General features: G+C 36.3%; 3 protein-coding genes across 4 annotated transcripts in view; 1 reads left to right on the forward strand and 2 right to left on the reverse strand.

Moving 5' to 3' along the window:
- LOC121409492 (muscarinic acetylcholine receptor M3-like) overlaps positions 1–936 on the reverse strand; it is a 1425-nt gene extending 489 nt beyond the window's left edge. The window contains exon 1 of the mRNA XM_041601411.1: positions 1–936. This exon is cut by the window's left edge and continues 489 nt beyond it. Coding sequence (XP_041457345.1) covers positions 1–848 — 848 coding nt within the window. The 5' untranslated portion in view covers positions 849–936.
- A 24934-nt stretch (positions 937–25870) lies between these two features.
- On the reverse strand, positions 25871–43793 carry LOC121408231 (arginine/serine-rich coiled-coil protein 2-like). Of its 2 annotated transcripts, none has more exons than XM_041599623.1 (9): positions 43678–43793; positions 40819–41499; positions 39723–39805; positions 35250–35563; positions 34434–34723; positions 33364–33482; positions 32258–32377; positions 29980–30100; positions 25871–29395 (listed from the first exon to the last, which is right to left on the reverse strand). In XM_041599623.1, the coding sequence occupies exons 2-9, from the start codon at positions 41453–41455 to the stop codon at positions 29211–29213; spliced, it is 1869 nt and encodes a 622-aa protein (XP_041455557.1). In that variant the 5' UTR covers positions 41456–41499; positions 43678–43793; the 3' UTR covers positions 25871–29210. The 2 variants fall into 2 exon arrangements, with proteins under 2 accessions (XP_041455557.1, XP_041455558.1); XM_041599624.1 differs by having other exon boundaries at positions 35250–35545; positions 43678–43792.
- A 22716-nt stretch (positions 43794–66509) lies between these two features.
- LOC121408232 (TLC domain-containing protein 2-like) overlaps positions 66510–72089 on the forward strand; it is a 16639-nt gene continuing 11059 nt past the window's right edge. The window contains exon 1 of the mRNA XM_041599626.1: positions 66510–66931. Coding sequence (XP_041455560.1) covers positions 66690–66931 — 242 coding nt within the window. The 5' untranslated portion in view covers positions 66510–66689. The remainder of the gene's footprint in view (positions 66932–72089) is intronic.

Consider the following 72089-nt stretch of genomic DNA (forward strand, 5'->3'; position numbering starts at 1 on the left):
TTCATTTTGATGGCATCTTCAATAGAATTAGATGTTACTTTCAATGAAATAGTTGAGATTGTTAAATTTGTTTCGCCTACAGGGGTGGACTCAGGAACGACTGTCTCCTGAAAGCAACAACATGGCATATTTTTATAGCTCGGGTGGGAAGGTCCAATCTGTGGATCCTGAGAGCTTTGGAACTTAAGCAGATTCTGCTTCAAAGCGTAGAGCATCTTCACGTAAAGGTATACCATTGATCCCATGGGAATGAAGTAGATGATGGTATTCGAAAGCAACACGTAAATAAAACCTGGTAGATATAGGCAGGCAGAGCCTACTGCGAAGCTACCTACGACGAATCTATGTACCAACACCGCAGGAACCCAGGACAGAACAGCCATTGTCCAGATGAAGCCGACAAACAGCAGCGCCCTCTGTTTACGTTGTCTTTGAAAGAACTTCACAGGCTGCGTGATGGCCCAGTAACGATTTAGCGAGATCATGCAGATGGTAAAGACTGATGCAGAAACACAAGTGAAGTCAACGACGATCCAGAGTTCACAAACAAATGGGCCTAATGGCCATCTTCCAAGAATGGTATAAGCACTAAACATTGGAACTACAAAGATCCCGACTAAAAGATCAGCACACGCAAGACTGATGATGTAGTAGTTGCTATTCCGACGTAATCTCATATCAACGCACACAAGAATGATAAGGGTGACATTTGCAAGAACTGTGGTGAGTGACATCAGAGACGCAAGGGAAATGAAGAGGCAGTTTTGCCAAGTAAACTGAAAAGAAAAGGAATTAACCGACGTAGTCCCGTTGAAAGACAGATCCATTGATTCGCTAGAAGTAGACATGACTCAAAATTATCTTATCTCGTAATACAAGTCATAACCAGAACGATGCGACAGGCGGCAAAGATTCCCCATCCTTTTCTAAACGGACCTTTTGATTCACTGCGACGAGTATAAATTGCTTCAACTTATTCCCCAAATCAAGAATGATCGATTAGGTTACACCCACCATCACTTACTATTAACCGTCCGCGAAGCGAAGTTCCCTACCTGCTAGATGGGTATTTGGCCATGTGTACAGTATTTAATTTGTTTGTAGAAGGGAAGGTGCAACGTGCTCTCGTGAATAGGATCACGCTGAAGGTGAGACTTTCATGATAAAAACGTGACCAGCTCCAATTCTGATGAATCACCCCAATAATTTCACAGAGCAGCGTGAAATACGAGGTAAATCTCGTTATAAAACGAGCCTGTTCTATATGGAATTTTGTCATTTATTTATACATCCCATAATTCTACAATTTCCGGGTCTTTTTTTGTACAATGGTGGCAGGCTTTGGAGAGACGATATACTATTGGTATTATTGAGGAGTTGACTTCCAAAAGGCGTTAAATCTACATCTGTTACCTTTTTGCCATGCTGTATCTTCGGAGTATTCGAACTGTAGGAATGGCAAATCTTCTGAAGAACGAACATCACCCTAGCTGGAAATTTGACAGACTATTGAAAGCTATATAGCTTGGTACTCAAATTTTGTGTTGACGATTTTTTTTTCGAAGACTACACTGTTAAAAAAAACCTAATTTTACAGGAAAAGAAATTTGCAGAAAGCAATAACAGAATCATTCTGTAAATTCATAAAACAGGAATTTTTCAGAATAGGTCTGTTTAAAAGGTGAAAAATTGTGTTTTATTTAAGGAAATTTGTAAGGTTCCATGCACCAAACGCCAATTTCCTGTAATCTTACATGACATGATGTAAGATTACACAATCTGGTAAGATTACAGGTGTTCTTGAGACTCTGCTGCAGGAACTTCTTTTATTTTAAGGATAAATTTTCTAACCTAGTAGTAAGAATATTGACTTATAAACGGTCTTTATCTGCGCTTTGATTGATTTTCCCCTTTGGGGTAATTGTCTCCAAATGGTGAATTTAGTCCGTCAAAAGTGTTTACCAGATATTTACATATTTGTGAAACATTCCAAGCGAAGCATTTCTGGGGAGTCTGTAACTTTAAAGGTTGACGGGCATACTGATACTGTTTTCTGACGGGCAGACATGGTACCCCAAACCATTATCACTCTGTATGATTGTATCGTCATTATAGTTACTCACCCCAACAACATAATCTGTTTTCACATATTAATTTGAATTAATGTCTTCACTTTTTTGCCCTTTCCATCCCTTGCAAAGTATTAAGTGTTTTCTTTCTTACAAGAAAAATACAGAAAACATCAAATATAAAATTTCCAAATAGGTTTACACCAGTTCGTTGCACAGAGCTGTCCGTATAGATAGGCGCAAACAGCAAAAATATGACTATACGCAGATTTAACATTATCATTAAAATCATGTTAATCAGAAAATAAGTATAATTATACTTATTCTTTCAAGAGGAAGTGTTTAAGAAATTAAAGTAGCGAACGGCTGTATACTGGTTCTCCAAGTCATTCGTAAATCTAGATTTCATGTAAAAAAATGGTATTTATCGCCTTTTAGAAATAAACTCTTCATTTACCCTTTAGAACGATGTAAATTTATCATGCCAATAATGTAGGCCCGATTAAGTTTATAAATGAATAGCAGGGGCGGCGGAACCGGGGGGGGGGGGGGCTGGGGGCTTCAGCCTCCCCCCACTTTTTTCCAAAACCCCAAAATGACCATACGATTGTGAGTTTTAGCATGGTCATCCCCCCCCTCCCACTTTTGGCTCAGCCCCTCCACTTTGAAACCCGTTCCGCGGCCCCTGAATAAAATGAAAGGGGTTTTCAGATTGATGGCTAAGATAATGACGATCGGCCAAAATGACAATTTTGGTCGGTACTATATGAACGACCAAAGCAACTAGAAGCCTCATACTGTAAGTTGGTGAAGAAAGACGCAATTTTGAAGCTCAATTTTAAAAGCTCCAGCATCATGCAGAGGTTGGGAGGGTTGCGATTAATCATTTTAGTGTTTGTGTCTGCTGGGAGCCACTGCTTTTCCTTCATTATCCTGACTGAGAACCCCTTGCTCCACCGCACTCGTCATCTCCATCTCGATCCCTCTTCTTCCCTTTCATCCGTTATCTGTTTATCTATCATTGGCGTACTGACGACCAAGAACAAAGAGAGAGAGAATAAGGAGAGAAAAAGAAAGAGAAGGGTAAAATATAATACTATTTTCTGAATAACATATCAAATCTAGCATAAAATTTGATTCGCTTTCTCGCAACTTGTAACAAATTTTGCCCATTATCTTACTCATTACGCACCTAGTATCTATCTATCTATCCATCCACCCATCTATCTATATGTCTATCGATCTATCTGTCCATCCATAATTGTAAGGAGGTGTTTGGTTTTATTTCTACGGGTAATTTAAGTTGGGAGGAAATTCTTGTAGTGTAGAATTAAAGGACGAAGGAAAGGAACGCTTAGTCAATCATTTTCTAATCTTTGTTAAATTTGTAATCTTCAAAGGGAGGAAAAAGTGTGCACTTATAACCATGGATGAAATTGAAAGGAAATTCAAAGAAGAAGAATGGGAAGAAGGAAGGCTGGCGCTAGGAAGAGGTAAGATGTCTCTTCCTTTGAAGGAAATGGAAAATCCTAATTAAAAGAATAAATAGGGAGAGTGAGGCAAAACGAGAGACAAAACGACGATACAACGAGAGACAAAACCACAAAACAAAATAAATAAAAACACAGAAAAAAAAAACAATACGGAGAATTGGAGTCCCTTCCATGTAGAGTATAGGCATAAAGGGGAGAATGCTCCTAACCTGGGAACGGGGGGGGGGGGGGTGGGAGGTAGAACAATACTTTTTATCTTTTTTTCTCTCTTCTCATGTCATATATCTTGTAAATATTTCATTTTGTAATTGCTAAAACGCATTAGTATTAATTTCTAGTGTCTTTGAAGTTTGATGTATATTTTTTATAATCATATTGGTAATGGATTTATTGTATGATTTATAATTATGTTTCAAATAGTTTGTATAAATGCTTATAGAATGTGATTGTGAGTTTACTGTGTATTTTGATTTGCGAGAATACAATAAAACATCCTGAAAAATAAAAAATCCATCCATCCATCCATCTATCTATCTATATGTCTATCGATCTATCTTTCCATCCATCTAACTATAACCTGTCTGTCTATCAATCTATCTATCCATCCATTCATCTATCTATCTATCTATCTTTACCTATCATCTATCTATTTCTCACCCCCTCCCGGCTTCCCCAAAAAATCCCTCCTCCCCTTTAGTCCCCCCCCTTCTATTTCTCTCTCCCTCTCTTTCTATCTCTATCCCTCTCTTCATCATGCCTCCTCTAAAATAAATTGATATCTTCCTCGTAATCATTTCTAGTTTGTTCCAACTCATACATGTCATGATTATTGAACAACCTGTGCATTCAAGCCATATCCTCCATTTTTCACAATCAATAAATCATCCTTTGCTTATTTGATGGTTTAAAGCAATATTGAAGCAAATGTTCATAAAAAAGATGGGTTTCGTCAAAGCAGAAAGTGCACTTATCTATCTATCATTCATAGTATCTCGTATTTATTGTTCCATCTCAATAATCAAAATCATTCAATATTGATTGATTCATTCTAGTTAACCGCAAACACGGACCAACAGTCCAAATATACACAACAGCAACAAAAATTGAATGCTTCGCAAAGAGCTGATTTGAATATAAAAATAAATATTGATCAAACTTCTGAAAAGTTCATATTAGCTGAAAGCATGCTTTTCAAGCGTATCCCTTCGTATCTTGAAGCTTTTAGGATATGCATCAGTGAACGTCATTACATATTGCACACGGGTCGTGTGGTCCAGTGGTTAGAGCATTGGACTCATAATCGCAAGGTTGTGAGTTCGAACCCCAACTCTGCCATTGTCTCCACTTTGATAAAAAGGCCCGAGAGTGATATCTGTCGTCCATAACGTCAGCCACTATGACTGATTAACCTAGACATAAATCGTTTCAAAGGTAATTGGTTATATACCAGATTGGCGTTTACCAGCAAAATGCTGTCCTGCCGAGTTCCTACGGGAAATACCACAAACAGAAACAAAAACAATGATAGGAGTGGGTGTTTACAACTATTTCTCAGAAGGTGATAGAAAAATTAACATGTAAAAGTGTAAACATGTAAAAGTAAACATGCAAAAGTGTAGTGGACCGATATAATTTCCATCATGGCCTATATATTTGGCAGGGCGTCACCCACATTATTAGCCACTCTCCACCCAGATTCTAAATGGGTACCCGGTATAGGATCCGGAAGCCTGTAGTATGCCCAGTAATATTGGAACTCTTATTGGAATGCTCCCCAGGGAGTGGAGACTGTTATTACATTGTTTGCGAGCATGCCAGGATCCGATGACCGGGGTAATAATATTTCTGTAGAGCGCTTAAAGACGTCATTTTGATGTCTAAAGCGCTATATAAAAGCGGTTTATTATTATCATTATCATTGTTATTATTATTATTACTATCAGTACTGTATTATTATGGTGATGATGATGATTATTATTATCATTATTATTATCTTTTTATACCCCTATAGCTGTTTGTTCCCTGCTGGAAAAAATATAATGTCCATAAAGTTTGTGACACTCTATTATTTCATAAAGTGCAAACTTTTAGTTAGACATGCACCTCCCCCCCCCACAAAAAAATCGTCATACTTTTTCTCATTAAATAACAAAATATCAGAAAGGTTTTCTTCTCTTTAAGTGTATGTATTTTTTCCTGCAAGTCACATCTTTACAGAGCGAAATTCCCCTCCCTCATGCACTCTCTAATCACACTATCCTTTATTTGCGCCGCTTCTGTCAATGTATGGCTGGTATGAATTATTTGATAAATATATCTTCGTGCACAAAAATAGTTATAATAGAATATAATGAATGAAAACAGATAATTAATGAATAAATAAACAAATAATAATATTGATAATAATCACTGCAAAACACCGGTTGAACAGCAACCCAGAATCTACATAATTCATGCCCACACCAGAGAAGTAAAAACACCAGTTTACAATCAAACCGATGCTGTTGTGATACTAATTGGTGTTGTATAAACACCTATCTAGTGTTAGACAAAAACCAAATTGGTGTTGTTCAACACTTCTATGGTGCGGACAGAGATTCTGTGCTGGTGGAAAATTTACACCGGAGTTTTTTATTTGCGGTGTATAATAATAAAAATACTAATAATAATAATTTCATGTTTCTCCAGTTTAACTGAAGTTTTCACAAATATGTTTCTCAGAATAATCTTGCCTCTCACTTAAATCTAGATTTCCCGGGAGATTTCCCCCAAGTACCGTTGTTCAACACTTCTATGGTGTGGACAGAGATTCTGGGCTGGTGGAAAATTTACACCGGAGTTTTTTATTTGCGGTGTATAATGATATAAATACTAATGATAATAATTTCATGTTTCTCCAGTTTAACTGAAGTTTTCACAAATATGTTTCTCAGAATAATCTTGCCTCTCACTTAAATCTAGATTTCCCGGGAGATTTCCCTCAAGCACCGTGATGAGAAAAAAAAGCACTGAAACATTAATGATCGTACACTTAGATCCGGTCATGGTGGCTCGATGATATAGAGCGTCCGCCTCATGAACGGGAGGTCGTGGGTTCGATCCTCGGCCGAGTCATACCAAAGACTTATAAGATGGGACATTCTGCCTTCTTGCTTGGTGTTCAGTATTTAGATTATAGGGCCCTCTGGTAGAGCAGTTTCCTAACTGAAGTGGCTACCCTGGGTATAAATAAGCCGTTATTGTTATTACAATACTTGCTTGAAATAAGCCGATACACTACCAGTAATCATGAGTCAAGGACAAGCATGTAATAATGAAGTTCCAAAGAATGGCATGACAGAAGATTTCAATTTCTGCTCTCCCATATCTATGCTGACAATAGATGGTATGACGTCCTAACGTTATTGAAATTTTGAGGTGTCGGAAATTCGGCACATAATGACTCTCTTCTATCTGTACTTGATTTCACTACGAGTGAATTACAAACCACCGGTGGATAGAATGAAGGGATTTTTATGGAATTTTGATGTTATGATTGAATCAATATGTGCAGTTCATGCAAAGATTTCGCATGAAATTTCGCATACGTCCATGAAAAAAGGGGAAAGTGTAAAAGAAAATTACAGGAGAGGGCACTTGCGAACAATAATAGTGTATAATGCTGAGTGATTTGAAATGTGATTTTCACTCTTGATGAATTTGGTTATTGTGCTTTTCCCCACGAAATAATTAAATCTTTGCTGACACTCAACTTATTTAAGGTCGTGTCAACTTCATCATTGGTAGAGAAAGAGTTCCATGTGTTTCGTAACCGCGGTTTACTATATAGATTTTTACACCCCCCCCCCCTTCCCTTCCTCTCCCTTGTTTTCTAATCCATTGACTTTTGTCTATAATTATGACCATGCCGTTTGAGTTACGAGTATCGCCTAAAATATACAAATAAAATTATCCACGAAATAAAAAAAAATGATTTTTTTTTATACAATGTATTTCTTTTTGTATAAAGGGACACGTCAGACTTTATTTTATATTTCTTTCTATTTTTCCGTCACACCAATCACTCCTATACTTCTATATAAACGATTTTCGAACTTCTACAAATCTGCATACATTTCAGCCATTAAACATTGCACATATTAAAACTCAATGACACATCATTAACCTTTTCACGTACTAGTATATTTTTGAACTTCAAATATAGCGCTTAAATGCTACTGTAAATATCAAAGGAAAGAATTCAATTAAAGAAACTAAATCAAGAAAAAATATGGGTGATATTATCAATATAAAAACATAATATGACTATGAATTTAGAAAATACATTTCATTTTCTATTTCAATAATGTCTTGGGAAATATCACTTCAATTGTGTCAATGGTCAGACAAAATGACATAACTGAAATCATTGCAAACTTTCAATGAAAATATGTTTTAACAGAACATAATTTGATAATTTGTATGTTTCCATGACGTTCCTGTCATGGATCCTTTGAAATGTTAAAAAAAACATTTTTTATTTTGTTATAAAATTTGGAAATATTGCACATCATCACCTGCCAGTCTCTTTTTAATAAGTGATATGACATCGATCGGCAATCTCGGGAGCATAGGTTCTGTGAATGCGACAAGTCTCCTGACTTTCCGCCTCCCCCCCCAAAAAAAAAAAAAAATATTAATAATCACAACTACGGGGGTAGGGGAAAGAGATGGAAGAAGGAAAGGTAACAAAAAACAAGTAATGGGGATGAAATATGATACCCTTTTCGATTGATAGGTTAAAAATATCACGATAATTATTGAAATTTCCTTTTTAAGAGGCCAAAGTTTTCACTCACTCGAGGCCTTTTAAATATTTTGGCTTATGGGTACTGATCAAGATATACATTTTTATTGTTTTATTTTGTTGAACATAAATTACAGGATTAACAAAAGCAAACAAATGAATAGCCAAACCTGTTATTAATCAATGTCCTGTCAACATATAAATGTACATAAAAAAAACTATTATTATTTTTTAATTAATACTTTTTAAATCACAAATTAAGAAGCAATGTAATAAGCTTCAATACATATACTGACACCTTCATTTCACATTTCGTTTTCGTGCTTTTAGTTTCAGTTTTCAGTTCCATTTGGTTTATTTTCAATTCAACACAAGTCATTTTAATATGATAATATATACTGATTTATATAGCGCAGAAACTATGTGCACATATTCTACTGCGCTGCAATTTAGAGCTGGTGAAATGCTTGAAAACAAAATTAGAAAATTGGGTAGAGAAATTCACGGGAATTATTTGATCAGATAGGTTTTTAATTTAAGTTTGAACCTTTCTACTGATGGACAGGATCTCACTACATACGGCAAACCATTCCATAACTTTGGGGCTGCACAGGCAAAAGCAAGATCTCCCAAAGTTATCTTTGTATTACGAGTGGGGATATGAAGAAGCAAATTATCATGTGAACTACGCAGGTTGTGAGAGTGTCTGTGAACTTTTCTTTGTAAAAGCTCAGAAATATAAATGGGGGCTTGGCCACTTAGTGCCTTGTATACAATTAACAAAATCTTGAAAGATATTCGTTGGCGAACTGGAAGCCAGTGCAGATCTTTTAAGACAGGGGTGATCCTTGAAAATCTAGATTAACTACAAATCAGCCGTCCACATGCGTACTCGCTGAAGACGCCCAATTTGAGACGAGGGGAGCCCATATATAGCAAACTGTTACAATAATCTACCTTACTAATAATGCATGCATGGACAATTGTTTTCATGCTTTCATTGTCAAAGTATTATTTTTCGTATACGTCTGAGGTTGTATATCATATGAAATGAAGATTTACACACATTGGTAATATGTGTTTCCATATTCAGTTGCCGAGTCAAAAAATACTCCAAGATTTCTTACATTAGAATGTGGTTCTATGACTGAACTGCCAACTGATATCCCGTCAAAATCTAGTTTATTCAGTTGTTTAGATGTGCCGATAACTAGCAATTCTGTTTTACTGTCATTTAGCATAAGCTTGTTATGCAGCATCCATTCACGTATATGTAACCAACACAATCTTCTTTTAACAGTAAAAGAAATGAATATACAAGTATATGCAGTATGACAATATGACATAGATAAATAGATATGTACAATAGACACTAAACATTATGATAATCATATTAATAATGATATTTACAATTTTTATCGTCTTTGTATGGTAGGCATATATAAAAAAAAAGAGCAACAATATTCGTTCTGGTTTCTCAACGAAAAATCTCGTCTGATGAAAAAAAAATGATCGGAAAGATTTTCAGTGCTTTTTCTTCCAGGAAAATTAATGAAAAACTGCGTCATCGACAAAAATTATTTATGAACGCATCATGAGCCAGATCAGCTAAAATTATCCTTTCTCTCACCACAACTTGATTGTAAGAAGAAATTTATTCCGGTTCAATAATGAGACGTATGAGCGCGGGTATCGCCAAGTTTGGTAGCTATCTCCTTCCATCGTGTCCATTGTCGTTGAGGCATAATGTGATTGGATCCTACATAATTCATTAAACAAAATAAGGTTGACGAATTCATCTAGCCATTAAGCGTAATACTCCTTGGGCTCAATCCCCCCCCCTCGACATTTTTCTCTAAAATCCGGCGTGCTAAATTGTTGGACCGAGCCGCTTGCTAATATTTTACTTTCAAGTCTCTCGCAACTTTAACTTTTGAGACCAACTTTGCGACGCCCTGGTACGCGGTTACGAAATTACGCAACATTATGTAAGTGCATGTTAGACCCGAAATTGCTCAAAAATGAGAATTCATGTATATGCAATTCCAATGCAAATTGTATTTTAGCCCAAATTCATAAATGTATCATATATTTTTACTTTCACTGCATGCTTAAAATCAATTAAATTTGCCTCTCTTACGATTAGAAAAAAGTCGACAATGAATTAATTGCATTGAAAATATACAATAAACAACAAAAATGCGAAAAAACACTAATAAGCCAGTTCGTATAGTTCCTTTCTGCGCAAGATCAAAATATTCTACGCATGATCAAAGGAAGGTCTTGTGTACTCAAGTGACATGGTGGTTTAAAATCTAATGAGATAAGCACCAAATTTGATGTCTTGATTATTCATATATTCCTTTGAATTGTGGTTTTCATTTACATCCACAAAAACAACAATGCGCCCACGAACGACTAGTATTTCACAGTTTGCCAAGTATATTCTGCAACATGCTATGATAAGCATTCGAAGTAGCAATGCGAAAAATACCTTCATAAAAATGTTCATTGGTGTGTTATTCTAGTCACCTGAACTTTTCAATTTCTTCATCCTGCTATGTAAGGCAAGCTTACATGATTTCTTGCTTTGAAATCTTCCTATCATAATGAAAGAAATGAAGGGTCATTTGACCAAAATTGTCCATGAGTAACTACGAACTGGTCTATAGGCCTACATAAGATTTTTTTAATAAAATACACACTAGTAAGAAATCTTTCCGGAATCCTTCCGTGGATATGCCGTGGCCGAGTGGTTCAAAGCGCTTTAGATATTGGAGAATTGAGAATCGGGGTTCGATTAACGGCAACACACTTATTTGGTATGCCCTTGAGCATGGCATTTTATCCACAATGCTGTTGTATCGTACATGAAATAAATGAAAATGCTATGTTATAAATAACAATGTGAGGACTTGTGTTTTTATTATCTGTTCAAGGGAAATTTTCTTTTTGGGGCTGTTTTTAGGTTATTAGAGCAAATTAATAATTAGCATAATTGATTCATATAAAATTTGTTTATCATTTTTGAAAAAAAATAACTTTACAGCCTTGTACATTCTATAGCACACTATACCCTGCGCAAATTTTCTTGGCGCTCGCGCGATTGGCGGCCGAGATATCGGAGGGGATCCCCCCCCCCCCCCCCCGCTGTCAGATGGGTCGAAATAACCTGGCTCTGTCAGGGTGAAGCCAATGATCACGCCAATTAAGCAGATTGATTTCTGAATCGTTCATGTGTGTTTATCATAATGGCTGAATGTCGTTTCCGTTGTTTTTTTTTTTGAGTGCTTATTATCATTGTATGCCTTGTGGATGATGTCAATAACCTAGTTCGTTACTGATTATTTTTATGTGTGATTCCATCACCATTATGCATCAACGGTGATGGAAAGGGACATTATCACATATACCAAATCAAAATAAGTACTTTGCAATGAACAACTCATAAATTATTGAACTGGAATGGTTTTCTCATCAATTTATTCACTTGAGTTGGTAACTATCGACATAGGAAGTCCACGGAAAAGAACAAAAGAGACAAGTATTTTGTTCGTCAATTACGTTATGTGCTGTGTGTTTTGGACGTCCTTTTTTCACTAATATAATAGATACCTACACAGCAAAAACTGTGGTGTTAACCGGTGTACATAGAGAACCACACCAGTTGTTTTACACCGGTGTTAAATTGGTGGTGTTAGTTTTACACCTATAGCTGTTATTTTACACTCTTTGGTGTTCTATTTAATCTCTAGGGGGTAATTTTAACACCTCAGGGTGTGGTCCTCTATTAACACCAGTTGGTGTCAGTTTTAACACCGCGGTTTTACAGTGTAACAAGATCAGTGACGTATTCCAAATGCATTATACACTATTTTATCACTAATATTATCATTATCAGCTTCTTAATTTATTATAATCATCGCTTTTTACCGTGCATGAAAATATAAAATTCATCTATCTATCCTTATAAATGAAATATGACGGATCAGTAAGAATCAACAATATCTAGCAGTCCACGGAGAGTTTGATGTAAATATCCTATTTGCTTGCTTCTTCGGGAGTCAAACAGAATTACATTTTGCATATATATAGCTCGAATTTAACGACGCTTGGTGTATGCGCCTTTACATTAAAAAATAGTATCCAAGCAGACACGCAAAGATTTTGAATCCTATAATTTGAATGCATGTAGTTTTTTTCAATTGTGATTCTATTTTCTATAAACCATGATTGATATGAATCAGTAAAAAAGAATTAAGTTAAAGGTCAAGTCCACCTCAGATAAATGTTGATTTGAATCAATAGAGAAAAATCAGACACAATGCTGAAAATTTCATCAAAATCGGATGTAAAATCAGAAAGTTATGACATTTCAAAGTTTCGCGTATTTTTAACGAAATGGTTATATTCATGAACGAGCCAGTTACATCCAAATCAGAGAGTCAATGATGTCACTCACTCACTATTTCTTTTGTATTTTATTGCATGAAATATGAAATACTTCTATTTTCTCGTCATTGTCATGTGAAATGAAGTCCCTGAACACGTGGAATCCATTATTTTAACATTTTGTGCTTCAGGCAAGGAGGTCCTAATCGTCAAATTCGTTAAAATTGAAATATTGTATAATTAAAACAATAAAAAAAACAAAAGAAAAAGTGAGTGAGTGATGTCATCAGATGATCAGATCCTCATTTGAATACCGATCAGGTTGTGCATATAACTGTTTTGTGAAACGAAGTGAAACTTTAAAATACCATAACTTCCTTTTTTTACATCCAATTTTGATGAAAGTTTCAGTGTGATGCTTGTTGATTTTTTTCCTTTTTATTCAAATCAAATGTTTGTTGGGGTGGACTTGTCCTTCAAAGATATTGCATACATAATTCTTATCATTAAAATAACTGGATTCTTTGTTTGAACACACGATTTATTAATGAACACAATTCATCATCAATGAATGGAAAATACACACCATTTTATTAAGCTTACCATTGATTCCGTTTACAATTTAATTTGGTTGCTTATGGAAGCATTTTCCATGTATTTTCGCACTCATTAGTTTGTATATCGCTACCAGACACAACGACCATGATGGTGTAACGATCTCGAATTAGAAATTTCTGCTCCACTACGCCATTATCGTTATATTCTGTTACTCCTGGGGCCCGTCTTAAAAAGAGTTGCGATTGATCCGATCAATCGCAACTATGGACGGCCAGCAACATCAACATCTATTAAGCATGCTTGTTCAAAATATTTTCTAGCTATGATGTAAATTCATGCATTCGTTGTTTTCTTGAAAATTCACTGCGCTTCTCTTTGCATACAAAGGACATTGTGCAAATTTTTCGTAGAAAAAATATTTTAACACTGATGGATTTCCATAGAGTTACGATTGATCGGATCAATCGTAACTCTTTGTAAGACGGGGCCCTGGTCTGGTAGTAGATGCTAGGGATATTTATCAATAAATATTTCTGTATATAACTGCCGCCCCCCCCCCCACACACACACATTATCCTCTTCCCTTAACCCTAAAAAGACTGGGGGGCAACTTTTGAGACCAAAATTGTGACCCCCGGGTACGCGGCTCCAAAATTACGCAACATTTCGTAAGTGCATGCAGACCCAAAATTACTCAAAAACGTGAATTTGTGTACAAATCCAATGCAAATAGTGTTTTTAGCCAAAATTCATAAATGTATCATTATTTTTCCTTTTACTGCTTAAAATCAATTAATTTTATCTTTTTTATGGTCAAAATAAAGTCCCCGACAATTTCCATTGAAAAAACAATAAAAAACAAAAAGTCGAAAAACAGATAAATACATAAGAATTTTAGAAAACAAATGTGATTTTGATTTTTTTTTTAAATCAATTTGATCAGATGCCTATCTAGAGTATGTGAAATAAAAATTAGCATTTCAGGGGCATTATTTTATTAATTAGAGCAAACTTATGATTTTACGCATAAATTAGCATAATTAATGAGACATGAGATTTTTTGCAGAATTTGATGTTATAGTTTTTTATATAATGCCATGGGTAACGCGTGTGCCAATTTTTGTCTCGATCGCGTGATCGACGGCCGAGATCATAAGGGGGGCTGAATCAGCCCCCCCCCCCGTCTTCTTAGGCGTCGAAATAGCCCAGTCTATTTAGGGTTAATACTCCATCCATATTTCTTAATCACTTACATGTATCTGTAGGCCTATTAGCCATTTTCTCCACTCATCTATCTTTCGCTATATATCCTTTCTTTTGTCAGCCCTCTCTTCCCTCCCCAACTCTCCCCATCCCTCTCTTTCTTTCCCCATTACCATCCACATCAAACTATCTTGTTTTCCTTTTGTACATTTCTATCATAGATCACTGGTACATCGTTTAGACTGATCTGAAAATTCAAGAGGACGGATAAGATCTGACTCAGATGAATTTCATCTCCGTGACAACTGATATATAAAGCGGCTTTGAAAACCCAGATTATGTAATTTATAAGAAAATGTCAGTCATTTATACTTGGTTTTCATATCGGGATATTTCAAATAGCAATCCGTAGATGGCTTCACGAGTACTCTGAAATAAAAAGTAGAGCCAAAGTTTAATATTGTCGCTTTTAACGAATGATTTCAAGGAAATCCCGATGGACAACGAATGTACTTAACTTGAAAACACATCTCAACATTAAGAACACTTTAATGTACATTTACTTGTTGAAATAAATGGCGACGATCAAGAAAAATCCCAGTCAGTCATGAATTCATCCAAAACCTTATTAACAGCTCTATGGAAATAGGTCCAGAAACCATTGGGGTTTTTTTTACCCACTCGCCATATCATGCCTCGTGGTTTTCTCCAATACTGGAAGTATGATAGTCAAGGGAAAGAACCATAAAAAGATGAGAAAAACCCCACTATACATGTTTGTAAATCATGCTTGAAATAAGAGTGGGGGTAATCCAATTTCATACATGTTTGCCTTAAGTACATTTTATTTCCTAAGTGATTATCTGGCATTGAGGTTCCATACACCATCAAGTGCAATGAAGGTAAGGTGTACTTCCTTAAGGCGCTGTCACACCTTGGCGTTTTAGACAGCGTATGCCCGACGTATGAGGAATTTGGCGAATACGCTGGCGTACGTCGAATACGTTACGGGTAAGTTTTGCATACGTTAAGAGTACGCTAAAACACGCTGGTATACGTCGTCATACGGCGAGGTCGTCGAAAAATTTTGTGCAAGCTCAAAAATTTTCGACGTATGCCGGCGTATGGCTCATACGTCCCGCATACGCGGGCCATAAGTTGTAGGCAAGTTACGCGATCGTTGATACACGTTGACACACGTTACTCGTAAGTTACTCATAAGTCGATGTACGTCGAGATAATGTCCAGCGTACCCTAAAACTTACTTCTAACCTATGAGTAACGTGCTTTGAACGTATGTGTAACTTAACTCCAACGTATATTGACGTATGAAGACGTATGAAGACGTGCTCCGGACGACCACAAAACTTACTGAACGTGTTTATAACTTACAGCTACCGTATAATGGCGTATTGACAACGTTTATAGGAATTGGTATATAAAGGTGGGGTTCACAGGAGTTTTCTTCGGCATGGCGGTGGTATTGATAGGTGATGTATCGTGCGGTTATGGCGCTGTCACACCTTGGCGTTTTAGACAGCGTATGCCCGACGTATCAAAATTTCTTTAAAACGTCGGCATACGCTGAACTTTGATTTTTTTTCAACTCTGGGCGTATACTTAGCGTATTCATAACGAGTTGGACGTATACATAACGTATTAGTAACTTATATCGAACGCTTCGTTAACTTATAAGTAACGTATTCCAACGAATGCTTAGCGTATTGCTGGCGTACACAACTTATGCCCTACGATAGCCTAACTTACGCATAGCGCGCTGCAGCGTATCGCTGACGAACACGTGTCGTAGCCTATAAAAAGGCTGCCGCTCGACTATTCAAATCATAACCGCACAATACACCACCGTATCAACACCACCGCCATGCCGAAGAAAACTCCTGTGAACCCCACCTTTATATACCAATTCCTATAAACGTTGTCAATACGCCATTATACGGTAGCTGTAAGTTATAAACACGTTCAGTAAGTTTTGTGGTCGTCCGGAGCACGTCTTCATACGTCTTCATACGTCAATATACGTTGGAGTTAAGTTACACATACGTTCAAAGCACGTTACTCATAGGTTAGAAGTAAGTTTTAGGGTACGCTGGACATTATCTCGACGTACATCGACTTATGAGTAACTTACGAGTAACGTGTGTCAACGTGTATCAATGATCGCGTAACTTGCCTACAACTTATGGCCCGCGTGTGCGGGACGTATGAGCCATACGCTGGCATACGTCGAAAAATTTTGTGCTTGCACAAAATTTTTCGACGACCTCGCCGTATGACGACGTATACCAGCGTGTTTTAGCGTACTCTTAACGTATGCAAAACTTACCCGTAACGTATTCGACGTACGCCAGCGTATTCGCCAAATTCCTCCTACGTCGGGCATACGCTGTCTAAAACGCCAAGGTGTGACAGCGCCGAGCGGCAGCCTTTTTATAGGCTACGACACGTGTTCGTCAGCGATACGCTGCCGCGCGCTATGCGTAAGTTAGGCTATCGTAGGGCATAAGTTGTGTACGCCAGCAAAACGCTAAGCATTCGTTGGAATACGTTACTTATAAGTTAACGAAGCGTTCGATATAAGTTACTAATACGTTATGTATACGTCCAATTCGTTATGAATACGCTAAGTATACGCCCAGAGTTGAAAAAAAATATCAAAGTTCAGCGTATGCCGACGTTTTAGAGAAATTTTGATACGTCGGGCATACGCTGTCTAAAACGCCAAGGTGTGACACCACCTTTAAGGATAAAATATTGAATAGACCAGTTCGTAGTTACTCAAGGACAATTTTGCTCAAATGACCTTTCATTTCTTTCATTATGATAGACAGATTTCAAAGCAAGATATCACGTTAGCTTGTTACATAGCAGGATGAAGAAATTGAAAAGTTCAGGTGACTAGAATAACACACCAATGAACACTTTATGAAGGTATTTGTTGCATTCCTACTTCGAATGCTTATCATAGCATGTTGCACAATGTACTTGGCAAACTGTAGTCTAGGAGCCAGGGGGCTTTATTCAGAATTTTTGGTGGGGAAGGTTTGACAAGCTTATCCGGGGTAAAATTGTGCGCTGATTCCAAAAATGCCACTCTTATTGACCGTACTCATGCCATTTTGGTCATTTTTGCCAAATTTTGGCCAAAAATGACAATTTTGACCACTCTTTGGAAAATGGTCCCTTAACACTGCTTTTGTAGCCACATGCAATTAAAAGAGTCTATCTTAAGTAAAAATGCACACAGATTCCAGATAAAGTGCTTTCATTTGCCAAATCACAATAGCAGTGGTCATTTTGGCCATAATTTGGCCAAAAATGACAATTTTCATGATTTTTTGGCCGAAATGTGTTACAAATATTGATCAGAGCTTCGACTGGATGTTTTTAGAAATCCACATTTATTTTCAAAATGTGCGCTGGATCATAACCATCAACCTCATGTAATTTATTCCGTCAGTTTTGATCTATAAGGGTCATTTTGGGTACTTCAGACATAACTGACCATTCGCGCAATTTGCATTATTAACTGTTCAAATAGGCAGGAAATTGAGGTCTTCAGCATGTTTTTTCTTCTTCCCTTATAAAATGAGAATGCATATAAATGTCCTTCAAGTGTAAAATTTTATGCTGATTCCAAATATATCAGTCTAAATGACCCTATTTCACAGTTTAAGGTCATTTTGGCCACTTATGACCCTTAAAATGACCAATGACATCAGTTCAATTTGTCCAAAAATACTTTGAATGTTACCAGAATCGTTACAAGGGCATACTGCAACACCTAACATTGGTGTATTAATCCTTGAAATTGAACATCTCAAAAGTATTTTGACCTCATGCAATTTATTCCATCAGTTTTGACCTATGAGGGTTACTTGGCGTACTTTAGCCACAACTGACCATTCACGCAGTTTTGCATATAATAAACTGCACATAGACAGGAATTTCAGGTCTTCAGCGTGTTTTATCTTCTTCCCATATAAAATGGAAATGCATTCAAAAGTTCATCTTATGTAAAATGTGATGCTGATTCCAAATATATCAGTCTTAATGACCCTATTTAACAGCTTTAGGTTATTTTGGCCACTTATGGCCCTTAAAATGGCCAATAACATCAGTTCAATTTATCCAGAAATACTTCGAAAGTTACCAGAATCTTAACAAGGGTGTGCTGTAATACCCAACACTGGTGAATGAATCCTTAAAATTGAGCATCCCCAAAGTTGACTACCTTGGTCATTTTGGCCACCTTGACCCCCCGGCCAGCCCTGCTCATTGTGTATGTTAATTCAGGTGATATCGAACATGGTGAGGAGAAATTTTGGATTGCGTTAATATTAGCATCAATTATTGTTAAATGGGGAAGTTTGAAAGCTTCTTGGTGGAAATCAATGAAATTATTCCACACAGACCATAACTATTGGACCCTGTGGTCATTTTGACCACGTTTCCCTCCATATTGACCAGTGACCATGGACCCTAGGAATCTCCAATTAGTGGATAGATCAGCTAAGAGAGAGACCTTGCATGCTTTGATAAGTCAAAAAGGGCTCAAATGCTGGTCAGTATCATTATCAGCATGAGCTACCAATAATCGGTGAAGAGTGTCGATAATTGTGATAAAATCCTTTACATCGTGCATACATAAGGTTGTTTGACCATGGCACTGTGGTCATTTACATGATTTTAGCCACCTTGACCACACAGTAAATGTTTATGGAAACCTCACATATATGGGGCAGTAAATTCAGGAATGAGACACTTTAGCATCATTTACATGTTATTTTAAGACACTTTTCTAGATTAATGTAGATTAATGATTCCAAATATATTAGTCTTAATGACCATTTATGAGTTAGTGGTCATTTTGGTCGCTTTTGGTCCCGACAATGACCAATCACATTTGCATGTATCAAAGAGGATTCAAATGTTGTGGGTCGCTCCGTATTGTTAATAAGATGTATTATATCAATTATTGATTTCAATATGATATGATATGACTAATAGCACATTATCAAAATTTTGAAACCAATTTGGCCATTTTGACTATCTATCGCATGTATGACTTTTGTAAATAAACATGACAGGAGCAATTGTGGAAATGCGTTCAATCCCTTTCGATTGGAAATATTAAAAGCTCACCTTGAGTAAAAAAAATTGTGCCAAATACCTCACCATTTGGTCATTGTGTGGTCATTGAGTAGCCATAACATAATTCCCTCCTTTTTTATTTAAATTATACAGATAACTATATTCTAGAGGAAGGCAATAATCCTGAACTCAAAGGTGCGTCATTACAAAGCTATTGGTCAAAGTGGATTTCACGAATAGATTTAACCGTGGTGCATTTTTATTACCTTTGCCATTTTGTGTAATGTTTCACAAACCTCACATTGACATGATTGGTAAAGTTGAAAGTGGAAAACTTGCCCTAAATTGTTAAAGAGTGACCAAAATTCGGCACAGAGAATAATTTCATATAGAGAATGTATTTTATTACCCAGTACGTCTTCAAAAGAATTAAGGGTAAGTTTGCTGCTCACCAATCATGCCAATGTGAGCTTTGTGAATCACTGTACAATAAAAAACAAAGATTGTAAAAATGAATGATAGTCAAAACTCTTTGTGAACTTCACTGTGACCTATTTTGCTTTGTAATGATTCTCAGTACAATTTGACTTTAAAGAAGGAAAATAATTCTGGCTATTTAGGAACATACAGTGATCAAAGGGGCCACAGTAGACAGTCACATGGTATTTGGCACAATTTTTACTCAAGGTGAGCCTTTAATATTTCCCATGAAAAGGGATTACGCATTTCATCATGTTCATAGACCTACAATTGCTGCTACATTGTAAGTCATGTTTATTTCAAAATTCACACATTGGATAAACGGTCAAAGTGGCCAAAGTGGTCACATTTTGATTATGTACTATTAGTAATATCATATTGAATTAAATAATTTGTCATTGATTATGATTGATACAACAAATCTTACAAAAATATAGAGCAAGAACATTGGAATACTTTTGATACATGTAATTGTCATTGCTAATTGTAGGGACCAAAATGACCACTAAGTAGTCATTAAGACTGATATATTCTAAATCATTGTATTAATCTGGTGCAGAAAGTTTTTGTAATATGTCTTATCTAACATCATTCTTGAATTCGTTTCCATGAATTACAAAATGGTTAATGTGCCTAAAATCATGAAAATGACCAAAGTGCATGGTCAAACAACCTTATGTGTACTTGATGTAAAGGTTTTTATCACATTCATCTTGATTATTGGTGTAGTAGCTCAAGCTGAAAATAATATTAAGCAACATTTGAGTACTTTTTAAATCAAATAATGTGTGGTCACGAGAAATTATTGAGGAAAGGTGATCAAAATTACCACAAAGTCCAATAGTTCGGCCAATAACACTGATTTATATGGAATCATTGCATTGATTTTCACCCCAAAGCTTTCAAACTTTTCCAATTTAACAATAATTGATGCTAATATTAACACAATCCTGAATTGTCTCCTCACTATGTTCACTATAGGCTAATTTAGTATACACATTGGGCAGGGGACAATCTGGCCAAAATGACCAAGGTTGTCAAAAATATTTTTGGGACACTCAATTTAAATGATTAATACACCAGTGTTAGGTGTCACAGCACACCCTTGTAACGATTATAGTAACATTCAAAGTATTTTTGGATAAATTGAAGTATTGAACAGATGGTATTGATCATTTGGGGCCAAAAAGTGGCCAAAATGACCATAATCTGTTAAATGGGGGTCATTAAGACTGACATATTGGGAATCAGCTTGAAATTCTACACAAGAACGACATATGCATCATTCCCATTTTATAAAGGAGGAAGATAAAGCACACTGAAGACCTCAAATTCCTGCCGATTTGCACAGTTATTATGCAAAATTGCACGAATGGTCAGTTACCCAAAATGGTCAAAAGTCAAAACTAATGATATAAATTACATGAGGTCAAAATACTTTTGAAATGTTCATTTTAAAGGATTAATACACCAATGTTCGATGTCACAGCACATCCTGGTAACGATTCTGGTAACATTGAGGTATTTTGGATAAATTGAACTGATGTTATTGGTCATTTTTATGGCCATAAGTGGCCAAAGTGACCATTAGGTGTTCAGTAGGGTCATTAAGACTGATATATTTAGAATCAGCAATAAATAATATTCTATACAAGATGGACATTTAAATGTATTACCACTTTATAAGGGAAGAAGATAAAACACTCTGAAGACCTCAAATTCCTGCCTATGTGCGAATGGTCAGTTATGTCTAAAGTACCCAAAATGACCCTCATAGGTCAAAACTGATGGAATGAGGTCAAAATAATTTTGAGATGTTCAATTTAAAGGATTAACACACCCCAATGTTAGGTGTCACAACACACCCTTGTAACGATTCTGGTAACGTTCGAAGTATTTGGGGGTAAAATGATCTGATGTCATTGGTCATTTTAAGGGCCATAAGTGGCCAAAATAACCATAAGCTATTGAATAGGGTCAATAAGACTGATATATTTGGAATCTGCATAAAGTTGTACACAAGATGGATTTTTGAACGCATTTGCATTTTATATTGGGAAGAAGATAAAGCACGCTATGAGACCTCAAATTCCTGCCTACATGTATATGTGCACTTTATTATGCAAAACTTCGTAAAGGGTCAGTTATGTATAAAGTACCCCAAATGACCCTCATAGGTCAAAACTGATGGAATAAATTACATAAGGTCAAAATACTTTGTGAGATGTTCAATTTGAAGGATTAACACACCAATGTTAGGTGTCGCAGCACACCTTGTAATGGTTCTGGTAACGTTCGAAGTATTTGGGGGTAAAATGAACTGATGTCATTGGCCATTTTGAGGGCCATAAGTGGTCAAAATTACCACAAGCTATTAAATAGGGTTATTATGAATGATATATTTGGAATCAGCATAAAATTTTACACTTGAAGGACATTTAAATGCATTCTCATTTTATAAGGGAAGAAGAAAAAACATGCTGAAGACCTCAATTTCCTGCCTATTTGAACAGTTAATAATGCAAATTGCGCGAATGGTCAGTTATGTCTAAAGTACCCAAAATGACCCTCATAGGTCAAAACTGACGGAATAAATTACATGAGGTTGATGGTTATGATCCAGCGCACATTTTGAAAATAAATGTGGATTTCTAAAAACATCCAGTCGTAGCTCTGATCAATATTTGTAACACATTTCGGCCCAAAAATCATGAAAATTGTCATTTTTGGCCAAATTATGGCCAAAATGACCACTGCTATTGTGATTTGGCAAATGAAAGCACTTTATCTGGAATCTGTGTGCATTTTTACTTAAGATAGACCCTTTTAATTGCATGTGGCTACAAAAGCAGTCTGTTAAGGGACCATTTTCCAAAGAGTGGTCAAAATGGTCATTTTTGGCCAAAATTTGGCCAAAATGACCAAAATGGCGTGAGTACGGTCAATAAGAGTGGCATTTTTGGAATCAGCGCACAATTTTACCCCGGATAAGCTTGTCAAACCTTCCCCACCAAAAATTCTGAATAAAGCCCCCTGGCTCCTAGACTATGTGACATACCAGTCGTTCGAGGACGCATTGTTGTTTTTGTGGATGTAAATGAAAACCACAATTCAAAAGAATATATGAATAATCAAGACATCAAAGTTGGTGCTGATCTCATTAGATTTAAACCACCACGTCACTTGAGTACAAATGACCTTCCTCTGATCATGCGTAGAATATTTTGATCATGTGCAGAAAGTAACTATGAACTGACTTATTGCATCCAAAAACACAAGCTGCAGTCTTCATCAGATATGTTTGTAATCTATAGAAATCATTGATAATGTACACAAATGTTATGCATGTAAGCTTATACACAGCAAAAACTGTGGTGTTAAACGGTGTGCTTAGAGGACCACAGATATTTTACACCGGTGTTAAATTGGTGGTGTTAGTTTTACACCTATAGGTGTTATTACAACAACTTTCGTTGTTACATTTACACTCTTTGGTGTTATGTTTAATCTCTAGGGTGTAATTTCAACACCTCAGTGTGTGGTCCTCTATTAACACCAATTGGTGTCAGTTTCAACACCGCAGTTTTTACAGTGTACTATCAACCCTAACAAATTATACTCGACTTTCAAGTGACACCAATTTCATAATGCGTCTCCATTCAACGTATATTTGTTCCTATGTAAGAATTTTTTGTGTTTTTTATATAAGGAATTTTAGGCTTTTATTAATTATTGCTTATTACAATTAATTAATTGAAATAAAATTGTAAAGTGTATTAAAATATTATACATATCACTTCAAGCTTTAAAATGAGACCAAACTAAGTTTCTAGTGGCCCCCTGTAAACCAAAATAATTAAGATAATCCCATAGACTTTGTGTGTACCACTTCCCCCTCTACTTCCCCACCTCCGCTACCCCTTCCTCAACCACCCTCGTCATTTTTTTCATTCTATTTACGTGCTATGCATTTATTTTTTTTTCAGACATGATAGGGTATATAATTATTTAGTTTTAAAATGATACCAATTTCATTAAAAATATCTCTCCGTTCAGTCAAGATATCGTATGATAGACTGAATGAAAATTGAAAAAGCGTAACAAAACCACCTTCAGTTTTTGTGGGGCAAGTTCAAGACGCATGGCCAAAGATAAGATCTGACTTTATAGAAAAATTTAATCTCCATGCCAACTCGGAAAGAAAGCGGCTTTGTAAGCCCAGATTATAAGAAAAGATCAGTCATGTGTACTTGTGTTCATATCTAGATATAATGGATTTAATCAAAGGTGGTATTTCAAAAGGCGGGGTAAGGTGAGCCATTTTTTGCTTTTTCAATGTTAGGACTGATGTGACTAATTATCTTGTAGAAATAAGTACCTTGCCCTTAAATTTAATTCTTGGGAAACATATTTTGCCAATAACTACCCCAACGCGTATGAAAGGCGCTGTCACTAAATGGCTCAACTTGCCCCACCCATAATGGGGTACATTGAGCCACAAAAACTATGTACAAAAGCTACGGGGCAAGAACCAGGGGCCTTTTTTTTATTTGAAAGTCTTTTCACTTGCTAACTCTCTATAAATACTAACATCTTCTAAAAGTAAAACAACATCACTGTCTTTTTTTTTCCTTCTGCCTGCATATCAATGGCTTTTTAAAGGGCAAGTCCACCCCAAAAAATGTTGATTTGAATAAATAGAGATAAATCAAACAAGCATAACACTGAAAATTTTATCAAAATCGGATGTAAAAAAAGAAAGTTATGACATTTTAAAGTTTCGCTTATTTTTCACAAAACAGTGATATGCACAACTCAGTGATATGCAAATGAGAGAGTTGATGATGTCACTCACTCACCATTTCTTTTGTATTTTATTGTTTGAATTATACAAAATTTCAATTTTCACAAATTTGACAATAAGGTCCCTCGTGGTTGGACCACGATATGTTCAAACAATGGTAATTCCACATGTTCGTAGAGAAATGAAACCTTGTTTCTCATGACAATAAGGAGAAAATGGAAATATTTTACATTTCATATAATAAAATACAAAAGAAATAGTGAGTGGGTGATGTCATCATTCCCCTCATTTGCATACCGACCAGGATGTGCATATAACTGTTTTGTGAAATAAAGCGAAACTTAAAACTGTCATAACTTTCTTATTTTACATCCGATTTTGATGAAATTTTCAGTGTTGTGTTAGCAGTTATGCAGTGGGTCATCAATATATGGCACCACCACGATGTCTGACCCGTTCATAATTGGAATAGGTGGTGGCTCAACTAACCCTTAAGGTTCAATTTAACCCGCCTTCCCCTATGCATGGCTTTACTAATAACTGAAATACAAAGTAGTTCCCAAGATTTTTGTTCTCGCCAATATAAACGAGACTTCCTTTAAAGTAAACCCTGATGGGGGAACAAATGTACTTATCATGAAAAACATCTCAACATTAAGAACTTTAAAGTACATTTGCCCGTTGAAATGATTAGTGACAATCAAGGAATATTGAAGTCAGTCATAAATTCATGCATAACTTCATAAACAGCTTAATGAAAATGGGTCCATTGGCGTCCATTACCATTATCGTTTCTTTACAAATCCACTCGCCATATCAAAATCAAATTTCATGCCTCGCACAACGATCCATTGTTTGGTCTTCAGAGAATACTGAAAATATGATAGTCAAGGGAAAGAACCTTAAAAAATGAAAACACAACCACTATGCATGTTTGTAATTCAAACTTCGGTTTTTTTTTTAATCAAATTTCATACACATCTGCACCAATAAGTACATTTTATTTCCAAAGTGATTATCTGGCTTTGAGATTACATACACCATCAAGTGCAATGAAGGTACGGTGTACTTCCTAAGGATATAATATTGAATTGCAACCAAGTCTTCACGGATATGTTTGTCATCTATTGAAACCATTGGTAATGTACACTGAAATGACAAAGGGGAAAGGATTCCCAAGCTCTTACAATAGTAGGTATTCTTTTAAATTTGAAAACACAAAATTTTGTTGATGGGCAAGGGAATTGCAGTCCATTACCACAATTAAATCTTTAAAAGATGGATGGGTTTGCCACCCATCTTAAATCTGTATGAGTAGCAAAGTACAGAATGCGAGTTTAAGTAGTAATTTAGAGGAAATTCATATAGTAAAAATAATGTGCTTTTTGTGGGTTGTTTGGTGGGGGGGGGGGGAAATATGATCAAAATTAAGATCTGTGTAAGCTCCAAGGACTTATTTTGTCAGCACCCTAAAATTGTCATTATCATATGAAATATTTACAATCCATGGATAAGAACTTTGGCTGAAATGGAGGAAAACAATGGTCCTCCAAGAACCATGATACCATAATGAATACCATAATAATAATAATAATGAGAGAATATGATAAAGATACATTGGGAAATGACAATGTGGCTAGCAACTTATATTTGAACAATACTTGATTTTCACTAAATCAGCTTAAATTAAGCTAGGACTTGCAATTTGAATTTCAAAAGTTCAAAACCAAGGATACATGTAGATGTCAGCTCAAACATGTCAGAAGACAATAATGCATTCTTAAATAATATTTTGTCATATAGTCCTTTAAAATGTACCCCCTCAAATGAAAACAATTCATCTGCTTATCTCAATACATTTTCATACAGGGAATAAGGAACAAAGATACCATGCTACCAAACAAGCCTTTTCTCTCAAGAGATCAAGTAGCCAATATAGCTAGTATATCATAATTTACCCCTAATTTTCTAGAATGTTTGTAGGAAGTCAGTACATGAGCATGTGAACTGCACAAGAGGGTGTTATTTTAATGTCCACCTCTTCCTTTTTTTAATGAGAGCTAATATAATTATTTTACTTCTCCTTTTTTAAGAGTTAGTCTGCCTGCAGCATGTGAATGAAGCTTTAGTGATAAGTGATTTCTTTTACTGTACTTTTTTTGCATGACTTAATATAACAATAAAAAATATTTTCATGAAGCTTGGGCATATGTACATGTATCCTAAAGGAGTAAATGTATAAAAGAACCATACCAAATCATAAAAAGAAAAGGAAACAATCCTAAAATAAAAATTCATATTTGTTCATTAAAAGAATTGATGAAAGTCAAAACTATGCTAATTTTCATTATGTACAATGTAGTCAAGTAGGAAAAAGAAAGAAAGAAAACTGCTCCACAGATAATCGATTACTCATTTACAAATAACAAATATACAATTTCACACAACAAATATTCATGATGGACATAGACCAGAAATCAAAATATTGGAGATGAGATAAGAATGAGTGAATATTCTCTCTCCATCATTTCAGAAAGCTGTCTTATAAAAACAACAGGGCTGCTATTCTGGAATTTCATATTTTATCTTATTTCAACTGTAATGGTGATAACAAATTTGGCACACCATTGGTTTGCAATTATGAACTAATAACTTGTGTGCTGGTCCATTTGGCACAATGTTGCACACTTCAACCTATCACCAGTATATTTTCAACTATTTCATGACAAATACAATAATGAATATGAAATAAAAGTATGAATTTCAGAATACCGGTCCAAGTTAACAAAAAACATTCTTGTACATATCACTACTTTTGTACAAAATGGTTTAATCATAAAACAATCAAGTCGCTACAACTTTCCTTAAGTTTGCTTCTTTTGCAACAATTTCTTTAACACATCATGAATCTCAGACTGATGATCAAACAACTTGGATGTGAAATTCCAAATGGGAATGATAACTTTCAAATGCATCAGTGTAAAGAAATACGAATGGTGGCATATATGTACTCTGAATTGCATTACAACAACGTTAATAATTCAGCATCATTCAAGTTTAGCTAATCAAATTGACATAGTTGATGTTATGCATGAATTGGTCGAGAGAAACTTTTTGACAGCCCATTTGGCACTCCATAAACAAGTCATTTGTAAAATTTCAAACTACCTTACAAAGCACCCCTTGCCTTTCATTATAGAACATTAATCTCCATCCAATAACCTATGCTACATTGACTTCTGAATTAACAGACCAATCATTCATTATACATGTAGCAAAAGTATGAGCGTGTTTTCACACAAAAAAAAGTTGCAGAAAAATACAACTATACAAGTGAATATAATGAATTAATGTAAATAATTAAGTAGTCAATACTTCATTAGACTTACATTCTTACATTATACAAATGGCCATATGTCTAAAAAAAAATATGAAAGTAAGATGACAGTTTAAGCGAACCTAATGCAAACAGCTTTCCTGCAGTTACTGGTGCTCAAAATAAAATGAAAATTCTTCAATGCTGCTCCCCATTTATGAGTCACTTCTGGACATATTTATACATGTCTAATGTCTTCTCAACAAGAATGACAGTCTGGCTAAAAGTCAAGCAAAAGTACCAATGTGAACATGAAATTCAACATGTAATCTTGTTGATTGATACATAGTATGGCATGTGCCCAAGCATGACCTTGACTAATGCAGTGATGCACTGAAAACATCAACTCGGATGAAATTCCAAGCCCATTTGAATCTATATGAAACACCTCATCTGTTACATGTAAGCCATGCACTCTTGATCACTGAGAGTGGATGACAACCGATGGTATGCTATACATGTTTAATTACAAATATTTATCACTACAGATGATTACTGAAGTATGTTATACATGTTTGATAATAGATCTAATTAATCTGATGATTATAGGTTGTATGTTATGCACATCTTTGATAACACAGATTTATATCTCCAGTAGATAAAAGATAGAGAAAAATGTTTCAATGTTCAAACACTCATAGTAGAAAATGGAACCATTCTGAGTATATATATTCATGAAATTTCAAACTGTTTTTAGGAGAGAAAAAAACAGCATAAACAGCAAATTTAAAATTAACTAATATTCCATATAAAAGCAAAATTTTCAAAAAATTGTTCTTGAAACAAGCTCCCAAAAATTCATGATTTTTCAAATCACAAAAGAGAATTACAATATTTACAAGGTTGCTTTAGCTCCATCATTGGCACACATACATTGGAAAGATTCAGATTCAGTAGATTTGATCCAGAAACGATACATTAAATGATTGGGATTGGATCATTCTTTCTTGGTCGGATCTTTGGGTGCCGTTGCGGTGGAGGGTGCAGCTACTTGCTGCGTGGGCATTGAATAGGAGTGGCCGAAACCAAGACCAAAGCTGCGTTGGGTGTGTGTCTTGATGCGAGCCGTCTGATAGTCGTGATCTAACTGATCCATCAACCTGGTGCTCTCGTTGTCATCACCTTCAAAAAAAAAATATCAGAGTAATTGTACAGAGTTGAATAAAAAGAAGATCAGTTATTAAGTAGCAAGACAAATTGTAGTACTTATGACAGCATAATTGTCAACTGCAGTCATATAAAAATTAGAGAGTTACTGGAACCTTTAAAATCTGCCAATGTTCTTTGAAGCAAGATTTCTAACATTTCTTGTTCTTGTCCATATATACATGCTCATATTGGCAATACAAGTGACGTTTGTACACAAATTTTAACAAAATCCACCATGATGTTGTAATTCTGATGCTTCCCTTGTCAGTTCACATTGCAATGCAACACTAGGATTCTTTGACAAGATATCAATCCACTTACCCACTTTCCACCAAAGTGATAAAGGAGTACGTGGTAAGATGCAAACGCCATGGCAGTTGGCTTGGCAATTAGAGTGTCTTGATTGCTTATTCCTGGTAGTGAATTGTGCTTACACTTCATGAGGGAAGCCAGAATCCAATGACTGGGGTAAAAACATATCATCTACAAGTGCTTTGAGGTGTTCTGATGGGATAAGCAATTATATCTCAATAAATTCTGGATACTGTCAATCTTACCTGTACTTGATTCTGCTGCAGCACCCTTGATGCCCATGAGACGTCTGAACTTTTCTCGGGTAGCTGTATCACCAAAGGACGTCTTCTCCCAGTTGTTGCTCGAAGGTGCGGCCTCTGTTTTCTGTAAAGAGACAAACGAGATCTGACTTAAACAGGCAACCAAGCTCTTATATCAAATAGGATAAATGCAAGAACTGATAGCCTCAGTTGAGGATAGGGTATCACAGTGAAACATTCTCCAGTATCACTGAAAGGCCTGGGTCCTGTAACTAAAAGGTTAGCCATTGATCACTAATTTCAAAGGACAATTCTGATTGGTTCATAGTCAGTCTTAATGATCTTAATTTAAACCTTTGTTTTACGGTGCCCAGGTGGATGTTTCTCAAATTTGCTTGTAACTAGTGATGACTGACTTTATGAAAGATAGTGACCCTTTCAAGGGGTATACACCAAATCTTTATAATTGATTTAGCTACTAAAAAAGGCCACCAGTCGATTGATTAATAAAGTCGATCATTACTTACAAACAGCTATATGAAGCACTAATCTATTTTGAAAAATTTCAAGTCTCTTTCCCCCTTACACGATTTCCCTCTATCTTTCACTCATTGCAAGTTTGTTGACTTTGATGTTGATAGGAGTGGCGAGGATTATGGTGATGATTATACTGATAATGGTGCTGATCAAGATAAGATGATGGTAGTATCTATAATAATAATTATGTTAGTAACGACAACAACAAAAATACAGTGGTGGAGGTCGTAATGATGGAAGTGGTGATGACAATTGTGATAATTATGATCATCATGATTGTAATTGATGTTGATAATGATCTAGGGGGTGTTTTATAAAACTTTTTGTATCGTTAAGGACAAACTTACAGATAATTTGAACATAAGTAGGGACAGTGATTTTCCGTTTCTAAAAATTGCCTTTTCCGTTTCAGAAAATCTCAAATTCCGTTTCAGCATGTCTGGAAACGGAAATTCCGTTTCCCCATAGACTTTGTGTACAAGAAAAATTGACAATTCCGTTTACATAGAAAACCAATACGCAACGAGTAGCGATGTCAAAATGCTAGCGCTGCTCAAAATTTGCATCTACCAATGTACTAACATCGCTTTAAAATCCATTTTAATTGAAGAGATTCGAGCTAAAAAAAAAATTAGGGAAACATAATCAACATTAATATATTCTCACCTTTCATATTATTAGCATTATTTTATTGTTAAATGGGATTTTATCGCTGATTTGGGGACTTTTCGGACATCGTTTTGAGCAGTCGACGACTTCCGAATATCCGCCATTTTGGATTTGATGAATCACCGTGATCATTATTATATTATGACCGAACGCAGAGGGCAGCAACACACGGCCGGATTCTGCCTTCTATGCGGACGTAAGTGTAAACTAATTTGGATACGATCGAGTGATGAAGACGCTCGAGTCTAGTTACGATGTATTGATTGTCATGATTGTTGTTGCAAAGTGAGATCGTGTTTTTTCAGTTGATATTACATGTAGTATTTTGTTGAGGATTTGGGATTAATTTCTGTTGCTTCTTTGTGCATTTTGAGAAAAAACTTGTTTTCCGTGATTTTCCGTTTGAAAAGCCACTTTCCGTTTCAAACAGCCGATTCCGTGAATTCCGTCCGTTTTCCGCGATCGCGGAAAATCACTGTCCCTACATAAGACAAGGTAATTGTGAGTCTCAATTAAATTGATTTTTTTTTATAAACTGCAGTTAATCAATATTTTGATTATTAAAATACATTTTGAGGACAGTGGTTGTTTTATTGATGATCGATTCAAATCGCATAGAGTTAGATTGTTAATTGAATACAAAATATATTGGGATCATATTTTGGCACTACACCTCATCTCAGTTGTTCATAAAGCTTTGCATAACTTCATGAACATCTTCCTCAAACATCCCCTCAGGCCTGTTGCAGAAGAGTTGTGTTTGAATGCACTGTAAGAATTCAACGTAAGACTAAAACACATGCTTCTGTTTGCATTTCACTTTTGGCGTTGCATTTGGTAACAATTCTGTGAGATAAAGCTTAGCATTTATCATAGAAGGATATCTATACAAATGATTGTATAGACTACAATGTACAATCAATCATGAAAATCAAGTGTATGATCACTCGATAACCTTTGTGTTATGGGATCCAGGTGTTAAAAATTCCTGGTAGCACTCATCTTTGGAAAAGTAACACTACAAAAAAATTGTTTCTAAAGTGCAAAGAGAAACATTAATGATTACTTTTCATACCTCTTCCGGTTTCTTTGACCAGAGTTGTTTTCTCTTCTTCTCCTGCTCTGCATAGTGAACTGGATTGACAGCCATTGGGTTGTAGAAGTTGGGTACGGCTATTCCTGTTTGAGCAAGAACCTAGAAGCAAAACACAATAAATGAAAAAATATATCACATTTTTAATAACAAACGAATATAAATGCTAAAAATAAAGACGATGATGATGACGATGCTAACGATGATGATGAAAACGATGACAACGACAACAAGAATGATGATGATCCTGATGAAGGAATGTGGTAACAGGGTGCAAATCAATGCAAGGAACTCAATCACCATGGCTTTGGATGCTAGTCTCAAAAGGACTTGAAGTTTCAATGTACCCTTTCTCATTTTTGTTCTTTTGGTCTATAATTGTGCGCAATGGAAAATTGGACTTGCCTGAATAAAATTTGAGGCATGTTACAACAACATGGTCCCATTTCATAAATACTTATAATTACAAGTTCACAATGACTTTACCAAGTTTACTATCAACTTATCAGATTTAATGATTTCCGTAGCTTTTAGACCTGAGTCATCTCAGGTTTTTCTTTTATGACCAGTGTCCGCCCAGATGTTTTCGGCGGACCAACGGACCGCCAAAATAAAGATAAACTGTACATAAGAAATGCAGTGCCACCTAAGACTATGAATACCTCTTTTCAGGCCTTCATTTCCATACCTAGATCTATTTATTAAAGACTTACCTATGATACTATATTTCTAAACAATAAATCACCCAAGTAGAGCTATAAAAATTACAGTACCAGAGCAGGATTTCTCAATTTTCTTGCTTGAATTCATCAGCCAGAATTGTTATTATCCCTGTTGCATGGGTGCGTCCATTTTGTTCTGATTACACATTTGGTTTAGTACTCTACTGCAGAGTTACAGTAATATTAATTGATCACGATATCTGGTTGCTCCTAGTTTGAACGTGTTTTGTAGATTTGTATTCATGTTATCTACAGTGATTATCTGTTTTTCAATGTTGATATTGATGTTGATGGTGTGAATGAGGATACCAACTCACATGATGATTGTATAATCATTGACAAAATAAAAGAAATTGGTTGTCTTACCTGAGCTTGTACAGCTGCAGCAGCTGCTTGTAGAGCTATCTGTGGGTTCACTGTGGAGGCAGCAGCCAGGGCCACAGGGTTGGCTGCAGCATTGAGGGCTGCGGCAATCGCTGCAGCTTCTAGATCACAAAGCAAATGAAAAAAAATTACTAGTTACTACTTTGGCTTATAATCACTCTGATTCTTTAGTATTATAACAAATTACATATCTGTGACATACATGTACTGTAGTAGGTATTCATGCCTCGGCCATAGCCAGATCTTTAACTTCTAGCATTTTCATAAACTTCATAATATAGTCCAAGTGTCACTTTCAAATGCATTCATGAATCAAGTTAATTCTAATTCAGCTATTATTGTGACAATGAGCCATGGCCTCTACTATTATTGTGCAATGAGCCATGGCTTCTATAACCTTTGACCTTGCGATCGATCCAAACTTCAGATCAGATCACTCATATATATCTTATTTGAGCAATCAAACAGTGCTTCTGTTATTGCCAGAACTAGTTATTTTCATGCACATAATGATCTCTGTGACATTTGACTTCTAACCTTATGACCTAGATACATGTAATTACTCTAATCATCTCTGCTCCCATGTGACCTTTGACAAGTGACCTCATTAATCCGAACTCTGCTCAGATTTTTGTCACTCTCATGTCTGTGCATATGCGAGTCAAGTTTCAGGTTGATTGGTCAAATGATCCATCATTGATTACAAGAACCAGCCATCTTCATACATAAATATTGTGAAATCTGATCATTGATTTTTCTCTAAACTATATCAAAGGAAAGAACAATGAGAAGTTTACCAAAAAAATGATATCAAATTGGTCATGAAAATGCTATAAAGGGGATAAAGGTGCTATTTCCAATAAATGAAGAAGGCTTAAATAGAAAAGCTGGCAGTCAATAAAAAAAGAGTTCTTATCTGTTTGTTCTCCCCTGGTAAACCATTTAGTGACTCACCAACCTGAATTTTGCATATTCTAATTCTAACTCCAACCCACATCCCAAACCAAACAGAGAAGTTGGCATTTGTCCCTATTGACATTGATCAAACATACCTTTTTGTGCAGTTGGTTTCTTTTCTTCTGCCTTCTCTTCTTCCTTCAATCCTTTCTTCAGCTGCTCCATTTCTCTCTTCTCTCTCTCCTCTTGGAGTTGTTTGGCACGTTCCAGCCTCCTGGCCAGCTGTTCTTGGGCGTTCATCGCACTGTCGCTGTCAGACGATGAATATCTCCGATGACGCCTTATTGGCGATCGGCTCCGTGATCGACGCCTGTATGACTTTCCCCTGAATGGAGAGCGAGAACGTGAACGACTGCGACGACGACGTCTTGGTGGAGTCCTGGACCTGTGGTTTCAGACAGAAATAAATCATCATCATCAAGAACCTGCTGTAACAAAATACCGATATCATCACATAATCAAAGTCGACTACATTTAGTAAGGGCCATCCCGTACAGATTTCTATCTTGATTAAGGTCAATGTCCTTTCAAAATATGAACGCCTACGTCAGCTTACAATTGTAACATTACCACACCCAAACATATTTAGATCAGTATTATTGTTTACAAATACCACAGGTATGAGTCCGAGTCACAATGGATTTTTTTAATAAAGCCTACAAAGAATACTCAACTTATTTCAAAAGTGATGAGATTTGGCACAAAAATCAGAAGAGTTTCCTACAGCAAAGTCACTGTGTTTAGAATTTCTCTTAAGCATCAGGTAAAATAAGTATATGAACAGTTAATAAATCAGAAAATTTGAAGAGAAAATTGTGTTTACACTCCATCTTTAATAGTTCAGTATTTTTTTATGTTACAGCAGCAAATCATAATTCAGGCCCTCACCAATGAACTTTTATATTTCTCACCTGCGGCGAGGTGGTGACCTTCTCTTCGACCTTGAATGGGATCGTGACCTTCGTGATCTTGGTGGGGACCTCCTCCTCCTTTCCCTTGACCTGCTCCGCCTCCTGCGTCTTTCCCTAGACCTTGACCTTGATCGCGATCTTGATGGAGACCTTGATGCTGACTTCGTCCTTTTCTTCTTCTTCTTGTGGGTGGATGAGCGCTGTTTGCTTGCCTTCGCGGGCGAGGATACCTTGTGTTCCTTTCCACTATCATCTCCGGATGAAGAGCTCGGGCTGCGAGAGTGGTGTGACCGTGCCTGTGGGGATAGAGGGGGCTATTTTCAAGGGATAAGCCAACAAAAAGTGTTAGCATTATCACAGAACAGGGCTTTTTGGATTACATGTGATTAATGAAGAGGCTTTCATGTACAAATCATATTCATTGACACTCACAAAACACACAACCAGATCAAGCTAGACTGCTTTTGAACAGAAAATGCAATGGCAAATGTTTCCTGGGTCCTGTAACACAAAGCTTTATAGTGACTAATCATGCAGCTGAATTCTACAATATTAATGGCCAATGCAATCAATTTTAGAATCAGTTTCAATGACAAATCCCAATAAAGCTTTTTTTTTATATGAAACCCTGACAGCTTTTTTATGCTGGGTTTTTTATTCATTCACAATAGAACTATGGAAGTAAATAATCCCTTGTTCAATTTGAAATTTGAATATTTCTTAACCTGAAACAAGATCATAATAGTAATAATACTACAATAACAATAATAATATATATAACAAATAAATAACAAATGAATGAAAGAATAAAATGCCAATAAAATTTTTAAATTCTACATGTAATGTAATTTGTACCACAAAATGTAAAATTCCGAGATATGATATAATCCAATATGAATATGACCACCTAACTGTTTTATGTACATGGATTTCCATGTACAGTGTAAATACCCCAACATATTGTCTCTTTAATCCAGGAATCCTCAGCATGGAAACAGCATGCCATGTTTACAGCATGTATATTTACATCCACAAGTCAAGGGCTCAAAATATATCATAAAACTTTTGACAAGGTCTTCCTATAGCCACTATGCACAAGCTACTTTGAGAAATGCCATAGATCTGTAGACCTAAATACAACCTCACAGGGATCCACCATTGTTATCCAGGACTCAACAGTACTGTTGTACTGTATGCACTGCAATAAAGCAATTCCCTTCTCGTCTCTACATTTATAGTCATACATGTACCACAATGTATTTGCTATAGTATGCATCCTGGGCTGGCCCTTATATATTTCAATAGATAGTTCAAAATATATTTTTGATACTTTTTTCTCTGAAAGGGTATACATGTACATGTATAAAAAATGGCCCTATTACAGGAGCTTCAATGTATGTTCAGTGTTCCGAGTTCAAAACCCCTGAAGACTAGAGCCATATAAATGTATGGATTAGTGAATGACTGCCATAGGTAATTTAACAACATGACTACTTGTCGTAGGAGAATGCGGGAGAATATATTAGGTATTACTGATTAACGTCCTAAGATGATGAAGTTGAATTAATCTTATCACTATTAATATGAAGGAGAGATAGACAATGTGCACAGGATTGTTTTTTTTTATAATAAAAATCTATCAGTAGAGAAAATGATCACCAATGACAACTATAGTGTGGAGCGTTGTGGCCCAGTGGATTAGTCTTCTGACTTTGATACAGAGAGTCGTGGGTTCAAATCCCAGCCATGGCGTAATTTCCTTCAGCAAGAAATTTATCCACATTGTGCTGCACTCAACCCAGGTTAGGTGAATGGGTACCGGGTAGGAAGAAATTCCTTGAATGCTTGAGCGCCTAGGCAGCTCAGCTAAAGCCGGGGTAATAATAATAGCAGGGCCCGCTGGCAGAACAGTTTTCGAAACTGAAGTGGCTACCCGAGGTAAATATACCTAACATTATTAGTATTATTACTATTATTATTATAGTTGAGAGTTGAAGAAAAAAATCTGTACGAGGTTGCCCCCACACACTTTCTTCTGTTCATTTTTCAACATCACATTTTGCTTTGAACCTAATCATGATCATTAACATCCTTGATACTTTTGAAGTTCTGGATTGCATTCAGTCCCTGTATAACTACTGTACATGTATATAATTTTCTTTCGTTTCACATCTCAAGACAACAAAGATTTTACTGTGACAGTTCTTTGGCACTTTTTCCCCCATAGATAGCTCCGTTCGATGATCCGACTATTGTGAAAAAGAAACGAAGGATGAAAGTGAACTATGTATAGGTGTTCTCTAAAATTGTACTTCTAGTATCAAGCACCTTTTGTGGAATGTGCACTGCAATGCTATAGAAAATATCTCAAAATACGGTTTTGTATTGAACAAAGAAGCACCCAACAAGGAATCTGTTGTATAGTGAAGAAGGCTGTTTTCAAAGTAAATTGCCCTTATGGGTCCCAGAGACTCTTTATCAAACACAGTACATTGGTCGCGTTGACTTATAAATAAAAGAAAGTGAACTTGTCACATTGCACAGAAATTTGATGTGTGCACTACTTGTTTCATTATCATTTAAAATTTCCTTGACAAAGCCTTCAAATGTGTTTGTAAGTTTTATCAATGGGTATGTGTAACATGTACAATGTAATTAGCTACATACATGTATGTACATGCATGTACTGACACAAAATAATGAAATCTACTATCTTAAGAGCTAAAATTTAACTGAAGTTACATGTAGTGAAATACAGTTTGTTCATATAGGAGGAAAGTAATACATGTAGTTCAGTTTTTTACGGTACTTTTGATGGGCAATAAAAAGATGAATATGGCTTCATTGACAGTACTCCCATTGAAGGACAAAATAGATAACATTTCAAGTGAATAATTTTGCTTACTAAATTTGAATAACAGTTTTGGTCATTAAAGAAAAGCCCTCAACTATAAAGTTCATTACAGTCCTATGTAAAAAAAATCTGATACACAAGACTTTTATGTACATGTAGTCTTTTAAAAATGTGGAGTGAATTGGGAAAGGATATCGGGAAAATCATCAAAAAAATGAATCTCCTTTTAAGTACGTACATGTACATGTACACTGTTAAGCAATTTCATTTACATGTACCATGAGCAATATCTGTAATAGAAGTTCATGTACATACATGTACAATGAGTACTGGTATAGCATATCAGGTAGTAAGACTGAAGGTTTATAGAAGAGAAGATATTTTATGCAAAGGTCCATGATTAATTTTCATAAGGGTCTTTCTGACATTTTTTTTTGAAGAATATGGAATTTTGGCATATGTACTTTTCAAACAAACCACAGCTAGTAGTAATATAAAGAAAAGAATGCCACTTATCAGTTGTAAAGACTGTAATCTTTGATGACAGCCCAGCAAAAAAGAATATGTGTACCTACATGTATGGTACAAAATGAAAAAAAAAATAAAAATAAAATGCTGTATTTAGATGAAACTAATAAAGACATGGACCTAAAAACATGTGACATACCTTCTCTATAATATACAACCAACAACCTACAATGTACCAGATAAATGTAATATCAAAATCAATTAAGAATGACAAAGAGGAAGTATCAAGTACCAACATACACTAAATTTCAACAATTACAGTATGACCTTACCAACAAAAGCATCAAGAAACAGACAGTCAAAAACCCCATCCATCGCTATTTGCCCCAGATATTCACCTTGGTTTCACCGACATGTTCCGTGTCAGAACCTACATGTACCAATGGTTCTGGCACTGGCACCTTTGTAGTAGTTGTAGGAGGAGGAAGAGTGGTAGGTGGTGCTGCAATGCTCTCTTCCTAGGAGTCAAGGCCGCTGCTGGTTCATCAGCAACACTCGTTCTTGAAGTTTATCATCGGGCTGAATGCACAATTGGTTTTGGGTACGGCAAAGGACATTACTACCACTTTTCTTTTTAAGACTTTGGAGGGGTTTTTGTCAAAGATTTCTTCAAGGATGTTTTGATGTTGATATATTTGTAATCTACATCATTATGTTCTAGATGTTTTTATCATGTTGGATACTACTGAACATTTCCGTATTGTTTTGTATTTTTTCACCCCAACCCCCGCCTTGCATGCACAAAAGTTCATGATTTTATTCATGTAAAATGTGGACTGTACATGTACATGAACATATACATAAATGGATTACATCTATGAGAAATCTGAAAATGAAAATACTTATAGTCAATTTGTTGTCACTCTTCCAAAGCATTCCTTTCAATTCTCCATGGACAAATGGACCGTTCATTCTCGAAAATATATCAACATGCTATTCTTCTTCAACAGTGATACATCCCAACACTAATTTATCATTTTGATCTAAATTTCATTACAATACAAATGGTACACAAATATAAGCCACCAGATAAACAGGGTAAACTTTTCAACAGTACAATATACCCTACTGAAACTTCATCTTTCTCCTACCTGTGAAGGGCTTCTGCTCTTGCTGCTGGAATGACTTCTACTTCTACTGCGGTTACTTGATTTCCGTTTCGTCCTGTAACGATCTGAAAAGAAGAGGGAAATAACATCACAATGAAGCGCATTCACTCTGCATGCCATAAGTTTCCTGAAAGACATGAAATTCACACAATTGTTTTCACAATATTTTTTAGTTTTCGTTCCCTCCAAAAATTCTAAAATTCCTATAGGGTGAGGTCAGAGCCCATAATAATAATAAACAAGTGGAACATCTCTGGCAGTCTCGCCTGCATTACCAATTCGATATAGCAGCAGTGGTGACTTTGAAAACAGCTATTGAATAATTATTCACACAAGAATAATGTCCATTGACCCACGATGACCTTTGACCATGATCATGTGACCTAAGACATGTGCAAAACAATAATTTATACAGTATGTCTGTTTCATGAACTACATGTGTAGATACATACACTTAGATCATGTAATATGAAACTAGCACAAGATGTTCAGGTATACTTAATTACTTTTACGTCTAAGTTTCATGAACTAGATCCATAAAACGTCAAAGTTTTATAGATTCTATGGATTCCTCAAATACCCCCAACATGGTCAAAGTTCATTGACCCTAAGTGACCTTTGACCTTGGTCATGTGACCTGGAACTTATGCAGGATCTTCAGTTATACATTATCACTCTTATGTCCAATTTTCATGAACTAGGTTGAAGTTATGACAAAATTTCAAAAACTTAACCTTGGTTAAGATTTCGATATTGATTCCCCCAACATGGTCTAAGTTCATTGACCCTAAATGACTTTGACTTTCGTCATGTGACCTGAAACTCAGGTAAAATGTTCAGCAGTACTTGATTAACCTTATGGCCAAGTTTCATGAACTAGGTCCATATACTTCTAAGTTATGATGACATTTTAAAACTTTAATAACCTTGGTTAAGAAAAGGCGACGCCGCTGCCGCCAGAAAAGCGGCGCCTATAGTCTCGCTCTGCTATGCAGGCGAGGCAATAAGAATTAACCAAATTATTCATATTTCAAATTCCAACAGATCTCTATATCTCTTTATGCTGTAAAATGATTACCTTTGCTCCTACTCCTAGCCCTTCTCCTTTCTTTAGAAAGAGATCTTGAACGTGACCGCCTTTTCTTCTTCGGAGTGCGAGACCTCTTCCTCCTCTTCCCGGGAGAGGGTGATCTTGAATGCCGCCTTCCTGGTGACCGCGACTTCCTCCGTGGTGAGCGAGATCTTCGCTTCCTTCGTGGCGTCCTAGATCGTGATCTTCGCTTCTTGCTTCTCGATGGTGACCTTGACAGCGATCTCCGCTTGGGACTCTTAGAGCGAGATCTTCTCCTGCGCTTTGGCGAACGGGAGCGTGAACGCTTCCTCCGCTTTGGAGAGCGGGACCGAGATCGTTTCTTTCGTTGTGGTGAGATCGAGGGTGACCTTGAGCGGCTTCTAGAGCGTGATCTGTTGATCTGCTTCTTTTTTTCTACACTATTACCGTCTCTAGTCTTGGGTGAAGGAGGAGAACCAGGAGACCTGCTCCTTGATCGGGACTTTGAGGCCCTTCTCGTGTCAGAACCTGGAGAAGCATGGTTTCCATTAGAAGGATCTACATGTACTTTGAGATGATCATGTGATGCAGAAAATAGTCTATTTTCTATATTCTCTCCTTCACTGTGATTTGTATGGTCAACATCTGTTGCAGGGGAAGCCATTTTGGCAGTTGCTATCTGTATCCACTCACAGCTTCAGAAATAATCTGATATGGTAAGAAAGATAAAATGAAAATACAATTAAGTGTACTCATAATATATGTATTTCATAATAGTGGTGTGCCCTTCTCAACTATTGGAAAATCACATAAATTGCCTAGGTGTCTTTAATAATTTGTAAACAAAATTATAATGCTATTTTATTGCACTGCACTGACGTCAACATCAAGCATAAATTCTTTTACTCAAAAGGCAAGTAAAAAGAAGTCACCAAAGAGATATATCTTTCTGTAACTTAAATTATAACAATTTGATTAGGGGGCCTATATTTTAGATTTCATCAAAAGTATCTAATTTCACGCAATCCCATGGAAGTGTTCCATCTCCAAAGAAGAAGTAGAAGGATCAGCTAGGAGCAGTACAGCAGAAGAGGCGCTGGTTCAAAAACTGGGATTGTCCCAGAAAACGATAAGGACGCTTGCATCGCGTAATGTGGGAGAAGAACAATAGAAAACAAGATGGCAGCGTTAACATCGGGCAAGTCTCTTCCTTCTCTTCATGATATTCTTCTCATTTTTTTAATGAATTCTTGTCTAAAAATAAAATCTATAGCATAGAAATGTCGGATATGAATCCAATGTACATGATTTAAATGTCCCGCTTCAACCACTGAACTGGAAATACCTATTTTCAGTTCAGTGGTTGAAGCGGGACATTTTAGCACTTTTTAATCTAGCACCGCTCATGATTTTGCCGCCCTCTACATGCGTCACGTAATTAGGTTGCATTAACAATGGATCAAAGATGGCGATGACAACAAATGTGAGTAAACTCTCTTCTACTTTTATTTCTTCATCTCATTTCTGCGATGTTTTTTAAGCATTAATATAAATTTTTTGCCAAACGTTGCCAACCGATATTTTTACCCATGCCATGTACAGAAGTGTTATTAACCTCAGATTCTAAACATAACTAGCATTTTGGTGCATTTGTATAATTGCCTTTTCCTTCGGTGCATGGGACCCTTTACATGTACATGTACATCCCCACGCCAGGCGTTAGGGAGTAAGGTACGATAGTACTATGATTTTTACTCCCAAACGCCTCCAGGCTACACACATTGACACAACTCACCAAAACTTACTCAGTAGTACAGTTGTACTTCATGATTGCAACTGAACGTTAGACTCTAGTACAGAGCCTCAATGAACTGCGGCCCTTCCAATGCAACGGCGCCGTTGATCTCCGACCTTAGCCATGTTAGCGGAGCAGAGGAAGAACAGTCGAGACGACGAGAGAGAGGTATCCTGAACTAACAAGTAATTAACATTAACAATACATACGCACTGCACTGACCGGTCCGAAGCTTTTGGTCTAGAATCTAAACGTTAAAAACGGTTAATCTTACGCTACCTCGAGCGAAGTTCGTGCAGGCTGAGGCTCCACTCCACTTCACTACCGCTACACTACGCTTCGGGTAGGTGGAGCGTGTTGTACACTAGACACTAGCGATAGTGGAGTATGGAGCCTGCACGAACTTCGCTCGAGGTACCGTACATGTACACGTACCGTACAGGCCTACGCCCGCGCGCGCCCGAGCTATAGTTGAACAGTTTTGTACGGTACTCGGGTTGTATGGTAGTGGATCGTATTACCGAACACTTTTCATTAATTTGATCATATTAAACACATTATTCCAATAAAATTCACCAAACTTTCACCATAAATACACAAATACCTACAAAATATAAATATGCAGAAATTTTGCCGAAATTGTTTTTCATTTTTACGACATCAGCTTCCAATCGGACCCCTCTTCGCAAGTGAAATATTTTGGTCACTTGAAAAGGTATCGTATTACCGAACGTGTGTTTTCTATGGGAAAAGTTGGGAAAACAACAAAGTCACTCGTGAGCTATTTTGACCATATTTTATTGTTTTGAGGATATAAAGACTTCGAAATTGTGTTTTTGATAACTTTTCATCATTTTTCTATTTAAGTTCCCTTTGGAAGGAAGTTGCAAAGGTTTGAGCATATTTGATTATTTTCTGACGCATATGATGCGCGCGTTCGGTAATACAAGGCCGGTCGGTAATACAATCACTCACTATAGATCTACTAGGCCTATGTAGATCTAATTATAAATCACTGTTATCTGTACATCTTCAATTCAGGTCAAAAAATAAATAAATCAAACGAAAGGCTGCTTGCCCTTATTTCTTACCTTTTCAGTATTACTTCAAAGATAAAATGCAAACCCAAATCGCTTACTTTCAGCGCAGATTACGGAGAAACATGAGAAACGAGTTCCATCATAATTATCTCGATGTCTCTTAGTTTGTAACGCCCAACGAACGTAGAGGGCAGCAACACACAAGCGTGTTGCTCTAAGGAAGGTCAACTCGATACGCGCATGCAACTGAGCTGCGCGCATATTTTATTGTTCATGACAACGAAATCAAATGCCGATCAAATACAACAACAAATTAGTAGTGATCAAGAAACGAATATGAAAGAATATGACTACAACGATATCAAAGATAACATTAAAAAATATGTTGAGGGATATACATAAATATGAAAACATACTTTGATATTTAAAACTTTACAAATGCAAGTTTCAGGAAACTAAAATCATTACCAAATCGGTGATTGTTGTTATCAGCGATTTCACCAGACGGCTGAATTAGGTGATTTGCGCCGAGACGATTTTGTGACCACTCGCAAAGCATTTCGGGATTGAACATGTCCCCCTTATTTTCTCTGGGCTCTTCGCTGAACCCATCATCATTCTATGCTTAAGCTACATTATGCTCCGTCGTCTGCTTAGATTTCAACCCCTAGTCTAGCACTGGTACTTGTTCTGCTAGGGCTAGGCGTCGATCAGCATTTATCTGCAGTCCATATAGGCCGCGTGACTCATTTATTTATTTATTCATTAGAGCAGGCAGCAATGCTAACGGGTATTTTAAAAAAAAATTAACGTATCTATCAGTAGTATGTTATCATTTCTTTTCACCATTTTCCCCCAAACTTATAAATTTAGAAATACATTCCAATCAGTAATAAGTGATTTGATTTGATTTGATTTATTTATTTCCGTTTCACAATAGTATAATGAACATAGCAATAATATAATAAACATAACAAAACAAGGTCGAAAATACTACGAAATATAATATGTATACATAAATAATCATAAATTTAAAGAACACAATTGAGTAAATAAATTTATCTGAAATGACATTTGTATTTGAAAGTAAAACGGAGGGGCTTGCCGAAAAAAGCAAAGCTTGTACAGGAGGCAAGCCCCTAACTTAGTTTCAATATAAAACTACAACAAATAAATATTGGTTCGTAATAATAAATTTGTTTAAAAATGAATACAATTTTTGTGCACTTGAAAAAACGTAACTGATGGGTCATGTAAAGAAATATTTACGTTATACAATATTTTAAGAGAGGGGGAGGTGAGGGGGGGGGGGACAGACGGGACAGAGCAGTGCAATACACTAAGTAGAAAAGAAATATGGCAGGCAGCAGGAGCAGGTACTTGGCTAATTGCAGTTTTAAGAAGAAAAAAGAATGTAAAACAAATAATATACATGACTATATGTATATAATATAAACACATATACATAAAAGTTGAGTGTAATTAAATTAGTTATTTTAGTTATTCAGCTTGACCTGTTTGCGACGAATATTTTAGAATTAACATTTTTTTCAGTTTGCGTTTAAAAATATTAACATTAGGGGATTCTTTGAAATCTTGAGGCAGAGAGTTCCAATAGGCAGGCCCGGAGAAGACAAACGAGTTTTTTGCAAATAAAGTTCTTGTTAAAGGAAGATGATAACATAGACGTTGCCTTGTTGGGTAGCTGTGTACGGAAGCATTTTTACGGAACATATTAAAGAAAATGGCGGGGAGATCGTCCCTGCTTAATTTAAACATAAATTGACTAAGTTCGAAAAGATATACGTCATTTACTTTAAGAATGTTATTTTCTTATTCCAATAGTCTAATCTGGATGCAATATCCATGTTCATATTTCTCCAAGTGAATTGTTTTACATCTTTGTTAAATTTTCTCCAGACATCTACGAACCCTTTATCTTTCAGCAAAATTTTAAGATTGTGTGGAGTTTTATAGTAAAAACTTCTTGACCCTTTTGTATCTTTAACTGGGTCTAATACAGAATTCCAGTCGCCTCCAATAATTAGATAACAATCTTTGTCTTCTTTTTGGATATGATCTATTGTTTTTCGTAGTTTCCTAAAAAATGAATCTTTGTTCTTTTTCTCCGTTGGGGCGTACAAATTAATCAGACAATAATTAACAGAGTTCTTCGTGAATCTTATCACTAATAGTCTTCCAGTGTTATCTACACAGCTACTGTCTCTAGTAATGTTGATTTTTATATTTTCCTTTGCTATAACTGCGACACCTCTTGCACGATTGCTTCCATGCGAATAAAAAACTTTGCCTTTCCATTCACTATTAATCACTGGTTCGATCTCCGTCGACCAATACGTTTCTTGGGCTAAAATGAGGTCAGCTTTTTGGTTTTGACACCATTTGAAGAAGATGTTGCGCTTGGTTTTATTGCGCAATCCTCTCACATTAACGCTTAAAAGATGACACGTTGACATGATGTAAGAAAATTACGGTGAGACACCAATAAGATTTTTCCTCACTTTTTCTTTGATTTCTTCTCCTTTAGTTTTCTTTTCTTAGCTGGTTTCTTCGCTGCGAGTTGAGATCTGGTCTTCGGCAACTCGGGTGACTCTATCGATACTTCCGATTCTGGACAATCATCCGTCTCGATTTCTAGACTATCACCATCACTCGATTCGTCAGCGCTGGTTTCCGTGTGACCTCGATCCCGGTCTGCTTGTTTAAGACGCTCGCTACGAATGAATTGGGTAATCTTTGACTGTGTGTTGCCCGACGTTTCATCTTGTGAAAGGGTCTGTAATTCGGTAGCCTCTTGGTTGTCAGCTGTTCGTCTCGTTGTCTTGGTAGCGGTCCGTTTCGGCAGCTCAACTCCAGCCTGGTTGTCAGCTATGTGGCTGGTTGTCTTGACGACGGTTCGCATCGGCTCCCTTTTGTCGTTCTGACTTCGCTCCCGAGTATCTAAGGTTCCCTGCTTACCGATCGGCTCCTCTCGGCCTTCTTCGCTTGTTAATCCGGGGTTCGGACAATCTCGTTGTAAGTGCCCTTCCCTCTTGCACATCCGACATACAATCTGGTTTGTGCATGTTGAACGATGATGTCCCTTATTAAGGCAGTTTGAACATATGATTTGATCTTTGATGACTTGGTTTGCATGAAAGACCTTTCCACGAAAATTACCGAAAGACAAGATTCTCGGAACAGGTTGTGCTGGTTTTTCTATATAGATGACTCTGTCGCCTGTTAGGCAGTTTGTTAGTTGGCCATCTACCCTCAACTTTGGGAACGTAACCTTGCCCGACACCTTGTATTTTCGTTTCTCAAGTTCATCTACAATCACTGAGTTGTCTACAGACAAAGGAATGTCTTTCACAGTTAGTCTAAGGTTCTCGTATCCACCCGCTAGAAATGGGTTAGAATCATATACTGCTATGCATGCATTGCGAATGTTCAAACCACTTGCTATCAGTGCAATTCTATAGTCCTGATGTGTAATGTATAGCCTCCATAACCCACCAACTTTCTGTATGCCCATGATATGAGATGTAGGCACAGATTTTAGTAGGGCCTTGTATACTTCTTGACTTTCCAAGTCCTTTTCCATAACATGGGGTACATCCCGATGTTTAAAGAAAACTGGCTTACCAGTAATGATGTGTTTGTCTTTGATCCCTGTTGCCGCTGCGTATGATTGCCTGCCATTGGCTTCCGTGTTATAAGCCGCCATTTTCAAAAATGCAAAGACGTATCATAAACTATATCCAAAATCTGACAGAATCCAGTCCAATTTTCGTCCAAACAACAGATCCCTGCTGCCTTTGTCTATATTGTTCAAATCCAAGTAATTTATATTCCAGATAATCCTTTGATTTTGTCGATGTAGAGAGATTTTTCCAGAGCTTCATGAAGTCGTAACTTTCAAGAAAGAGTGGAAATAGTAAGGACATGTTGGGGAAAGTTGTCTCTACAGACATTAGACCCGTCGTTAAGGGAGATCATAATGCAATTTCTTTGAAATTAAGATTGAGTGATATAATTAAAGGTCCAGGATATTGGAAACTAAATACTTCCTACCTTAGTGACAATAACTTTAAGACGGGAATTAGAAATGTTATATCAAAATGTCTCAGTGATAATGAAAATACCTCTATGATGAAACTAGAGATTCTGAAGATTAAATGTAGAGAATTTGCTCAAAAATTTAGCAAACGTAAAAGGAAAACAAAACGTGAAAAAGAACTTTTGGAAATTGAGTTAGCCAAATATGAATGTGATTTAGACAATAGAAATAATGATATATCAAAAGAAAAATACCTTCAAGTTAAAGAAAAGTTAGAGAAGTTATACATAAATGAGTGTAAAGGGGCCGCAGTAAGGTCACGGATCAGATGGACGGAAGAAGGGGAAAAAAACACAAACTATTTTTTATCCCTTGAGAAAAAAAATGGGGAAAATAAGCTTATTACTCAACTAAGAGTGAATGGGAAGAGACATGTAGTTACTAAGCAACAACATGTCTTAAGAGAAGTTAAACTGTATTATGAAGATCTGTATAAGAGAAATCATATTAATCTAGATCATATGAATGAATATGTGTTCTCACAAGATGTGAAAAGGCTTAGTCAAGATGAAAGAAATAAATGTGAAGGCTTAATGAATATGGCAGAATGCAAAAAGGCTGTTTTCTCTATGAAAAGGAATAAGGCGCCAGGTATGGACGGCCTGCCCATTGAATTTTATCAAGTTTTCTGGGAAGAAATAGGCGAGTTGTTAATTAATGCATTCAATGAATTTTTCAGTAATGGACAGATGTCGCCTTCACAACGAAAAGGTCTCATAACTTTGATTTATAAAAAAGGAAACAGTGACGATTTAAAGAACTGGAGACCAGTAACACTACTCAATTGTGACTATAAAATAATTGCAACAGTTCTAGCATTAAGATTACAAAAGATTTTAACAAGTATTATTATGGAAACACAAGTAGGGTATATTAAAGGACGATTAGGAGGTTTTAATGTAAGAATTGTTAAAGATATGATAGATTACATGCATGAAAAAAATGTTGAAGGTGCGGTCATGATGGTTGATTTCACCAAAGCATTTGATTGTATCGATATATCTTTTATAATGAAATGCTTAGACAAGTTGAATTTTGGCAATGAATTTCGCAATTGGATCTGTGTCCTTTACAATCAAATAGTAAGTTCAGTAATTGTAAATGGCAGGATAACAGAAGAGTTTCAAGTGCAAAGAGGAATAAGGCAAGGCTGTCCTCTTTCGGCACTTCTGTTTGTGATTGCAGCTGAATTCTTTGCAAACAAAATACGCAAAAATGATACTATAAGAGGTGTTTGTTTTGATGAAATCAATGGTCACTTTGAGTTAAAGGTATTACAGTATGCAGATGATACTACCTTTTTTGTTGGAGATGATAGCTCATTAGAAATTATTCTAACTGAATTGGAAGATTTTGGTAGTGTAGCCGGTCCTAAAATTAACAAAGAAAAAACTGCACTCTTATGGATAGGTAAGGAAAAGAATCGATGGGTAATACAAGACCTTGACCTGACATGGGCAGAAAACCCGGTCAAATATTTGGGCTTTTTTATCTCTAATAATGAGCAAATTGCTAACAGTGCAGATTGGGAAAATAAGTTAGAGAAAATGCAACGTCTTCTAGATAATTGGCGTAAAAGAAACTTGACATTATACGGTAGAGTGACGATTGTGAAATGCCTGGCACTCAGCCAAGTAGTCCATTTACTTATGTTTAATTCTGTTCCATCAATAATTATCAAGAAACTAAATAGAATGTTTTTCAAATTTCTTTGGAACTCACGAATGGAAAAGGTTAGAAGATGTGATGTTATCAAAGATTACTCACAAGGTGGTTTGAAAATGGTTGATGTAGAAAAGAAAGTAGTCAGTTTCAGATTAAGGTGGTTAGGAAGGTTAACAAATGAGGTAAATTCTATGTGGAAAACACTTGGAAATTATTGGTTTGAGCGTTTTGGAACTCTTAATCTAATCTTGAATAGCGACCTTCGGGTTCATAACGTTATCCCATTGTTTGATAAGAAAATACCTCCATTTTATGTTGAAATAATTCGGGCTTGGAGTCTGATTGATAAAGAAATATTATTCAGAAAAGAACATAAGGTTGAAAATATTTTATGGTTCAATCATTATATTGTTTTTAATAAATCACCACTATTTTTCAAGGAATGGTACAATAGCGGAATAATATACTTGGAAGACATTTTGAATGTTGATGGAGGCTTTAAAGATGTATCCGAAATTTCATCAATGTTGAAATTTAAGAATAGTAAAAGATCTGTCATTTTTTATTATTCAAAATTGAGGCAAGCTATACCAAAAATTTGGCTCTCAAAATCTTTTATTAAGAACCTACAAAAATCTGCGCATCTTGATATACCCAGACTAAAAATAGGTAACTCAGTAAAATGTCTGGACCATGTACCTTCAAGATACTTTTACAATTATATTATACGTCTTGAAGGGTCAAATTCACGTTGTTGCTTCTTTTGGGAAAATATTTCGAAAATGAGTATAGGCTGGAATATTTGTTTCGAGAGAAACTTGTTAACAGTAAAAGAAAACAAACTTAGATCATTTAATTTCAAAATACTGTATAATATATTGCCTGTGAAAAGAAATTTATGTAAATGGCGCATAAGCGAAGATGCTTATTGTAATAGTTGCCATGTAGAAGAAGACATAACACACGCTTTGATTACTTGTAAATTGAATCAAAATTTTTGGTCTTATATAATTTGGTTGATCAAAAAAGTCTTCAATAAACACGTTGTTATCGATGTCGATCTTTTGATAAAAAATAACGAGCACAAAGAATTAGATGATATCATTAATATAGCCTTTTGGACTGTATATAAATCAATTTTGTTACGTAATTACAGGAAAGTAGACAATAGACCATCAAATCTAACGTTTTTATTTAAATCAGAATTGCGGAGAAGGCTAGAAATGAACAAAAACTGTACTGGTAAATCTCTGTATCGTCTTCCGTATGTATTATTTGATTATGTTTAATGTATTTTGATGTAAATGTGAAATGTATATACAGATGATTAAATAAATGCTATTGAAAGAAAAAAAAAAAAAAAAAAAAGTAATGTTATTTTCAAAGAATAAGATATCAGTATGTGATCTAAAGTGTGTTTGAAAAATTATTCTTAGAGCTTTTTTCTGGAGAAGTAATATTCTATTTATTTGTGTTTGTATTGCACATCCCCACGCAATAATTCCATAATTAATATATGGTAGAATAAGTGTGTAATATAATGTTAACAAAGTGCGGGAAGGGAGAAAATGTTTAAGTTTATTAATAATTCCAATGTTTCTAGAAATTGTTTTACATATACTATCTATATGAGGCTTCCAGGATAATTTGTCGTCAATAAGGACACCCAAGAATCTAGTAGTGGAAACATTATTAAGAACAAAATTATCAAAGAAAATCCTGTCAGTTAGAGTATTGACTTTATTACTGAAAAGCATGTAGTTTGTCTTCTGGTGATTAAGTGAAAGTTTGTTGGCCTTGATCCAATCTGTAACATTTGTTAGTTCAAAGTTTAAGGTTCTAACGAGTTGGTTAATATCATCATGGGAAAAGAAAATATTGGAATCGTCAGCAAAAAGTATAAATGAAAGTAAATTTGATGTATTTTTAATATCATTGATGTAAGTAATAAAAAGAAGTGGGCCTAGTAGGCTACCCTGGGGGACACCGCAAGTAATTGGAAGAGTAGTCGAATTGCAATTATTCACTGATACAAATTGGGTCCTATCAGTGAGGTAACTCCTGAACCACTCCAAGGCCTTCCCTCTAACTCCGTAATGACATAGTTTATGAAGGAGAATTTCATGATTTATAGTGTCGAAGGCCTTGGAGAAGTCCAGGAAGATACCGACAGTATGACAACTATTATCGATGGAAGTGGTGACTTTATTTATAAATGACAAAATTGCATGGGAAGTACTGTGATTTTTACGAAATCCAAATTGGAAGTTTGAAAAAATGTTATGTAATTTGAAGAAATCACTAGTTCTGGTATGGACCAGTTTTTCTAGAATTTTAGATAGTGAAGTTAGTAAGGATATTGGACGATAGTTAGAAACGAGTTGACTATCACCTTTTTTGAACAGTGGGATGACTTTGGAGATTTTCATTTTATTGGGGACCCGTCCAGTGGTAAGAGAGATATTAAAAATATGTACCAATGGATCAACGATGGCTGCAATGATTTTTTTTAGAAGAAAGTTTGGTATACCGTCATACCCCGGGCTTTTCTTATTCTGTAGATTGCTAACAATGTTAATGATTTCCATAGAATTAGTAGGGCTAAAAAACATAGAATTGGGGTTAGGGTCGTCAAGGAAATCAGAAAAGGATTTGTTAGTTCGAGGTATATTTTTAGCCAAGTTGTTGCCAACATTTGAAAAATATGAATTAAACTCTGCTGTGATTTTATTAGCGTCGTCTGTAATAGTATTATTTGACTTTATTTTTGTGATTGTAGAGCTTTTTTTCTTTTTGTTCAGTACATTATTAATAATCTTCCAAGTATTTTTCATATCATTTTTGTAAATGTTCAATTGGGAAGTGTAGTATTCCCTTTTGGCAATACGTAATAATGTGGTAAGGGTGTTTTTATAACAAGTGTACTTAGAACGAGAGTTTTCGTTAGGTTTAGAAATATATTTATAATAAAGATTATTTTTACGATTAATAGATCGTAAAATAGCTTTAGTGATCCACGGATGTATTGGGATTTTTTTATAATTTGACTTTCGGTGGGTGATAAGAGGGACATTGGTGTCTAGACAAGATGTTAATTTGGTAATAAAAATGTCGTAAGCTACATCAACCTCTGTGGAGTCAAAAATGGTCGACCAGTCTGTATTGTCTAAATCATTAATTAAATGAGAAATGTTATCATCGGTTATTTTACGATAGGAAGTATTATATGATTCATTCTTAAAAAGTTTATTTTTAGACAGCTTCGCAAAAATTGAAAAGTGATCAGATATATCACTAAGAACTATACCAGCTTGGGGGGTAGGAAAAGTTACATTACTAAAAATATTATCTATAATAGTTGCAGAAGTGTTAGTCACTCTCGTTGGTTTAGTGATTAGTGGTAAGAAAGAATTAGTCAAAAACGTTTCGAGAAACTCTTGCGAGATATTGTTATTGTTGCAATTCATTAAATTGATGTTGAAATCCCCCATAAAAAAACAATCTTTGTTTTTCAGAAAAGGATTGAGTGAAAAAGAATTGAGTGAAGTCTACATCTAACCTAGATCTTGATCATGTTGTTCGATAGACCAAAAGCTTCAGTCTCTGTATTTTGGTTGCTCTGCTGAACTGCGCTGGTTCACTCACCGATGGAGATTATAGTAAAATGTCAGAAATTGTTGAATAAATCCCCAGAAACGACGGTTATTCCTGTCTAGTTGATCGATAGACCCAAGTCTAAAGATCTAACTTTATTTGTCTAACTAGACAAATGCTCTGACCAGTCTCGATCTGTTTGTTGAAGATGTTGTTCCACACTGGATATCTAAGTAGATCTAGAATATATATAGATCTAGCACGACATGTTGGTATGAGAGTCTATGCAACAATAAAAAAATACTAAAATAATAATAAACTCAAAACAGATGAATTCCACATTGTCTTTATAGTATAGGACGCCTAAATCTAGACCATTTGAGGGTTGGTCCATGCAAGCTAATTAAGTTTGGTTCAATTAAGGCCAGCCTGCATGGGCTAGCCGCTAGGAGGTTATGATTTTTTTAGTCCGTTAAATGCCTACAGGGTAAAGTCTAGATCTAGAACTAGAAGATTTAATGGTTGACAAGTTACCGTTAGGCATGAAATCTTTAAAATTCAGTTAGAAAATGCATAAAAATAAAATCACGACGAGCTCAGTCACTTTGCTCTTTCACTTTCGAAATTTCTCCCAAAAAAATACGCTTTCTGCCAGCCAAGCCCAGGCCATGCAGGCCCAGGAAAATTTACCAATTCTTGCAATATGGCAAACAAATTATGTAAAAGTCTTTGATTGCACAGAATCAATGGTCAAATTAAGATATGGATGCTGTCTATCAAATCTACTTTCTGCCCAAAATCATAAATTAAGATGGTGTAAAATCTATCTAGCTCCCATTTCTTCTAGTCTAGGCGGGCTTTTTTAGCCTAGATCTAAGACTAAGTATAACTAAGGTTAAGTCTAACGCAAAACGATGATGGCACTCTGCAAACGATGTAACATTGCAATCAATTTCCCAGAATTGGCTGATTTTTCTTAGAAATTATTGAAGAAAACCAGGGAAAATGTGAATAGGTGGCCGTTTATTCAAGCTTTAATTTGGCTTTGGAAGTTTGGTTGCTCAATGATTATCGACCTTCGACGCGACGCAGCGCCTGGCTGTGCAGCTCAGCTGCAGCGCAGCGCGCAGCCAATGCAATGCATCCGATGCATGGGTTTTTTTTCGCCGTCCATAGTCTCGGACTCGAAGTTGAAATTTAGACCCGGATTTCGGGGATTCGGCGCCTTGGTTTAAGATTTATAGACTTAAAAGTCAAATGCAATTTAAAATTTGAAATCTGACCTTGAACAATCATCGTTGATAAACATCAGCCCTGAAGCAATTGCACTTCAAATCAGACCAGGCAAATTAGACGTCATTGTGTATGTTGCTAGAAGATCTATGACGAGTCGACTGAAGCCCCAGCGCATCATCAACGTTACTAGTAGCTACGCGACCGGCCCAGACTAGACTCGGCGCACCCAGGCCAGAAAAATGACCTCGATTATTACGGTGGTTGTCTATGCATTTATTAGTGGTGCAGCGAAATTCAGCAGAGGAAAATAAGAGATAAGAGGTATCCTCGTCATAGACTTAATATTTCAAAATGAGAAAAAATGTCAAAATCATGATTATTTAAGCTAAATAATTTCTTTAAAAATAAAAGTAATATTTTTAATATTTCTACCTAGAATAACCGACCTAATAATTGTTCATTAAAAATATTTAAAATTAACAAATGAAAAAAAATCAACTCGACAAATTTCCGAAAAGTCCCCCTTATTTTTTAGAGTGGTCACAAAATTCGAGCGGAGTTGACCTTCCTTAGAGCAACACGCTTGTGTGTTGCTGCCCTCTACGTTCGTTGGTAACGCCGAGTACGAGTATAAAACTCTCGTGTTTTGCGAGACGTAGACGTATACTGACCACGATAAAGTAAATCGGGAGGGGCGGATCCAGCCTTCGCCAATATAGGGGGCCCCGGAAATATTTTATCAGCCATATTTTCTCTGATCTTTGAAGGGGTAGTCCTAATAGTTACTTCTTAGCTTTATTCTTATGAATCAACATAAATATATATAATCTCATATCCTTATAATCGAGCGCGAAGCGCGCGAGATATTTGAACACTGGCGTAAATACCGGGGGGATATATTTCCCCCACTTTTCGAGGAGGGAGGATGGCCTGTACAAACATCCCCTCCTCCCCCCCACTTTTTTACAAAAGAAATGAAGAAAAAAAAATCCCAAGAGATAACGAAATACTATGTCCTTGAGAAACCCCCATTACATCCAATTCATAAATGTTGGGGTCTTTGGGAAGGGATTAAGATGAAATGTCAAAAAAATCTGAATGTAATCTCTTTTAAAACAATTAAACCATCATGGGGTGAAAAAAGATAATAACATTGGAGGGGTATTTGCCATATGGACATACAGTGCATGGCGTAACTACGGAGGGGGCATGGGGGCACGTGCCCCCCCCCCCATCGCAGTGGCGTAGATACGGGGGGCCTGGGGGCACGTGCCCCCCCCCCCAGGTGCCCCCCCCAGAAAAAATTGGCAGAGCCAAAAAAAAAGAAAGAAAAGGGGAGAAAGAAGAAAAGAAAAAGGAAAAGAAGAAGAAAGAAAAGAAGAGGAAAATAAGAGGAGGAAGACGAATGAATGAAATAATGTGAGGGGAAGACTTGCAATTAAAAAAACAAATCTTTCATGCTACTATATGAAATTTTTGCTTGCGCTTCGCGCCAGAATTGCCTGTTCGATGATTCATATCTTGTTCAATAGGCTGATATGGAGCAAGTTTTGAAGTCAATATACAAAACATATTTTAGCTCGGACATCGAGCTTTCATCATTTTTTTTTTTCATTTGCAAATTTAAGTGGTCTGCATGTAAAATGTCCGTTTTACGTTCTACATAATAGCTCACGCTGCGTGGTCACATTGTTTGATTTGCCAAGTTCCTATTATTTACGTGTATTCCATTAAACAAATGTATTCAGAATGCCCAGATTATAGGTCTAAATCTAAAACATGCGCGATAGCCTGCATGTTCTTTATTTCAAATGTACTTAAATTTTCACATCAGAATATCAATAATATTTATTGTCTACTCATGCTTCCCGATGACACCCAATGGACTATATCCTATATAATTATGATTTACAAAATATGAATAGAGTGTCCCGCTTTTAGGTCTAAAATCTCGATTTTCTTCCTCTCGCGCTTCGGGCTCGCATCAATTGTTTAATTACATACCTATCCCATTTATTAATACAAAAATTAGAATGACCAATGTTTAGGTCGGAATGTCAAAAAAAATTGCTCGCGCTTCACGCTCGCATTATGGAAATATATTGATGTTCGCAGTAACCATCTAGTTACATACGAATCTTGTTCAGAATCACACATAACATTGCCCAGAAAATTAAATTTTCAGGAAAATATATATGAAAGTAAAAAAAAATTGCTTGCGCTTCGTGCTCGCACTTTTCATAAGGCTTATGGGATTATTTCATGTTTATGTTGTTTTATAAGAATAAAACTAAGAAGTTACTATAATCGGGGAAAATAGGTGAAGATAATTTTGGGCCCCGTTCCCTATTGGCGAAAGTCGGATCCGCCCTTGTGATACATACACCGGAAAAATGGCCGGTGCCCCCCCCCCCTGAAAAAGCAAGGACCCCCAGTGCCCTCCCCCCCCGGGAAAAAATCCTAGCTACGCCACTGCCCCATCGGCTGACCAAAAAAAATCGGGGAAAAGGGAAAAGGAGAAAAGAGGGAGAAAGGAAGAGAAACGTAGTGGGAAAGAAGAAAATATTATTCATTATAATTATGTTACATTACATATTAAGAAACATTTTTATCATAACTTTATGAAACATAATTTGCCCAGGGCCTACGTCTTCATTGTTCCTGGTGCTCGCATTGTCTATTTAACGAGATATATAATCCTGTTGTCTAAAACATCCCGTTTTTAAGTCAATATAAACCAAATATACTTCCTAGCACTAATTGAATTATCATTGTTTTATGTAGTGACATATGCTTCTTTTTCATGACTCACAAAGTGATTGCCCCATGTTAAGGTCTTCGCATATATGAAACCATATAGGCGGCGGAAGCGGGGGGCGGGGGGACCTGTCCCCTCCTAAATTTGAGATGGGGGGACGGTTCCCCCCCCTATATTTTTTGTTGATGACCTTTTCTTTTCTTTTCTTTTTTGCTTGTCAAAAGTTTTTCGCGATCCCCTCTTAAAATTTACGTGGATAACTTTTTTTTTGGGGGGGGGAGGGCTTGTCATTTTTTTCCCTAGTTTTCATTCAAAATTCTCAGGTGCCCTCCCCCGCCCTAAATTTTTCGGCTTCCACCGCCAATGCATGAGACATTTTCTATCCGTGATTACGTTCGCATTAGTGGATTGGTGAGATATGTGTGCTCCTCATGAATTCCTAAAATCAGTCCTTAAAATGTCCCTTCTTCTGATCTGAATATCAAAACATTTCAGCTCGCGCTTCGCGCTCGCATCATTTGGTCAATGAAATACGTATGGTCCTAGCTAATTCCTACAAAGAAACCTTAGAATGCCCCACTTCAGGTCTGAATTATCTAAATTTTCAGCTTGCTCTTCGTGCTTGCAATATTTGATTAGTGAAATGCTATGATAATCATGTATGGAATGACTACAAAAAGTGTTTCATGCATGTCTTCAGACGTAATTCTAATAATATCAGCAAGCGCTTGGCACTCGCATTAGATGAATATGGTGAGATATGCATACACTTAATGGATTCCTAAAATATATTCCTTAAAATCTCGTTGTTTGGGGTCAAAATAAACGAAAACATCAGCTCGCGCTTCGCGCTCGCATTGGTTAGCGAGACAGGTACCTATCATGATTACACAAATTTGATTATAATGTCCCTTTTTTGGTAAGAATATAAACAAATTTCAGCTCACGCTTCGCGCTCACTTTATTTGATCAGTAAGATACATATCTGTTTAATGACATTGTCATTAAAATGTCTCTATTAGATCAGAATAACCAGCAACTGGCTTAAATTTATTGACCCTTTTTTCAGATTGGAATATCAAATATTTTAAACTCGCGCTTCGCGTTCGCTTGATTTTCATGATGTATTTAGAATGTCCTGATTGTAGCTTTTAAATCTAAAACATGCACGAGCATGTTTATCATATACGCAGTTTTTTTCAATATTTAAAACATTATCATGAGTTTCAGATTGAAATATATTTTAAAAAATCTGTTTGCGCTTTACTCTCGCATTATTAATGTACAGATCCCCAATTACAGGGGCGGATCCAGAATTTTAAGGGGGGCACATTTTCCCCCTGAAAATTTGACAAGCAAAAAAAAAAGGTTCTCACCCAAAATGTATGGTCATTTCGTTTAAAAAAATGGACAAGCAAAAAAAGGGGGGTTTACTTTAAAAACGGTATTTTTCTATAATTACAAATTTTCATTATTGCTCTCAAGGGGGATGGGGGCTCCCCCTCAAAGGGGGGAACCGGCTGTGCCCCCCTGGATCCGCCAGTGCCCAAGTTAGGCCTACAGTAACTCATCCCTTTTATGGTGTACAAAACATGAATAGAGTGTCCCGTTTTTAGGTCTAATTAAATCAAAATTTTCAGCTCGCGCTTCGCCGTGCTCGCATCAATTGTTTACCCATCATGTTTACGATTACAAAAAGTGCTTAGAATTTCCATTCTTTTATTGGTATAAATGTCATTATTTGATTGTTGAAATATATAACATCGTCATGGCCAGCAGTCCATGCAGGTACCTTTTTGATAAGTTAAAAACGTTTTGAAAATTTCCGCTCGCGCTTCGCGCTTGCAGTAATTATTCAGTTGCACTGGTGTAAATCCGTGTTGATGGGTGGGGGATGACTGAAATATTTTGGGGTTTTTTGCAATCATATTTTTAGATATGCAAGGTATTGTCATTTGTATGTCCACAGTGGTGTACCGTGGGTCACGGCATTGGAGACAGTGAGGGGCACCAACAAAATTTTTGAGCGCCCTCAGTTGCCAGTTATTCTGACCTAATAGAGACTTTAAGGACAATGTCATTAAACGGATATGTATCTCACTGATCAAACAATGCGAGCGCGAACTACATTTTTCTGGGCTGGGCTTGACCTTAAATGAAAGGCTGATATTTTTCATTATAGGCCTATTACTTTGAGTTTTGACATAGGACTGGGTCATAATGTCATCTGTAGATAAGCCTGCGCGAGATGAAAATTGTCGATATTCCATTCTGAAGAAGGGAAAATTTAATTATTAAATTAATATCTTATTCATTATTCTATTAGGAATATAATTTATGAGAGCACGAAATCTGTTAATATTATGACCTGAAAACTGGACATTGTCAAGCACTTTTGTAATTATGAAAAGAATGTATTATGGAATATAGTTTTAACAATAATGCGAGCGCAAATCGCGATCCGAAATTGTTGATAAACTGTCATAAATATTGGCGAAAAGAAGCTGCTGAAAACTGCTTATCTAAAAAAAAAAAGAGAGCCAATGTAGTAAATTAGAGAGTCAAAGGGGCCTAAGCTTTCGATCCTATTAGAATCTTCGACGGAGGCAATATGCAAATATGCCTCCGTCGAAGATTCTGCTAGGATTGAAAGCTTAGGCCCCTTTTGACTCTCTAATAAATTGATATTGAGATATAAAGAGCTCAAAATGCGAGTGTGCAGTGCTAGCTGATAAGCTGACAATCAGACCTGCATGAAAAGGGCTATTTTGAAAACTTTATGGAATACACGAAAACAAATTTGGCGAGAGCGCAGCGCGAGCAGAAAATGTTGTTATTCAGACCAAAAAACTGACATTTGTTTATATAGAGCACTTTTTAAAAATCAATTTGTAAATTAAACAAAATAATGCAAATTCGATTTTCGAGCTGCTATATGTTTGGTATATTGTTCTCCAAACTTGATATTTTCAGCTCCGTATTGAGCAAGATAATGATGTAATGCTCACGAGAAGCGCGAGCGGAAATTGATATAGGCTATAGTGACATGATATTATTTTTATTTTCCATGTCACCTCATTTTATTTTATTCACTAGTCTTCCTCCTCTTCTTCCCCCCTCTTTTTCCTCCTTTTTTTTTCTTTCCCCCTTTTTTGCTCCGAAAATAGGGGGAGGCCCCTCGGCCCCATGGATCCTCCTATGTTAATTACATGCCAGGCCTATACAGGAACGCGAAGTGCGACCTTTTATGGAAGGCGAAGTGCCGGGGCGAAGTGTTCCCCCCAAGAAAAAACACCGATCGGTGATAGGAGTTAGGGGTATATTTTTAGGGGGTTGGAACACTTCGCCTTCGATCCATTCTCATTGGGATTGCTCTGCAATAGTCCAGATTGGACCTTGGTGTTTGGAAGTTCTCTTTCCTCCTTGCATTGTTCTAATAAAACAAATCAATTTGGAAAACTATCGAATTATATTTTTGTTTTTTTTTGGGGGAAAAGTATTAAAAAAGATGCATATCACCTTTGGTAAGCTCATGCCCCTGGTAGTAATGCATTGGTAACATACAAAGCTGAATCACATGTTCTTGTTGTTGTTTTTTTTAGAAACGGCATAGTTGGGTGGATGTCATGCAATCTCTCTGGTTTAATAGATGTATAGTCGATCAAAATCCAAGCATTATTATTTTAATCATCGCCCTTTAATGCAGTATCTGGTATATTATGCCATACTGTATAATATAGGGCTTTGAACCATCTTCTCTCTGCAGGTGTATAGGCTTTTTTGAAGAACTTGTTTGGATTTTGGTATCACACCATGCACAAATATATAAAAGGAACAATTGCATACAGGGGAGGGGGGGAGCTTAGAGGTCATGGCCCCAAAAGTTTCATGAACAAGAAAGGAAAGAGAAAGAGAAAGAAAAGGGTGAATAAATTATATAGTTTTCTGAATAATGATATTTAAAATCTATCACAAAATTAGGTGTTTTTTTCTCCTAAAAAGATCAAAATTTTTGTCTCACTCAGAATTATTATTGAATTATACACCAAGAGAATGGATCGACAATTTTTTTTATGGTAACTTAATTGGTCTTTCACGACTGATTCATATATATTACGCTAATTTTGTCTTCACTGTAATTGATACGTAAAATGAGATCCTTCTATTGTAAAATATTAATCGAGCACTTGTTTTGAACGAATTTGTTCATGAGATCACAAGAATATAGCATCGCCCTGGGAAGCCGGGGCGCTGCGTATGTTCTAATACAGGCAGCACCCCCTGGAAATCAGGTTGGTAGGCCTATATGCTGTTATATAGAACTTCGACCAAATCACTTTCATTTTGTAAGCGCAACTTTTTTGTTTTTCCTTGTCAAATTTCTTCTGATCAAAAATTACCTTCAGTTTGGGGTGAGAAAATATATATTTATTTTTTGTTGTATAGTCGAATGTTTTTCCATACCAGCACCCCAAATCGATTACAGGCCCCTGAAGGATTCTCCAAGCTGTTCCTTTTTTAAGAAAGAAGATGAAGCAATGGTTCATTTGTTTTAATTTCTAATTATTGAAAAAGTTAATTCAAGTTGGCAAGACTTCTCTCAGCTATTCGCCAAAAATGTGATACCAAGTTTCTTACTTTTAAAATTATTTGGAATTTGTGAGGATGAGTTTATAATATATTCATTCTAATGCTGAAGAATCATCTATATACAGGTACTGTTGCAAATTTAACAACATTATACACATTATTTTGTTGTTTAAAATCCTTAAAAAAGAATCATAGAGTAATATTCCCCCCTCAAAAAGAAAATGATTTGACTTTGGATAGAAGGGAGAACCAGAGTCATAAAATTCCTCGTCATATATAGGAAACACAAAACAACTGTAATTTTATAAAGGCTTTATATGGTAACAATGGCAAAGAAAACAATATTGCACATCATGGACATTTGATGGGGACGGAATTATTCAGCCTCCCTCCCTGGCTGCATCGCAAGCGTAAGAACTAGAAAGTAAGGGGACTCATGCACACTGCAAAAAAATCATCTGAATTAGTAGTTAACACATACATTAGTAAAATTTATTATTTGTAACTTTTTGTCGATTTTTTCAGTAGATCTAACTTGTCTTTTAATTTACTCGATTTATTTGGGTTCAATATTACGACAATTTACGTATTGCTAGCTTGCTTCGATTAAGTTTATGTTTAATTCCAATTATGCAAGGATAATTATTACTTATGTACTTATATTTATTAATTAACGCCTTATTTAAATACCTGAATATTCATTAAGAGCAAATAAATGTTAATTTTTTTTAGATAACTGTCATATCTATTTGTTTGAAATTGTTTTGGATTAGGATGTACAAAATATTTTATTCTTTGGTCGAATCAAAGAAATTTAGAGCAATATTAGATAGTCACTCATCATAAAATTTCTTTTCGAAAAATGTTAAAGGAGAATGAAACCATTACAAGATAGCTTGTGTGAAAACAGAAAAATCAAAGAAACGGATCAACAAAAGTTTGAGAAAAATCGGACAAATAATGAGAAAGTTATGAGCATTTGAATATTGCGATCACTATTGCTATGGAGATCCTCAAAATGGCAATGCGACAAAGATGTGTGATGTCACTTGTCAACAACTCTATACTTTAGTATATATTTCACCTGAATTGCCTCTTTTATCACATCTATCCATAGATCATGTGTTCTTTCTACATGAGGGCATGTAATACATATTTTTTAAGAATACATCATGGATAAAGAGTTTGTATCATCATAAGAAAAAGCAAAAAGAGACATTTTGAGGGTATTTTCATCAAAGGGAAAGTTGTTCATCAGTGACATCACACATCCTTGTCGCATTGCCAATGGGAGGATCTCCATAGCATTAGTGATTGCAATATTCAAATGCTCATAACTTTCTCATTATTTGTCCGATTTTTCTCAAACTTTCTTTATTCTTATTCTTTGATTTCTCTGTTTCTACACAAGCAAGCCTATTTGTTCCAAAGGTTTCATTCCCATTTAATGTTATTCTTATACTGTTTTTTTTTGCTAGGATGAACCGGTCGCGTATAAATATAAATGTTAGGCCCCCATCTCACTAGGATGGCGATCATGGCGACCATGGCGACCATGGCGATCTGTCTAAATCCCGCAAAGCGTAGCAGAATCGTCCTCGAATTCTATTTTTAGCCTGCGAGGCGATTGCACTAAAACTTCACTGCGACGCGGACCTGCGCTGAAGGCGATGGTAATACGCTGGTAGTACGACGCTGCCACTCTCTTGCCACGATTTGAGGCAAATGTGATGCGCTGCTTCTGCGATCAAAGCGACCGTACAACGAGGCCCATACGCTAATTAGGACCTCGGTACGGTGGTGCTACGAATGGAACGATTGTGTTACGTTCATGATGGGCTCTTGAAACGATTTCAAGCAATCGGCATATTGATCGCGGCACAAGAGACATTTTTCAGTCGATTGCCAACCTCCGACCAACATGGATGTCCAGAATTTGGTTGGACTTATACATCTTAGCATTATACAACAACTTCAATTAGAAGTTGAATACGAGGACCTGATACGAGGACAGTAGAAGGAGGCCAAAAAGATACTGGGTCCGATCCCGGCTGTCACTTAAGTCATAATATACAATATATATTAAAATTTCACTCAAAAGATGTCGATGAGCCTCATAGTTAATATGAGGGATGCATCCAGAATTTCATAAAAGAACATAAAAATGTTTTACATTTTGTTTATTTTTTTCCACAAAAGTTTGTCACTCAAAATTGTTAGTTAAATTCCTTTCAAATTTGCTTTCAAGAAGTAGTCTACTGATGTGAGAGCACTCATAGGGGGGGGGGGGGGGGGGCACAATGCCAGAATCCCCATAAAGTGTGCCTTCCCAATCAATACATTAGTGATCGAATCATTAAAATTTTAATATTGTTTACTGTCACTGTAGTTAGAATTCATTCTATTTTTAAAACATTCAATTTATATATTTTTGCGGAGGTAACCCATTTCGTCATCAAGACATGCGAGCGTCTTTTTTTTCTCTCTTTCAAGCTGGCTCTGTCAGCAATTAGATTTTCATCCTCCTACTATACCTCCTCCTCCTCTACCATCACCATAACCTCTTGTTCGCTTCCTCTTGGACCGCCGGCATAACAGATTGGGCAGCTTCCCTTTTTGGTCCTTTTAATGGGAAGTATATTTGAAAACGTCGTGGTGTCGCCTCGTAATCTGTTGAAAATGAGATGATCCGCTACCATCGGCACGTTGTTTCATAGCAGCGCAGACGGTCGCTGCTCAATCGCTGGCCAGTCATCAGCGGCGCAGCAAAAGCGCAACGCAAATGCCTGCAGCGGGCTGAGAACGTGTGTCACATGCCACCCAAAGGAAAAGCGTCGTGGTGGAAACCCGGGGGTGGAAACGGTGTGAAGCGTGTCGAGCGCAAGGCAGTCGCCTAGTAAACGGAAGCAGCGTAGCAGAATTGTCTTGGGAACGGGCCTGAAAAACACGGGCGATCGGTGCCGCTTTTAATGCGCTTCTACTGCGCTTTGTGCGTTGGAGCTTCGTTACAGCTACGAATATTTCGTTTGTAATACGCTCTTGACTCGATTATGATGCGCTTTAGCACCTCCGCGATCTCGCTACGTAAGTTTTGAACATGTTCAAAATTTTGTGGCGACCAGGAAGATGGTGGCGATCCTTGCCGCTTCAGAAAAGATCAAGGTACGACGGAGAAGATTGAAAAGATCAAGCCACGTTCAAGCTACGATATACCACGCTTTGTCGATTGTTGACGATCGCAGCGGAATCGCCATCTAGTGAGATGGGGGTATAAGTATACATGTACATGTGACAATGCACAAAGTCTAATATTGGACAAAAGATGTCTATATACGTTTTTTGATGAAAACGATGCCACTGAACGTGGGACGATTGATGACTTTTTAGTTTCGGATAACGGAAGTCCACCACTCCCCTTGTTTTGTTTGTTTATTTTTTCTTAAATATATATTTCAGCGATTGTTTTCCTTAATTGAATTAAGTTGTTGTAACTTAATTTACTTGAGATGCAAAGAAAATAAGTAAAGTTTACTTGCAAGTGCAATTACCGGGACTTAAAACTGCCAAATTTAGTTGAGTAATTTTAACTATTTATTATTTTTTTACAGTGCAAGGGAGTAAAGGCGACCGCACACCTTACGATTGGTATGCGACCCGATTTCAGAATAAAGTGTAGTAGAATTTGATGCTAATATAGAGACTTGGAATAACTTACTGTGTAATGTTCTATGAATCATCGTACGAATATACCTATAACGTGCAAATCTGTGACTGTGCTATCATCCTTCTTAGAATAAAAGCTAATTTAATATCTAGTCGTAATGACATGCAGTCGTACGATTGGCTACGATTTGAAACCAATTTGGCCTTTACTCCAAAATAAAGGCTTCCAATCTTTCAAAATGGTTATATTATATTCTTTCAATTAATTTTAACCTTAATTAAAATGATATGTTCCATTCACATGCAGGAAATGAGCAAACTGCGATTTGTTCCAAAATCGGATCGCGTACAGTCGTAAGGTGTGCATATATGTATTTAAAGATGATTCCAGCCTTGGCCATATAATGTTGTGTTGGGAAGGAGAAAAATAAATTAAACAGAATGGTGAAAGTTTGAAAGAAATCGGACAAGCAATAAGAAAGTTATAGCTGCTTTAAATTTGAGATCACTAATACTATGTAGATTTCAAATTGGCAACTGGGTAAGTAAATTATGACAAGGGGCAAGGACAACTTTCCCATAGGCCATGTACTTTATTATCAGGGATTTGTGGTTTTCTCCTAATTACCCATTCCCCTGGGGCAGTAATCTAAATATAACCCAGGTAGTATATTGTTTAATGTCCTCATGAAAGAAAAATACAATTTGAAATAAAACTTTTGGGGAAAATGACATTTTAGCCATAATATGTATTGAAGTACATGGAAGAGTAGTCCTTGCCTTACATCACTATGACATCACATAAGCGGCCAATTTGAAGTCTCCATAGGTATAGTGATTACCAATATTCACAACTTTTAAAAATTCATAACTTTCTTGTTATTTGTCCAATATTGTTCAAACTTTCACCTATCAACTTGTCTGATTTTTCTTTTTCTTTTAAAAACAAGTTTTTATTTGGGTTGGATTCCCCTTTAAAAATGATTCATATCGATGGTCTCAAAACTCAAGAACACTCGCCAATCACCACATCTTCAAGGGCACGTCTGTAGATTGAACTCTTTGTATTGCTTGCATGGGCACCAACGACTGTCTACCAACGGTTCTACCAATCCAAGGTTAAGGAGCTTCAAAAACTAAAAGGGCAAGGGCGTTACCCGGCCCCCGCGATTCCTTTTCTCGCCGGGTTTTCTCCACAGTTCTGCTCGCGACAGTTTTTCATATTTGCCGTCTCTAGCGTATATCATGCGCATACCGTATAATCTGTCTCAGGATCAGGGTGTACGGTGCAGCGCTCATGAGCAAGGTGTTTCTTTGGACGCGTTTCTTTGACTTTGTGGATCTATTTTGCTAGAATAATTATCATGTTCACAGGTTGATGTAAAATATTGTCATTTTTCTCATCGAATTTGGAAATAGGTAAAGAAGAGAACAGAAATGGATCAAATCGAATCAAATTTACGAAGACATGTCGAGGCCGGATTGAACGAAGTGCCCGCAGTTTGGTCAGTTGTGCTGTACACTTTGTTCGGGTCAGTTCTGGGCTTCCAGTGCTACAATCAAGCCCTCAACTATGTGCCCGCGCCTGATAAATATTCTGGTGGAAATCGGTTTAAATGGCGGAATGTTATGGCTTCTTTTCTCCATGCTTTCCTCACAGGGACTGGATCACTGTATTGGTAATTAAATTATGCATTTGTTTTTCTCTTCAACTGGTTTGGTAAAAGTAAAAAATGCAAAAATCCAGCCTAGTATTTTAGTAAGTCAACCGGCAAAATGCCCCTCTCAAATGCAGACACGCAGTTACTGACTGACATGTACCCCTCCCTTTTCACCCAATAGGCAAATTTCCATAACTATGTGCCACTACTAGCACTGAGCTGAGTCGTCACTGCTCCAAAACTTTCAATTCTCAATGTACATGTGATGTAGATATGTCTACTCTTAAAACTTTTGAAAGAAAAACAACTTTAGTTTTGGTGTAGTTTTGTAGAGAATCAAGAATTATTGAATTTTATCCCTGGGGTCTAAATTTAATAAGAGACTGTACTAGTATAGAGAGTAGACTTTGTAATGTATTTTGTGTTTGTAATTATATTTCCACCTGAAAATTTAGGCCTACATGTACTGTAGATCTAAATAACTAAAGGTCAAGTCCACCCCAGAAAAATGTTGATGTGAATCAGTACTGTACTGTAGAGAAACATCAAACAAAAACCATGAAAATTTCATCCAAATCGGATGTAAAAGTTCTTGCAATATAAATTTTCACTTATTTTTCAGTTTCACAAAACAGTTAAAAAGTCAAGTCCATCCCAGGAAAATGTTTATTTGAATAAATCTATAGAGAAAAATCAAACTAGCGATGGATAATTAGCATGATGCTGAAATTTTCATCGAAATTGGATGTAAAGAAAGTACGGTATGACATTAAAAGTTTTAAGTTTGAGGCGGTACATGTATATGCATTCTTCATGACTGGCTTTTGAATGAATTCATAGATCAGTCAAGTTCACACCTGTAGGTACAATTTTTTATTTCCTATCCTGATCATACAATGTTTTGTATGATATTAAAATTCTAAATGATATCACTATGCTTTTATATTTTACCATTGTTATTTCACTGAAGAGGATATGATTTTTTATGGGGGGGATTGGTAGTTACATTGTAGGCAAACTGCACAAGAAGGTTCTGTTCACCCCCCCCCCCTAAAAAGAAAAAAAAAGAAAAATCTCTTCTTCTTCTTCCAGTAGTGTGCATAAACCTCCACGGAGTATCGTCGCACAACAGTTGGTTGTCTATCGGCTAATTAAACGTGTTGCTCGTAGCAAAGCTTGATGAAAATAAGTCCAAAAACGAACGCATATACACTATATACAAATTGTTCTCATATTTTGAGTTAGTTTAAGACGACATCTCTGACTCGTGTCTTGAAGATGTCGATCGATGGTGAGATGACCACATTTTCAGGTAGACCGTTCCACAAACGGATGGTGTTTGGGAAGAACGTATCCTTCAGTAGTGATGTGCGTGATCGTGGGATTAGAAATCTCTTGCTGTGGCCTCTGGTTGGAGTGTTGAGCGGTACCAACTGGTCGTCGGGGATGTCAATCAGATGGTTGGTGATTCGGTACATCATAGTAAGCTTTGACACTGCTCTACGATGTTGCAGGGTCTTCCACTGAAGCGCATCAATCATGGTTGTGACGCTACATCGTCTTGAGTAATTGTTCATCACATAGCGAGCTGCACTCCGTTGCACAGATTCTGCCTTGGAAATGGCTTTGCTGGTGTGGGGATCCCACACACAACTTGCGTACTCCACGATAGGCCGAACAAGTGTGTTGTAACAGGCAGCTTTGGTTTCCTTGGAGCATGACTTACCGGGCAAGTTTCTCCTTAAGAAGCCAAGTGTCTTCATTCCCTTTTTGGTAATGTTGTCAATGTGTCTGTCAAAGGAGAGATCACTCGAAATCTCAACGCCCAAGTACTTGGCAGATTCAACAGGCTTTAGTTCAGTTCCATGGACTGTATATGTATGGCTATGTCGGTCTTTTTTCTTCCGTTTGGAGACATGAAGAACCTGGCATTTCCCGGGATGAAATTCCATTAGCCATTTCCTTTCCCATTCTTGTAGTGCATTTAGATCTTGTTGCAGCTGAACTGCATCATCATGGCTGTTGATGGCCCTATACACCATGGTATCGTCGGCAAAGAGCTTGACATTGGTGCCATCGGAGACACAGTTGGGAAGGTCGTTTATGTAGACCAGGAAAAGGAGCGGCCCAAGTACACTGCCCTGGGGTACACCTGAGGTTACTGGTGCAATGTCGGAACTTTCCCCGTCAATTACTACACGCTGAGTACGGCCATGAAGGAAATTTCTGATCCACGTCTTATTCGTATACAGTGAATATCAAGTCTGCAAAGGTATATTGGTTTCCTTTTTCCAATCTCAAATCTAGTTCCTGTCTAATAAGTATAGGTTGGGTATGGATTGTCTTTGAACTTGTCACAATAGGGGGGGGGGGGTTGGGATGTGGATGTCTTATTTGAGTTTGGTTTGTAGAGTTGAAGAATCTGTATATGCATACTAAGATTGTACTATACCCATGATGCATGTTATACAATCATGTTCAGGTGTGTTTGCATACATAGGTCTACTTGTAAAAAAAATGAAAAGTGAAACAATTAGTCACATGTTGTAGATCTGCCAGGGCCATTATCGTTTTGGCACTAGCTTAGTAATTTCCTGTCTTTTTCTGACCCACTAAACTTGAGAGTTTTTGCAGTGTAGGCCTACAATGTAGCCTACTGTTGTATGCTTGAAGCTGAAGTGTGTGTTTTACTGTATTTTTATTCTGAATTCATTCTGCTGTGTTCTGCGTACACACAATAAACTGAAGAAACGGAACATGCTGAATTCACCAATCCCACCTCAAGTGACCTCTGCCTAGATGAATTTAAAGGACAAGTCCACCCCAACAAAAACTTGATTTGAATAAAAAGAAAAAATCAACAAGCATAACACTAAAAATTTCATCAAAATTGGATGTAAAATAAGAAAGTATGGCATTTTAAAGTTTCGCTTCATTTCACAAAACAGTTTAAAGAGAAATGCCAGTAGTTGCAGTAAACACTGATTTCATGAGAAAGTCTGTAAAACCAGGCTTAATTGTCAGAATATCATCGAGGATCTAGATCTGGTACAGTTACATAAACTGAACTTTGTGAAATCTTGAAATCTACGCTGAAAAATGTTCACACTGAAGATCACCAACACAGATAGGCACACGTGGGACAGTATTAATATTGCTGGAATAAAGACCTGACGGAAGTGACCGAATCCACGCTTATTTTGCTTATTTCTCAGCAATTACACAATTTCTTCCAGAATCCTTTGGCACATATTTTTTATTCATACAAACAGACACTTGGTGGTCATTATATTAGATTCTGTCAAAAGTCATTTTGAGATCGTTACCAAAACTGGAATTTATCTTTAATATATGCACATCTTGGTCGGCACATGTATATGCAAATGAGGAACTAATGACATCACTCACTATTTTTGGGGTATTTTATTATATGAAATATTTTTATTTTCTCATCATTGTCATGTGAAATGAAGTTTCATTCTTCCCTGAACATGTGTAATTCCATTATTTATTATTTTGTGCTTCAGGCAAGGAGTTCCTAATGGTCAAATTCGTAAAAATTGAAATATTGTATAATTCAAACAATAAACAAAAGAAAAAGTGAGTGAGTGACATCATCGACTCTCTCATTTGGATGTAACTGGTTTGTTCATATAACTATTTTGTTAAAAATAAGTGAAACTTTGAAATGTCATAACTTTCTACATCCGATTTTGATGAAATTTTCAGCATTGTGATTGTCTGATTTTTCTCTGTTGATTCAAATCAACATTTTTCTGAGGTGGACTTGACCTTTAATGGATACTACATGTAGGTTTAAATCTGAATATAGATATTTGGAAAAAGCTGCCCAGTTAAAAATTTTAGCCAAAATTGTGCTCCTTTATTTTACTTCTAAAGATAGAACTTTCCTTGTAACACTGAATGGGAAAACAGTTGCCGGAACCCCATGTTCTGGCATGATCAACTCAGGCCCACAATAATTAATGATGATCTGGTTGTTAATATAATAAGAGGTCTTCAAGATGATAATGCTGCTGTCGATGATGATGATGACCTGAAGATTACAAGGATGATCATGATGATAAAAATGACAACAATGAGGATGATGATGGTCAGGTAAAATGATAGTGGACATTGATGAAGATAATGATATTGATGATGATGATGGCAGTGATGATGGAGATGGTGATAGTGGTGGTAATGATGTGATGATGCCATGATGGTGATGGTGGTTAAAGTGATTGTGAACAATTGTGAAGAAGGAGAAGAAGATAAAGATCTATGATGATAATGATGATGATGATAATGATAATATGATATGATGATGATAATGATGAATATAAATAGAGCTGCTGAAAGTTAAAGTTAATTTTGATAGTGATGACCCGAATAATCAGGATTAGGCTTTACAAAGAAGATGCTACACTATCATCTACTGGCTATAATATGATAGCAAGACAAATTAAGTGATGTACTCCTGTCAGAGTCAGATGCAAATTAATACAGTATTAAAGATATTTAGTTACATATTTGTATACAATTGATTTTACTTTGATTCTACATGTACATGTATGTAACAGTGCATTGAAATTTAACTAACATCAGTATACTCCAAGACAGTTCAATTTATTATCATACGGTAGGGCCTACTACACATTCCCAGAATCAATGCTTACAATGTACCGTATATAAAGTGCAAATACACGCAAGTGTGAGAAATCCGCAGCTCAATTCATTCACCCAGAGTACATACTATGACCTACATATTGGGTGGTTGTGTAACGTTAGGGGTTATGTTCACATGGGAATTTAATTCTGTGTAATTTTCATTTTCAGTGATTGCCTCTTGTCTAAGTATGTGGCACTGCATCATTGTCATAATATATGAATGAAGGTGTGTAAATAAAAGAAGAAGAATTTATGAATGATAGCCGCATGTGAAGCATTACATGAAGAATAACGTGCAAAAGCTTAATTTTGAAGGCCCAGGGGCCTGCTACAGAAAGATCAAGAAAACGTCAAGTCTAAGTCCTTAATTATTTAATATGCGTGTTTCATTGGTTGAAAGTCAAGGAGCGTTTGATTTTTGGGGTAGTATTTGTGGAAATCGGAACTGTACATCGTCTACACGTACATGTACAGTGTATGTGCTTTGCATTTTTCTTGCCTTTTT

The sequence above is a fragment of the Lytechinus variegatus genome, chromosome 2 (assembly GCF_018143015.1).
Source record: "Lytechinus variegatus isolate NC3 chromosome 2, Lvar_3.0, whole genome shotgun sequence".
Classification (NCBI taxonomy): Eukaryota; Metazoa; Echinodermata; class Echinoidea; order Temnopleuroida; family Toxopneustidae; genus Lytechinus; species Lytechinus variegatus.

Excerpts from the sequence above, each read along its gene's own strand:
- LOC121408231 (XM_041599623.1), bottom strand. The coding sequence starts at position 41,455 with ATGGCTTCCCCTGCAACAGATGTTGACCATACAAATCACAGTGAAGGA. Across the intron at positions 39,806-40,818 it reads GGCTAGGAGTAGGAGCAAAG|ATCGTTACAGGACGAAACGG; the intron begins GTAATCATTTTA and ends TCTTCTTTTCAG. Across the intron at positions 30,101-32,257 it reads GGTCAAAGAAACCGGAAGAG|AAAACAGAGGCCGCACCTTC; the intron begins GTATGAAAAGTA and ends GTCTCTTTACAG.